General features: G+C 38.2%; 2 protein-coding genes across 2 annotated transcripts; both read right to left on the reverse strand.

The window, feature by feature from the left end:
* Positions 1-8,853: 8,853 nt before the first annotated feature.
* LOC134325971 (putative C-type lectin domain family 20 member A) lies at positions 8,854-14,037 on the reverse strand. The gene is made up of 8 exons (XM_063008166.1): positions 13,856-14,037; positions 13,439-13,550; positions 11,880-12,020; positions 10,525-10,574; positions 10,075-10,434; positions 9,451-9,780; positions 9,253-9,344; positions 8,854-9,063 (listed from the first exon to the last, which is right to left on the reverse strand). Exons 4-8 carry the CDS (start codon positions 10,559-10,561, stop codon positions 8,965-8,967), a joined length of 918 nt encoding a protein of 305 aa, XP_062864236.1. The 5' UTR covers positions 10,562-10,574; positions 11,880-12,020; positions 13,439-13,550; positions 13,856-14,037; the 3' UTR covers positions 8,854-8,964.
* A 1,540-nt stretch (positions 14,038-15,577) lies between these two features.
* On the reverse strand, positions 15,578-32,478 carry LOC134325972 (protein mono-ADP-ribosyltransferase PARP14-like). The gene is made up of 14 exons (XM_063008167.1): positions 32,298-32,478; positions 30,982-31,103; positions 29,874-29,916; positions 27,331-27,546; positions 27,002-27,229; positions 26,611-26,901; positions 22,850-24,969; positions 22,485-22,730; positions 21,870-22,091; positions 21,668-21,782; positions 19,946-20,545; positions 19,061-19,197; positions 17,664-17,838; positions 15,578-16,814 (listed from the first exon to the last, which is right to left on the reverse strand). Exons 1-14 carry the CDS (start codon positions 32,470-32,472, stop codon positions 16,534-16,536), a joined length of 4,971 nt encoding a protein of 1,656 aa, XP_062864237.1. The 5' UTR covers positions 32,473-32,478; the 3' UTR covers positions 15,578-16,533.
* Between the last annotated feature and the right edge of the window lie 27,232 nt (positions 32,479-59,710).

Genomic DNA, 59,710 nt, shown 5'->3' on the forward strand with positions numbered 1-59,710 from the left:
CATTGAGTTGGTTCTCCTGTTGATAAGCTTGTTAATCATTGAATTGGTTCTCCTGTTGATAAGCTTGTTGATAATGATTGAGTTGGTTCTCCTGTTGATGAGCTTGTTGATAATCATTGAGTTGGTTCTCCTGTTGATAAGCTTTTTAATCATTGAGTTGGTTCTCCTGTTGATAAGCTTGTTGATAATGATTGAGTTGGTTCTTCTGTTGATGAGCTTGTTGATAATCATCGAGTTGGTGCTTCTGTTGATAATCATCTTCTTCTTGGTAAAAGTCCTGCTGATTCGAGCGGGCTATAGACAGAGAGGTTTAAAAGTAAACTTAATAAACATGTATAAAAACACTCACATGTAGGTGTTGTTTGACCTTCGTTGTACGCTTCCTCATCAAAGTTAAAATCAATGATAAATTCAGTGTCTTGCCCATCATCAACTTAAAATAAAAACAAAATGCATGAATGATTAATATACCCCATGGTAGTTACTTTTTATCATTGAATATCATGATAATAGCATAATAGTCAGAGACAAATAACTTAAAATAAATCATTTCTGATTATACAGATTGTAAAGGAATATCTTGTAGAGTTAGGAATATCTTTAAGTTGAAAGTTGCACAAATATTTCAAGATTCACCATAAAGAAATGTTTTCTTACCTGAAGCCATGGTTTCAAAATGTTTGACTCTGGATAACTGGAGCTTGAAGTTTTCTGCAGATGACTGACATAAGTAAAGAGCTGTTGATTACCGAAGGCTTTTTGTACAGAATTTTACTTTTTGAAACTCATTATGTTAGTAACATGGTGGGGTTGGGGGGCACAGCTGGATAGAAAAACCTATGGAATGAGGGAGAAAACACTTACTCACTTATTTAATTAATAAAATTTTTGATTTTTTAAAATTCAGTTTTATATTTAGTTAGCATTAAGTAATTGGGGCTCACATAAGGCCACTAAAACTGTGTGCGTGTTGTAGAGAGAGAGAGAGAGATCTGTGTGAAGTAGCATTCACTTACTCATTTATTTTTTGTTTTATATGATTTTTTAACTGTATGTGTACAGTGATATAACATTTGTTAAAATAGTATTAAAATAGTATTGGAGGAAACAAGACGCCTTCTAAACAATTGCTGACTCATTATTATTAAACACTTACAGTGGGGTCAAAAAGTATTTAGTCAGCCACTGATTGTGCAGGTTCTCCTACTTAGAAAGATGAGAGAGGTCTGTAATTTTCATCATAGGTACACTTGAACTATGAGAGACAAAATGAGAAAAAAAAATCCAGGAAATCACATTGTAGGATTTTTAAAGAATTTATTCGTAAATTATGGTGGAAAATAAGTATTTGGTCAATAACAAACAAGCAAGATTTCTGGCTCTCACAGACCTGTAACTTCTTCTTTAAGAAGCTCTTCTGTCCTCCACTCGTTACCTGTATTAATGGCACCTGTTTGACCTCGTTATCTGTATAAAAGACACCTGTCCACAGCCTCAAACAGTCAGACTCCAAACTCAACCATGGCCAAGACCAAAGAGCTGTCGAAGGACACCAGGAAGAAAATTGTAGACCAGCACCAGGCTGGGAAGAGTGAATCTACAATAGGCAAGCAGGTTGGTGTGAATAAATCAACTGTGGGAACAATTGTAAGAAAATGGAAGACATACAAGACCATTGATAATCTCCCTTGGGATCAAGATCTCATCCCGTGGGGTCAAAATGATCATGAGATTGGTGAGCAAAAATCCCAGAACTACACGGAGGGACCTGATGAATGACCTGCAGAGAGCTGGGACCAAAGTAACAAAGGCTACCATCAGTAACACACTATGCCGAGAGGGACTCAAATCCTGCAGTGCCAGGCGTGTCCCCCTGCTTAAGCCAGTACATGTCCAGGCCCGTCTGATGTTTGCCAGAGAGCATATGGATGATCCAGAAGAGGATTGGGAGAATATCATGTGGTCAGATGAAACCAAAATGGAACTTTTTGGTAAAAACTCAACTCGTCGTGTTTGGAGGAAGAAGAAAAACCCAAGAACACCATACCTACTGTGAAGCATGGGGGTGGAAACATCATGCTTTGGGGCTGTTTTTCTGCAAAGGGGACAGGGCGACTGATCCATGTTAAGGGAAGAATGAACGGGGCCATGTATCGTGAGATTTTAAGCCAAAACCTCCTTCCATCAGTGAGAGCATTAAAGATGGAACGTGGCTGGGTCTTCCAGCATGACAATGATCCCAAACACACCGCTCGGGCAACGAAGGAGTGGCTCCGTAAAAAGCATTTCAAGGTCCTGGAGTGGCCTAGCCAGTCTCCAGACCTCAACCCCATAGAAAATTTGTGGAGTCCGTGTTGCCCAGCGACAGCCCCAAAACATCACTGCTCTAGAGGAGATCTGCATGGAGGAATGGGCCAAAATACCAGCTACAGTGTGTGCAAACCTGGTGAAGACTTACAGGAAACATTTCACCTCTGTCATTTCCAACAAAGGTTATGTTACAAAGTATTGAGTTGAACTTTTGTTATTGACCAAATACTTATTTTCCACCATCATTTACAAATAAATTCTTTAAAAATCCTACAATGTGATTTCCTGGATTTTTTTTCTCATTTTGTCTCTCATAGTTGAAGTGTACCTATGATGAAAATTACAGACCTCTCTCATCTTTCTAAGTAGGAGAACCTGCACAATCAGTGGCTGACTAAATACTTTTTGGCCCCACTGTATGTCATAATTTCCTCAACCCTCACATCCTTCAAACCCCTCACATGTTCACATATGTGTGATGACTGGTTTGACAGATCTGACTAATGCAACATGTGTTTTTAATTATGTATTCATCTTTCTAACAACCTAATTAACACCACCTTTGTCCCCTCACTCATGATCGGAAGCCCCTGGAGAGGAGGAACATCTCTGGCCTAATAATGTTCTCAGAATTGCTGACATAAACTTCTGATGGCGTGTTATTATTTTTTTACACATGTAATCACTTTCTCAACCCCCATAAACTTTAAACCCCTTGCCACATGTTCACGTATGTATGATGGATGGATTGACAGATTTGACAAATGCAACATGTTTTTAATTATGTAGTTATCTTTTTAACAACTCAATAAACACCACCTTTTCCCCCCTCACCCATGATTGGAAGCCCCCAGGGTGGGCTATCATGACAATTCTTAATTATACCCCTTACCAATAAACGGAAGCTGCCGGACGGGAGGAGGGGGGGGGACATCTCTGGCCCAATAATGTTCTCAGAACTGCTGACATAAACTTCTGAATAATTGATGGCTCATTATTATTATCACATGTCATTTTTACTCTCATTCTAAGCCAGTGGTGGGCAAACTACGGCCCGCGGGCCACATACGGCCCGTTAGGCTGTTTAATCCGGCCCGCTGAGTATTTACAAAACTGTCCTAAAACCGCATTAATTTCATCTTTTTCCTGCACTACTTGCAGGAAATTGAAACTAGTGTTTCAATGGATTCCACTAGATGGCGCACGCCAGGCGGTTAGGCTTGGACCTATAAAAAATATACCACACCGTCATAGGAACATTGATTCGGCTGTTTAACATTTATTATTTTTATTCTTTATAATAATAAACCAGAACCATGTTTTAGGCAAAACAACATCCATAAAAAACATCATGTAATCATGTAACAACAGTGCAACAACATTTTTACATAATCCATATAGCGTCGGCCCTGCCTGCGTTACTTTAGTTTGGTCCTAAGTCGGATTCGAACCTAGGGCGGAAAAACATGAGCGATGCGCTCTGCCCTACTCAAACAGTGGTGCAATAAACAGGTTATGCTGATATAACCTGCGCACACACGGCATTACTGAGACTAAAAGTGATCACTACTTAGAATAATAACCAAACTAATTCCCACGGTAGCAGCAGTTTCCTTCTGTTTCATAAATATCACCCTGTCTCAGTCTAATCTGCTGCATTTCTCTCCCATTGATAAAAAATACGGAACAAAGCGCGTCCAGTATCAGTTCAATATGGAACACCACGTTTGGTTTCCAAACAAGGAACGATTCTGTATTTTACGGGACGGTTGGCAACCCTACTATCACCCCAGCATGATCAAACCACTTGACTGGTTTAAAATGTTACACATAAACCATTAACTTATGTTGAAAGTGCTGCTTTGGTTAAAGGCTGAATTGGTTTTGTTTAGATGGCGATACACCAAGTAGAAACAAAGATAAAAATAATAAAAAATGCATTTAAAAAAATCACATTCACGCATGTGTAAATGTGCACATAAAAGGAGTCTGTCGTTTCATTTATATTCAAAAATTCATCCTTTAATCACGAAAATAAAGGTTTAAATGTGAATTTATGTTAGTTCCAAATCACCCACCCATCCCCCCGCACCCACCCGGCCCGTCTGTCAATTTTTAAAACCCAGTGTGGCCCTTGAGCCGAAAAGTTTGCCCACCCCTGTTCTAAGCTATAGATTTGGATTAAAAACACAAAAGCTCTGACAGTGTTTAGGTATTGATCTCAGTAACATGTGGTGTGAATAAAGAGAAATTAAGAAAATGTCAGGAAGTTGGCCTTAAAGTACAAAGGGGTAGAAACACTTACCACTTTGTGTTTATATTGCTGACCTGCTCTGATGATCTTCATATTCTTACCATAGGTTACTGAAACTAAAATGAAAACAGAAGCAGAGTTTGGTTTTCCTGTCATGTTTGATCACTGAGATCTGGTCTTTTTATTTTATCTCATTTAATTACTTGGGTTTTTTAATCAAATCTCAGCTTTGGAACATGCTGGAAAGATAAAAAGTGCCCCACTGTCTACATCTTAATCTCAGTGACGGTATATATATTATTTACAATCAACACAATATGTACAAATGTCCTTTTTCAAGTACAATCCAAAATTTTCCATGCTGGTTGACCACAGTAGGCTAAATGTCTTTGGTTTAGTAAAGTTCAAATATATTTCAGAAAAAAACTTAAATAGTTTCATAATAAACATTTATCAGGACTTACATCTGAGCATAAAACCTTCAAGTTTCCCAGGAAAGGACCTTCAAAGTACTTAAGTTAATTATTAAACAAGTAGAGTAGTAAACACTTTTTAGATTCCCACAGGAAATGCTATGGGAAGTCCTTTAACAAAAATCAAATCAAAAGTAACTATATGGTGATTGAAACCATGTCTGTTCAGGGGGTACCACTTACTATTTTGGGGTAAAATTTCTAACCTGCTCTGCTTCTTCATATTCTTACCATGGATAACTAAAATATTGACAGGAGAAGAGTTTGGTTTTCCTGTCATGTTCAATCACTGAGATCTGGGCTTTTAATTTTGTCTAATTTAGTTACTGGTTTTTTTTTTTTTTTTGCACATTAAAATATTAAATCCCAGCTTTTGAACATGATAAAAAAAAGAAAAGGCCATGACTAGTCAGTCTAAATCTCAATCTCCACTGCAGATATAATTAATATCAGAAGATGTCAATAAGTCTGCCCTAAAAACACACAAAACACACATTTCATGCTGTGCTGGTGTCTTCTATTAGTTTACACGTTGGTTACATTCATGACAGGACAGGTAGTTACTGGTTACACAAGATTCATCAGTTCAAATCTTTAATGTCAAACACAGTCATGGACAACTTTGTATCTCCAAGTAACCTCACTTGCATGTATTTGGACGGTGGGAGGAAACCAGAGCACCCGGGAGAAACCCACGTGGACACAGGGAGAACATGCAAACTCCACACAGAAAGGACCCTGACCACTCCACCTGGGAATTGAACCCAGGACCTTCTTGCTCTGAGGCAACAGTGCTACCCACCGAGCCACCATGCCACCCTTAACGTATTTAATAACAAAAAAACTCTCCAGAAATGAAAAGAACTTTGTTTATGTATTCACTTTCTGTTTTATCTCAGTCGAGGTTGGCAGTAGAGCTGGAGAACATCTCAGAAACCCTGGTGACAATGTGAAAATCTATCACAAGCACCACACACTTACTTATTCATTTAAGTTACAAAATAAAGTTCTTCAGAATATTAATAACTGGTAGTTTGCTATTTAAAAGAATGTGTTTATTGTGAATCAGATATCAGATCATCAAACAAACACACTTATTCGCATGTAATTTTTATTTTAAGGATGATATGCAAGACATATAAATGAAAAAAATCATTATAAGAAGAGTTTAATAGTTTCTATTTCTTACATGCATCCAATTAGAAACCCCAGACATATCTGTAAAATTATACAGGAATTACATAACTGCATACAGTCACCAACACAAATCACAGCACAACTTTTAAGTAACTTAATAAGTAACTTAATTATAATGAAAATGCCAAAGTAGAAAAATAATTGAACCTTTAGCCTAAACAAAATAATATATTCAGAAAATACATTTACCAAGAAAATATAAATTGTGAATGATACGATTACACAAAATAAGTCAAGCTAAAAAAGGTTACATAATTAAACAATAATTGTATAATAGAAAATGAAAATGAGTTTATATTTAAGATGGTTTTCTGATGAAGATTTTTCAGCATTATCACCATGGGAAATCCTTGTTTCTGATTAGCTGGAAGGTATAAATCATTTTTTTAAAACTTGATGGAACATAATGTTGGTAATGCATGTTCAGCTATTGTGCTAAAAAACTAAAAGAATAATTATGGGTTATGGATTTTAACATTATTTTAATTGTTTGAAAAGCACAATGAAAGAAAGGCAACAGAATGTGACAGCTACAACTGAGGAATTGACAAAACAATAGCAATACCAATATTACAGATGGAAAAAATACAGTGGTACCTTGAAACTGGACGTTAATTGGTTCTGGGACTGGCGTTGAGTTTAAAAGGCGTTGAGTTTCAAGGTATTTTTTCCCATAAGGATGTATGGGAAAACCTGTTAATGCATTCCATGGTCACATGGAACTGCATATATTTTAGGCTAATGTAAAACACTTATACACTGAAAATAACACAAATATAATATAAAAACACTAAATACAATTGGAAAACAGTTAAAATTAATATAAAAATACAATAAAAGCTGCACTTTACCTTTACTGTTCTTTATTGTTTTTTTATGCTTCCTAATCGTGGATGCTTGATCTTGGAATACCGTATTCCGTTCAGTAAAGGCGCACTCACATGAATAGCGACAAAATAACTTTTGAGCTTTTCCACTCAAGCTTCCATGATTAAGAAGCACAAGGAAACAATAAAGAAGTAAATGTAAAGAGAAGATTTTATTGTATTTTTATATTGATTTTTAACTGTTTTTTAATTGTATTTCAGTGTTTTTATATAGGCGTATTGTACTAAAACAACAAGCAAGGAAAATTATTAGTGGACAGAACTTATGAGCAGTAATAATTAAAAGAAGTGTTCCTGTGTCGTTCTGTTAGTACATTAATCAACGTTAAGCTTTTTTTTTTACGTTAAGCTGATTTTCACAATTGCTCAGAACTCCCCGCTATAACACAAGTTTATAAGTGATACAGTGAGGAAAGTACTGTACAGCAAAACACAGAGTGTATTTAATTGTTATATATGCTTACAAAAAAAGGCTGAACACGTCGAATTTAAGGGAACATCAAGTTTAAGAGTACAAATTTCTCCCCAAAGTGCGTCGAGTTTCAAATATTTTGAGTTTAGTGGACGTCGAGTAACAGGGTACCACTGTATAATAAAAGTGAAACTTGGAAAAATAATCAAATAAGAGTTTATTTAAATCAAAGTCAAAAATAATTCCCTAATTTAAAAGCTAAATCCCCAATTGGTGGCTATGGCAAATGCAAGTTTATTATTCTTTAGTAAATTATAACCTGATGTATCTTAGACTTATTTTAAAACACAAGTAAACAATTCATTCATTTTAATTATTTATAATTTATTTATTTAAAATATTTGGCCACAGGCCAGTGTGGAAATATTAAAAGCATTGGGGACATTTGTTTTTCATAAAAGATGTTACATTGATGTAATATTAAATAGGTGTTAGAACATGTATCTTTTACCAATGCAATATAAAAGTTTTTACTGCAATTCAAATATCCACATCCTTTCTTTCTTTTTTCTATTTATGCATTTTCTCCCATTTTTTCCCAATTTAGCATAGTCAATTTGTCTTCCGCTGCTGGAGAATCCCTGATTACAGTCGATATATTGCTACTCACGCCTTCTCCGACCTACGCGCAGCCCTTAGCGGAACCCTTTTTCACCTATGCACTCTGCACAGACGCCTCTCTATCTGCCAATCAGGGTCCTTCCACAGCATTTGAAGACCCCACCCACATAGTCCGGTCATCCCGCACTAGCAGAGACATGTCTGCTGCAGGCATCGGTGGCAATGCCGAGTTTCGAACCGAGGAGTTCAGAATCTCGGCGCTGGTGTTGTAGCGGAATATCTCGCTGCACCACCTGGGCTCCCCTTTATTTCTTCAAAGAAGAGCAGGAATTTTGTTGGGTAAAAATAGTTAAACAATCGTTCTTAAAAGATTTTAAGCATTTTATGAAGATTATTAGTTGCATGTTGTTGCAAAATGGTATACCTTATAAAAGATCAAAGTGACTTTACTTGAAATTTTAAGGAAAAATCTGACTTACCACAAATGCAGTTCCATTCATATTACAAAATTATATACACATTCTGAGCACCCTGAAACCTCAGCTAGGCCTCATTTTACTATGTGTGTGGGGAAAAAAACAATCCAAATGTTAACAATTAGTCACATAAGCACATTAAACCACTTTATGTGACATCTATTGCTCTTATTTTCTTAAAGAAATGGATAAAAAGATGCTTTTTATATTATGATCAGGCAGAATGTAAAAAGAAATGCAGTGCTGCATGGTAACACCTTACAGTAAAGGGTTATCATAATCAACATTCAAAATAAGTATCTAATGCAGTTTATAAGATAGCTAACATAAAAGTCTAATCTATCTTTTTGTGAAACACCAATCCATTTGGTTGCTTCCTCCATTTCAGCTTAATGTTACTTTGCAGGCCAAGCTCAATCAGCTTCTGCTTGATCTGCAGAAAAGAGTTTCACTTTGATGAGTAAATATAATAGTGCATGGTCTGAGTTAGTAAATTCTTACAAGACACAAATTGCTTTGAGTGCTAAGTTTATGGTTTGTCACATTTTATTAAGACTTAAATTCCTGGAGATGAAAATAGGAGAGGACATTACATTATTGTACAAATGAGGGTGAGACTCACCTTCTCCAAGAGTGCCGCCATTGTTGCATAATTATTTACATCTTCGCTGGACTGAACCTTAAGCTTTATGATTTGTAGTTGACCTGTGATTACTGTATGCAGAAATGAATATGCACAAAAATGTTAGTGTGCTAAAACTATATTTGAACATAATTTCTAAATGATATGAAAAACAGTATAAATACAAGTTTAACTCACTTCTGTAACAAAAGGAAGACTTAACAAAGAAGCAGTTGTAATTCAAAGCCTGGCCATTAAGTACAGAAGTGCAGTTTTCAATTAGCAGGTTACTTGGTTGTCCAGGCATCCACTTAATAGTGTTGAAGACTGTCTGGTCTGCCCACTTCCAGGATCCACTGTATAGGCCAATCCAAGCAGCTTGAGTGAGTTTTCCCCGGATAAACGAGTCTTCTGTTGCGCCTCTCGCACTCGCCAGATCGGTGTGAAATGTTCTGCAGTAATTCTGAGCATCAAACCAAGTCATATAGGTAGAGTTGTAAATGTATCTAGCAGAACCAGTGAATCTTTCTGTTAAAAAGACAGAACACTTCTTAATGCAATATAATTCAACTGTACTGTTTTCTAAAAGAGAAGAATAATTATTAAAACATTGCATTTATAATTTTGGCATGTAGCAGACGCTTAGTAGCCAATTAGTCTTCCGCAGCTGAGGACCCCAATCTCGTCTAAGGATGGTATTCGCCTGACACACACTCCATCAAATTTACTAATGTCTTGAAGAAGTGCATCAGTTCGAACAAATACAGAACCATTATATAGAATACATTTACACATTTGTAAATTTATTAAAATGTCCCTTACCATCAAAACACATAAATGGATGTGTACATTCACATGGATGAATATCCCAACACGTTGGGGTAGCCAAAACACACGTATAAGCTGTATTGTAGCTGCACCAATTTGTCATAGTTCCAAGTGATTCATTTGCAAAGGACCAGCGCCAGTCAACGTTAAAATCAAAGTACAGCCCAATCCAAGCATCAGAAGTAAAAGACTGGGTCTGTGCTACATTCTGAAGTTTGATCATTTCATCACTGGTTTCGATGGTAGCCAGGTCTGTGTGTGTGGCTCGGCAATAAGTTTGTGCATCACTCCATGTTTTTCCTTCCCGGATCAGATAGTACTTACGAGGGACAGACTGGATCAGTGGGGCAAATCCTGTGGAATACAAAGTGTTGTTGCAGTGTTAGTGATTAGAACTTTTTATACATTTATACAATATTATTTAAAATACATTCTTTTTTTTACCTGTAAAAAACAGGAATATGAAGAGATGCTGCTCCATCTCGGACAGATTGCTGAAAAAGTAATTTAAAGGTAAAGGAAAAATAAACGTGTTAACCTCTCTTAGATATGGTTTGTTTTATTTAGAAAGACCTGTAACCAGAGCCAGACTTAGGTGTAACCACACAAGTTATGTACATATTTATGTATGCATGTACAACTATCTGTTCACATGCAGTCCTCTTCACAGTGTTGACACACCCGTAAAACAATAACAAAACGGACTGTAAACCATGATAAAAGGCATTCTTCTTTCTTTGACCTTTTGATGTTTTGCCAATAAACTTCCCTTTATTGAAAGTTCAGTAAATAAAAGAAAAAACAAAACTAAATCTTGTCAGAAGACAATAATTTTCTTTAGTTTATATGTACCATGGTTACTTGGCACCCCTTCAATTCTCTTCAATTCCCTTCAAAACACCTGGAAAACAGTATGTGTCAGGTTTGGTGGTCAATGGCAACATAAGATTCTTTTTGGCAACTTCTGGTAATCCAGATGGCATCCTATTGTAGTTAGGGAAAAGTTTTGTCCCCAATACTCAACTAATGTTTTTCATTCCTCAGGTGTAATGTTCGGAGATTTGGGGTTTTTCAACTAATTGTCAATTTTCTTACAAAGTTCGGCACAAAGTGGTGAGACAAAACCTGTGCTTGCAAGGACTTAGTCTTCATTGGATCATCCTTGTATACCCAGTCATGATACCCTCACCTGTTACCTGTTGATTTTTTTTACTCGTATTTTGTCTGTCTCAACATTTTTGAGTGTGTTATAGGCTTTGATTTCCAAATTTGTTTATATTTGCAAAATACAATTAAGATGGTCAAACAAAACTTTACAGATCATTTATTTGTATATCTGTCAGTTAAAGTAATGTTTAAGAGAATTAACAAATCATAGTTTGTTTTATTGCATTAAAATGTTTCTGGAAATGGAGCTTGAAAAAACAAAACAAAAAAAATGCTAACTAATGTGAATATGTGTTTTATCTCTAAATTTGTTTTTCAACAAAAGCTGAATAAGTCAGAACACAGGTTATACATGATTTAAGCATCAACTTGTAAATAGACAGCAGGGGAAGCCACCTATGGATGTCATATGAAAATCCAAAAAAGGGCCAAGCCCTACCTGTAACTAAATGAGCATTTCAATACACAGGGTAATATTTAGTTAACTAACAAATCAACATTTATTTAACTAACAAACCAACGTGTATAAGGAATTACTCAGAACAGTGTAAATAACATTATAAACACTGCATTTCCTGCAGTATGTTTGCTTAACAAATGACCAAACTAATAAAAAAAATATTAAAAGATACCTGAAAAGTCAGAAAAGTGTGACTCTGTGTGCGATCCGACTGTCCTTTAAAGAGCCTTTTTAGCATCTGACCATTTAAGCTGGTTGTAAATCTTCTTCAAACACTTGCAAAACATGAATCCTTATTTTCCTCCTTCATGTGCTACAGTAGTCAACAGAAGATGCAAATGGATACAAAGTTGACTTTTTTTTTTTCAAGTGAAAACATTATTTGCATAGCACAGTCATCATGTTACAGCACAACTGAACACACTGTGCAACTAATATCACCAATTAAACAATAAAGTAAAATAACGTACCCTATATTTACCCTTATTACTTTGCAAATTGGGCAAAATCTGATCTTGAATTAATTCAGTCTTTTCAGATGATCCTGTAATACTGAATACAGATCTTACTCTATTTTAGCTGAAAAGTTTATAATAAACCAGCCTACAGCCTATGAACTATAATCATAATCCTTGTACAGTGAATTGTATGTTACATCAAGAAAGGGAAACAAATTATACTGATTGATCCCTGTCTTGGCAGTTTTGTAAACTGTTTTAAGGAATGACATCTGTATAATACAAATAATATATAAATATGTAAATACAGTGGGGGTTAAAAGTCTGAGACCACTAGTACAAATTCATCATATAATCAGTATAATAATTTTATAAAAGATAAAGAAATTAATAGAAACATTGACATTGATTAATACATATGTATTTATAGTTAAGTTCTATATATAATTACAGAATGAAGAAGGATGAATGTGATTAATACACTTTGAACTTTTGATGGTTGCATTTACACAGAACTTTAAAGCACTGAGCTTATTACACAGAAGACAAAAAAGATGATGCTGGTGCTCAACCAGAGGGCATCACAGGGGTTAGCAACCAAAACATTTGTGTTTAAAATTTAAATTTTTTTGTGCTGGCTTGTGCTGATATTTCTACTGTATGTAAAATGCTTTTTAAATGGCTAGGCAGTGACATCATAAAGTATGTTGGCTTTAAATGCTGACTTTAAAATGCTGGAACAAATACTATGACTCTCCTAAAGTGCACTTTTTTATAAGACTAGACAGTATCACTATGATTTTATTCAAAAACAGTTTTAGACTTCTAGGCTAAGAGAACATATGTATTCTTTGACATCAGTACTTTGTTTGTAGGGAAAAAAGCTGCTCTTCCAGTGTAGCCTACTTGGACAGAGATAGTGGTATCATCTCTTAGAGTACAAACATTCTAAGTTGCAAAAGAAATGGATTTCATATTCCTCAGTTCCTCAGAGTTTTATGTTTCATATCCCCATTGTCCATATTTACTTTATTTATCTGTCATCAAGCCAAGATAAGAAATCACTTCTATCACCAAAAATCATATTCATTGTGGTGACACCTTTTGTAAAGAAAAAAAATAATCCACTGAAATGTAGGGACACTGGTATCAGTACACAGAACTGACATTAGATTGTCTACAGATTCAAATACAAGCAGCATCTGCAATTAACACCCAATAAGAACAGTGTTAGTGACTTAGACTACAAACTATAGAAGAGATGAAATACTACCTGAAAGAAAATATATCTGTTTTGGATGTCCATAATCTTCTCATATTGCCTGCAGCTTCAAAGCCACACTGAAGTATGAGTAGTCACAGTGCAGCCACATATCTTGGCCCACCTTCATGGACAACAGAACCATATGACTAATTATCAGAGCATGGCAAGAGGAAAAAGTGCCTAAAATGAGTGCACAAAAATGTGTGACAGTGGATTTAAACTAAAAGTTCTAAAGTTCTGCTTTAAACTATGCCTTTTAACAGTCAAAAAGAAGTTCCTAAACACACAGTTAAGATGTATTTAATGCAAGATGACCAGTACAAGAAATCGCTTCAGACACAGGTATACTGAAAAAATTTGATCTAATAACCATGGCATGAAAATAAATGATTTAACCTTACATAAAAAAAGATATTTTATGCAAACCTGGTTTGAACTGGGAACGTAGCTCCTGTCACAAGAGACTGGGAAAATTCAGCCCCTTGCCACAAAAAAAGAACAAACAGTTGAAGGCAAGACGCCTTGGCATGTGTCGTACACATGTGCAGCATGTTCAATGGCCTGAACACAGAAAGCAGGAATCAGTGATTACTCGGACGCATCTACAAATCAATAGTTGCGCCTTAAGTCAACAAATGAATATGTTAATATCAGTTTTATTCCTGGAAAGACAAGACTGGCACCATTTTCAGACTATTTGCAGACTTTGGGCAGCACAGTTTTAGCAGTAGAGATGACAGAGCAACTTCAAAACAGATGCTTTAAACTAGAGATGTCCAAACTTCTCTTGTTGGGAAGTAATAATTTGCAAACACGGGCCACAGACTTTTGTAATAAAACAAATAAAAATATAATAGACCTACTTGATTGCTAACAATTACATTTTCTTTTTATTTGAGTGAGTCCTAATGTATTATAAAATATAAATTATAATGTATTATAAACAGGCCATATCTTCTGCTTTTCAAAGACTGTGTTTCTTTTGTAATTTGTATTTTTGTATATCTTTTTTATATACCCCTTGTAATTCTTAATATATGCTTACATTTCCTCTGTTAATATATGTATAAAACTTTTTATATTTGTCTATTTTTAAAAGCTGTTGTAATGTTACATATTTCCCCCTGTGAGATAATAAAAGGCTATCTTATCTTATCTTAATGGAAATTCTTTGAATTAAACATGGGCGGCACGGTGGCTAAGTGGGTAGCACTGTCGCCTCACAGCAAGAAGGTCCTGGGTTCGATCCCCAGGTGGGGTGGTCCAGGTCCTTTCTGTGTGGAGTTTGCATGTTCTCCCCATGTCCACTTGGGTTTCCTCCAGGAGCTCCGGTTTCCTCCCACAGCCCAAAGACATGCAAGTGAGGTGAATTGGAGATACAAAATTGTCCATGACTGTGTTCGATATAACCTTGTGTAATGAGTAACTACCGTTCCTGTCATGAATGTAACCAAAGTGTAAATCATGACGTTAAAACCCTAATAAACAAACAAACAATTGAATTAAACGTTCACCCTCCCCTTTGAACTTGGTGAAAAAATATTAATTTTCCCAGCACGCCTGAAATCTTTTGCATTTGCTGTCTAATTTTCCTTTTTTTAAAGCCACCATTTTATCCAAAAACTCAGGAACACTAATGTACGTAGGTGTAAAATTAATGCTTTGAGTTTGGATGGAAAAAAGATGGGGACCATTTTAGATTTGTTTTATGTGATAGCAAAGCCCAAACATTCCTTTTTTTTTAAACCTGCTGGGCAAATTTTATTTTATTACTAAAATACTTCGCAAGCCATTTCAAGTCATAGTTTGGACATCCCTGCTTTAAACTTTATGGAACATGCAAAAACTTGAGTCTCAAAAAGTGCTAATGCATACTTAATCTTTCAACCGTACTCATGAATTTCTATGTACATGTAAGTTAGAAGTGTAATATCTGAGTTTGAGTCACAGATGTGTTATCGACCGTCCAGGCACCTAAACAGCAATGTAAGTGCTTCAAGAACTATAAAGGGGAATCCAGAAACAGCTCCATTAGCTGATTAACTGTACCAAGATGGATGTACTTCACAAGACTGCAGACTCTATTAAGGATGAGGTAAACTGTCTCTAAAAAGTGGAACATTACAACAATAATAGGCAGAAAAGGACTTCAGATTTTAATCGTTTGTTTTATAAATACAAAATTCAGGGTTATTATTTAGGCTTGTGTTTTTAACCTGTCTGCCCTCTTGTGGAAACATGAAGTTTTGCATAGCAGAAGAAGTAAGTTTAGTCCACCACCATGATCAATAATAATAATAATAATAATAATAATAATGTATATTTCCATCAGCACTGGGTGCAAGGCAGAAATACCCCGTACAGTGTGCCAATCCATCACAGGGCCTGGACAAAGCTCACAAAGACACAAAAGGAACATATAAAACATGCTTATCTTGGTGCAGAACTAGATAGACATCCTACGTCCAACTACATTACCACAGAATTGCAGCGGACATACCCAATATATCTGGTTATTACCTGAGTAAGCCTGAATATGTAAGATTTAACCTCACAATTGCTGCATTTTGGTTGCATAAAGTTGCATTATTTAGTTAAATATGACAGCATTTGCCATTTTCCTTACACAGATACTAAAACTGAGTATTATGTGTAAAATTAATAATTTATTCAGAGACTAGCAATAGGTAATAAAGTCAGCTGATCATTATTGGAAAATAAAAACCTTCAAGGCAACAACATACAGTGCAATATAACTGTCTGGCTGTGCAATCTTATTAATCCTTTAATTATTCCTGATCATTGATTATTCTTTACCTACCATCTAATTGATTTATGAATTGCTTATTAACACCCATTTTGAAAATGCCAATATGTTAATGTGTCAGCTCCTGTGTTATTTTATGTTATTTCTGCATGCTGGTTCAGTGATTTTATCCATGACACATTATAAACTGTGAACAGATTTGTGACTTTAAGATTTAAATTGTGATTTACATGTGCTTAATTGTTTAACCCAGGTTGGCCTTTTACAGCCACAAAAAAAGACATTTCATTTGACAGAAATCACAAATAGTTTGCATAGATTAGAAGTGGTAGCATTTTTACTTGAATGTGATTAAATATTCAGGGTAGGCGTGCACATCGTGAAAGATCACAAACATAGTTGGATTACTATGATTATTGGTGACACTGTCGTACAAGTCCGATTTTAAGGAGCTTTTAGCTGGAGGTGCAAGAAGACCTGGTTTCCCTGTGGTGTAATGGCCAACCAACACTCGAGCCAAATACATGCGCTTATGACCCAGACGATCTTGCTTGGCATAGCCCTGGGCTGAGTAAGCTGGATCAACAGCAAAATACACACCATTCCCAAACATGGCCCCTACAGGGAGGACAAAAACATGAGTATGAATAACTGTATTTTAAAAAGTACAATACTGACTTAATACTGACATTTTACCTATTTAATTTACAGCAATTTAGTTGCTGGCAGTTAACTACACCTTTATCTATACTATATGGTTAAAAGTATGTGGACACCTGACCATGAGCTGGTTAAATATCTTATTCTACATCATGGGCATTAGTATGGAGTTTGCAGCTATAACTCTTTTGAGAAAGTTTTACATGATAATTGTATATTTTCTCAAAATAGCATTTGTTTGGCCAAGCACTGATGCTTGACAAAAAGGCATGTCTTGCAAGTGACATTCCAATTCATCCCAAATATGTTTAGTTGAGTTGAGGTCAGGGCTTTGTGCAGGTCACTAGTGTTCGACAACACCAACAACAACTTGTCAAAACACATCCTCATGTATCCTACTTGTGATAGGTGTACAATCATGCAGGAGCAGGCAATGCCTTCCGCAAACTCTTGGAAGCAAACATACAAACTAAAAAAAATACATGTAAAGCTAGCCACAACATCCTTTCAAACTGCCAATCTAACGATCTCAAGGTCAGCCTAACACTTACATTTACATTAGTATAGACTTGTGAATGGACATAATTGCTAAATTAAAAGTGGGAGAGGTTAAAATAGACCATCTTTACCTAGCTAAGAGCACAGTTAGTTCAAAATTTTCAGCCGCAGGAAGCTGTGACATCAATAAAATCCCAACTTTTAATCTCCAGACAATATACAAAAGTAAGATAGACACCTCTTCTGAATACAGGCTGCTAAATACATTATCAGTAAACTATAAAATGTTTTAGCAATTACTGCACCTACCGTGTGTTCCAGCGAAGCTGCGATTAAAACCTCGGTCATTGATCTTATCAATATTATCAGAACCGGTGCCATGGAAAAGCAGCTTCTCATTTTTCTGGTGGTTGTTCTTTCTCTCCAGGAATGCTTTCTGGTTTATGTAGTTCCTCCACAGAGTTTCATTCTGGATTCTCTCAATCTATAAATTTTACAATATGACATCATGAAATGTGACTGTTTTATTGGGTTTGGCTGTACACAAATATTTAATAATCACTAACACTCTTATCTATTTCTTATTTATTTATTTAAAAAAACTTTGTTCTAACAGGGTTTCAGCAGATTTGTATCTTTGGACTGTTGTCTACTTTAACTAGAGTGGGGAACTGTTTACTGTGAAAGCACTTCTGTAAGTCGCTCTGGTTAAGTCCGTCTGCTAAATGCTGAAAATGTAAATGTAATAAAAAGTGAGCATGTTTGTAGACTTAGTCAGAGATGATGTACATTTATTGTCCATCCTGTCTTTCTGCATTGTTGCTCCTCCAATTGTGTTAATGTGCATAAAGAAACCAATTACACTTAGTTGTTTCATGTGTCTTGAGTAATCATGATAATATTCAGATAGTAATCATTATAAAAATAACAATTAATTAAAATTGAAATTAAGCTTCAACAGGTCAAAGACTAGTTGCTTTTACCTCCCAACTATAAGCCAACTAGATGGAAGCATTGATGACTCTTTGCAGCATACTCTATGGTCCAGCCTATTTACTCTAGAGGGTAGCCACACTACTCAAGATAAAGTCTCCTCAAGAAACCCACTGCTTTTTGCCACCAGAAGAAATTTCAAGTGCCCTGGGAGGCTAAAATACAAAGGAAAGCCACTTATACAAGAACACCATATGTATCTGTATAACCCATTTATCTTGTGGGTAAACAGATGGAAACAAAAAGTACAATTGCAGGGTTGGACCAGTTCACACAAACTGGCACTCTCCTTACAATGGAAAAATGTGCTGTTTACAGTATACAAGAGGTCACAGAATTCTTTCGGTTCGGATTTTCGGTTGAAGGCTTTGGGGACTGCTCAACATGGATAAGGTGGCTGAAAAACAACAAATCTCACCATACAATTCTGTGGCATATGGAAAAGTGGTTGCCGCCTTTTGGCGATGTAACAACCTACATCACCACATAAGAAACAAAGCAAGAACTGCTGTGTAACTGTACAGAGTAATTAACACCTGCTGAGAGGTAATAGCAGAAGAGTTACACATTGGTTAAGGTCCATCCTCAGACAGGAAAAGAAAATGTATAAATAAAACAATGAACGTCAAAGAACATTAAGTTGGTGCATGTGAGTTGGATTAAATATCCAATATAGGTCTAATAGCATAACACTTTCTTTAAAATAAACTTACAGTTAGGATATTCAATGTCAGTCCTGTCTTTCTGAACTCATTTTCCACAAATGTATAGTCAGGTGTGCCTTGTTGAATTGGGACCCGTAGAACCAACGCTCCTTTCATGTCAGTCCAGTTCTGAGGCAAAGTTTGATCTAGGAAAAAGCAAAGAATGAAATTCATGTTAAGAGCAAAATAACTGTATGAAACATTTGCATAACATCCAAAAAATATCAATATACAGCACTACCTCATTTCCAAAAGAGTTGGACCATTTTGTAAAATGCAATAAAACAAGAATCTCTCATTTGTTCATTCTCTCGAATCTTTAATTATCTAAGAAAATTAGAAAGAAATTACTTTAAATTGTTTGACTGAACAACTTAATTTTGAAAATATAAAAAGCATTTGGCATTGGCTGCAACACACAGAAAAAGCAAAAATAAAAGCTTTGAAACATTTCACAATGAACAGGTGAACAGGGAATCAAGACATATGTATAAATCTGGCTCAGTCTTTGCAAGCAGTGAAGGGTTGTAGCTTTTTCTGAGAGAAGTGTAGAGAAATCTGCCTGCAGTCCAGATCTGTCTCTTAATGTAAATGTAAACTGTTGAGCAGCTGAAATCTTGTTAAATTCCAAAATAAACTGCATTAATTTTTCTGTCACAGTTTATCGTCACGCTGATTGTGTTGGAGGCATCCAATTCTAAATGTGTTTATATTTACAATATATAACAAGGTTGATCTGTTAAAAGAAATCTTTTTCATTTTGTCAGTTAAAGGTTGAAGAAAATTAAGAAATCACAGATTCTTTTTTTTATTGCATTTCACAAAATGTCCCATCTATTCTGCAAATGGGGTTTTATGTAATAAACAGGTTTTATTTAAGGTGTAGTATCTTACCTGCAGGTGTAGTCCTTTTTAATTTAATCTGTCTTGACCTGCCAATTGCCACTTTTTTGTCTAAAATGGCATTAAATGGCTCATTATTGATGAAGATGTCAACACTTTTCCTCATGTTGCATGCTTCCTCCAGATCAAAGTTCTTACTGATGTCCTCATACTGCCACTCCACCTTGGTGCTCAGTATAGTGGCGTCACGTCTGCGCATTACTCGTTTCTTCGCTTTGCGGATCATGTCACGAACGCGATTCTCAGCTTTCATCACATCTCGTGTTATGCCCTCCAGGGTGATCTCTGGCTCTGGGCCTTTTTTTGAGAGGTGGATGCTAACCGTAAGCTCCCTCTGCAGCTCATGCAGGACATCTGCTTCCTCTTGACTTAAAAAGTTAATGGCCGAGTCCTGGACGCTCGAGCTTATGTGTTCTCTTAAGATGATGCCGTTGATCAGCTTTCGTGCTTCAGTCAGGTCCTCTTTGCTTTCTCCACACAGCTGAAACACAACAGGCTCAAAATCCTCGCTCACCATCATGAATTCTTCCTGCTTTACACCTGGTTCTGTACCACCACTCCCCAAAAAAGTGGTGAGAGTGTTAATTGTTCCTAAACAATGTTTAAAAGATACATAATAACAATTAGACTAACTGATTCATTACATAGTACATTACTCATACATCATACCACCACTATTCTCTACACCTTTCTGCTGCTTCATCAGCATGCTCCGGTGAAAATCGGCTACCATGGGCACTTGGAATATAAATAAGTCTTTATCCATTTGTGTAATTTAACTTTATTATTACTTCATCCTGATTAAAGTCATGGTTGACTGCTACCCATAAACCCTTGACAGCATGGCAGTTCATCTCAAAGCATCACATTTACATGCATGCACTCACTTAATCACACCTAGGTTTAATTTAGAGTAGACAAGGTGGATGTAAACTGAAATCTCCAGAATACTAACAGATGAGAGTAAATACATTGCAGTACTCTTTACTAGGTGGGGAAGGAAGGAAGGAAGGAAGGAAGGAAGGAAGGAAGGAAGGAAGGAAGGAAGGAAGGAAGGAAGGAAGGAAGGAAGGAAGGAAGGAAGGAAGGAAGGAAGGAAGGAAGGAAGGAAGGAAGGAAGGAAGGAAGGAAGGAAGGAAGGAAGGAAGGAAGGAAGGAAAAGGATACAAAGAACGAAGAAGTTAAGAGAATGCTAACTGAAAAGGGGCAAAAGAAAGTATTTAAAAACAAAAGTAATTTAAGAAAAAATTAATTACACAAATAGAAAAGAAATGGAAATGAGGAAAATAAAAAGACAGTGGTAAACTACGCTAGCCCAGTACCACTTAGATCCAGGGTTTAAATCCCCAGCAGTGCTATTCATACATAATTTATCTTCATTCTTAATTTTTTAACTGAAAATTTTTATATGTAAAGTGTAAAGGTTTTATTTGAAGCAGAAACTGCTTTTCTGATCTGCAGACTAAAGTTAACATCCTTTTTAAATGAGCTTCTATCTAACACTACAATGCCCTTTAAGTATGTGTACATCTGACCTAGAGCATGTTAGACATACCATTCCAAAACCATAGATATTAATATAATTACCCCTTCCTTCTTTTGTGACAATAACAGCCTCAACTTTTCTAATAAGTGGAATATTTAACACTGGATATTGTACGATTACTTAATAGACCAAAGTACGTTTTGATCAACAGCTAAAGAAAAACTCACCAGTAGGCTGTGCAGAAGATGCAGCTGGTGCTTGTTTGGTTGAATGCTGCTGAAAAACACGTGTTCCTGTTATGATGGGACGCTGCCACCCACCATTGAAGCTCTTAATGAAGCACTAATGAAAACAAAACAATAATATTACAGGTCAAACAAACCCACATAACTGGAAACTTTCAAAAAGGCATCAAGCTCCACACAGTACCTGTACAGTCTCCTGGTCTGCAGGATGAACAATCACAGTCACCTCATTAAGGTTCTGAGGTTGGACTCTGGAACTAAAGGCATGAATCTCACGGAGCAGAATGTTGGAGACAAGATCTTTGGGAAAGCCATGGTTCCCTGTACCAATGGCTGGAAAAGAAATAGAAGCCATTTTCTGGTTCTCAGCTCTTTTAAGGCAGTTTTGAATGATTCTTTTCAGTATCTAAACAAATAAGAAGACAAGACAAACATGTTATTATTAATAATCATGATTCTTATTCTCATCAGGGTTGTGGAAGATCCCACACCACCACAGAAACATACACTCTGGACTGGACAACAATCTTTTACAGAGCATTACACTGATGCATTCATTCTTTTACATTTAGGGACAATATAGAACAGCCAATCCACCTACTGGCATGGTTTGGCAGCACCCAGACAGAGACAAGAATAACTGCCAAACTCCTCATAGACAGTGATGGACAGCAGGAACTAAACATCCTTTCCCAAGACACTGGTGCCACACTACCTTCTGCATCACTATGCCCTTTTCATCCTAACAGAATAATATTAATTACAAAGACAAATATAAAAAAAAAAAATTCTTGATCACCTCATCTCCCGATTCAGCCCCTCCTTTCCAGTATGGACAAACAGTATGAAAGACTCTTTGGCAATTTAAATCATAACCATCAGTGACCAACATGGCTCCATAAGTCAGAGCAGAAGATCCAGATGCCATAAAATTAGAATAAGCTTCTAACTGAATTTGAGGACCAGCAGCCTGTAGGAGAGCACTGGATACGGCACCGTGGCTAAGGTCCAAGTCTTTTGAGACAGTGTTGACAATCACATCAGACTGTAAAATAAACATCCAAGATAAAAGTTATGATTTACATTTCCAGTCTGTGCAAATATGTCTGTGTTTATCTCTTGTCTTGTGTAGCCATATTACAAATAAAAAGAATGGTCACTTACAACTGCATCTTGGATATTCCCTTCCTGGAGAAGGATTTTTAGCCCCTCTTGTGTGTTCTGAGTTTGAAGAACCTGTTTATGTTGTGTTCTGAGTGATGTGCTTGGCTTATGTCTCTTTGGCGTATCTATAAGTTCAAACCCCTCAGATTCTGTGTCCATGTATACTCGTGTATCACCACTTCTTGGACTACTGCCTCGAGCTCCATGTTGATTATTACTTCGGTCTTGATATTCCTGACCCTGTCTGCCATGGCCTTGATGTGATGACATTTGCTGTGGAAAGGTCGTTTTGGGATTTAAGTCTCCAAATTCTTTCTTAACAGCCTGAGTCATGGCATTCACAGTTTTAGGACTGTTGTCTACCAAGTGGATCTCATTCAGTGTATTTTTGCCACCTTGGCGGTTCTGGGTATAATCACGTAGTTCCTTAGCGATTGTCTCAGTGCAGAGCTCAAGAGGAAAGCCAAATATACCCGAGCTGATGGTAGGGACTGCAATAGAGGTGCAGTTGTTTGAAGCAGCCTGGTTCAGACTTTCCCTCACAGCTTTTCTCAGTGTCTTCACAGCAGTAGATTTGTCCATATGGTGATATCGTGGACCTACGGCATGCACTACGCATTTGCATGGAAGGTGGCCTGCTTTTGTAACAATAGCTTTTCCTGGTTTCAGTTTCCCATTTAAAGCAGCATGTTGATTACTGATTTGTTGTAAAGATGGTCCAGCAGCTTTTAGGAGTGCTAATGATAAACCACCAATATGCTGTAGTTCCTCGTTGGTAGAATTGACTACAGCATCTACTTTCAGCTTACAGATATCACCCATCTTGACTGTAATGACGATCCCGCTAGGTGTCCGAACCTCACAGAAAGTCTTTCCAAAGTCTTTCACTGTATTACCTTCACTATAATCATGCTCATCTTCATCTTCCATATAGTCCTCTTCAAGCAAAACCAGAAATCTATGCTCCTTCATCATTAAAACCATGGTTCCCTGCTCCTGAAAGAACTTTTTGACTCCTGCCTTTTTAACTGTCATTTTTTCAGAGTGAAGAGTTTCTGCCAAGTTTTGTAAAAACTTCAGAGCTGGTTGAACATGGACTTGCTCTCCATACACTCGAATCAAGGGCTTTTTTGTTTCAAAATCTATTTTTACTTCACCAGACTTCATAAATTTCTGCCACTCTTGTGACTTCTTCTCATTGATGAATTTCACCACTGCATGTGACTTAACACGAATGGCCTCATTGATTCTTGAGTGTGTATTAATAAATGTTTCCAGGTTCTTGCTGACTTCTAGGACAGGATCCTTAAAGCCACAAACTATGATTTTGTTTTTGTGATTGGAGGATTTTATTAGAACAGTCTTCTTCCTGGATGAGTTGTAAATGTTGCACATCTGATTCGTAAGAACTTGCCATTCAGGTTTTTTAACCACTTCTGGGTCATCTAGAGAGATGTCTTGGAATGTCAACATCATTTCCAGTCGTTTCTCAGCCTCAGTCAGGGCTTTGTCTGTACTTCCAGTCAAAACCATGTCCCAATTTTCAAATTTGTAAACAGCACCATTTTTTTTGGATGTAAACAAATCTTCTGACATCTCCTCCCAGTCCATTGATCTCAGGAACTCCAGTAATGAAGGGTCCATTTTTATAGTTTTATCTTTCATTTCATGTTGCTTCTCCAAGATCCAATTCTTAATGTCGACAATTTCGAATTTGAGGCCCTTGAATATTAACTGATTTGTGTCTTTTTTGTAGTCGAGTTCCAGTTGTGGATATTTCGATGCAGCATGTGTAAGTCCCTCATGCTGAAGCAAAAAGAACGTTGCAGGAGACATATTCATGCTCTCTGAGATACAGGTCTTTTTTTTTTTCAACTGACTTGATGCTTTCTTTAAAAAATCATCCAGAATTGGTTTCAGAATGTTAATGTCTTTAGCTGTTCCTGCAAGTGCCAAATTTCCTGTTAAGGTATTCATGTCCAAGAAGGCTTTATCTTGGACTGTTGACCGAATGTCCTTCTCTACTTCTGGCCACAAAGAGGGAGTAATTGAATACTCAAATTGAGCAAAGTTGGAAAGGATGTTCCTGAAGGCACCTTTGGTGTTTTCTTCCCAGTCATCTACAGTGTATCACAAAAGTAAGTACACCCCTCACATTTCTGCAGATATTTAAGTATATCTTTTCATGGGACAACACTGACAAAATGACACTTTGACACAATGAAAAGTAGTCTGTGTGCAGCTTATATAACAGTGTAAATTTATTCTTCCCTCAAAATAACTCAATATACAGCCATTAATGTCTAAACCACCGGCAACAAAAGTGAGTACACCCCTTAGTGAAAGTTCCTGAAGTGTCAATATTTTGTGTGGCCACCATTATTTCCCAGAACTGCCTTAACTCTCCTGGGCATGGAGTTTACCAGAGCTTCACAGGTTGCCACTGGAATGCTTTTCCACTCCTCCATGACGACATCACGGAGCTGGCGGATATTCGAGACTTTGCGCTCCTCCACCTTCCGCTTGAGGATGCCCCAAAGATGTTCTATTGGGTTTAGGTCTGGAGACATGCTTGGCCAGTCCATCACCTTTACCCTCAGCCTCTTCAATAAAGCAGTGGTCGTCTTAGAGGTGTGTTTGGGGTCATTATCATGCTGGAACACTGCCCTGCGACCCAGTTTCCGGAGGGAGGGGATCATGCTCTGCTTCAGTATTTCACAGTACATATTGGAGTTCATGTGTCCCTCAATGAAATGTAACTCCCCAACACCTGCTGCACTCATGCAGCCCCAGACCATGGCATTCCCACCACCATGCTTGACTGTAGGCATGACACACTTATCTTTGTACTTCTCACCTGATTGCCGCCACACATGCTTGAGACCATCTGAACCAAACAAATTAATCTTGGTCTCATCAGACCATAGGACATGGTTCCAGTAATCCATGTCCTTTGTTGACATGTCTTCAGCAAACTGTTTGCGGGCTTTCTTGTGTAGAGACTTCAGAAGAGGCTTCCTTCTGGGGTGACAGCCATGCAGACCAATTTGATGTAGTGTGCGGCGTATGGTCTGAGCACTGACAGGCTGACCCCCCACCTTTTCAATCTCTGCAGCAATGCTGACAGCACTCCTGCGCCTATCTTTCAAAGACAGCAGTTGGATGTGACGCTGAGCACGTGCACTCAGCTTCTTTGGACGACCGACTCGAGGTCTGTTCTGAGTGGACCCTGCTCTTTTAAAACGCTGGATGATCTTGGCCACTGTGCTGCAGCTCAGTTTCAGGGTGTTGGCAATCTTCTTGTAGCTTTGGCCATCTTCATGTAGCGCAACAATTCGTCTTTTAGGATCCTCAGAGAGTTCTTTGCCATGAGGTGCCATGTTGGAACTTTCAGTGACCAGTATGAGAGAGTGTGAGAGCTGTACTACTAAATTGAACACACCTGCTCCCTATGCACACCTGAGACCTAGTAACACTAACAAATCACATGACATTTTGGAGGGAAAATGACAAGCAGTGCTCAATTTGGACATTTAGGGGTGTAGTCTCTTAGGGGTGTACTCACTTTTGTTGCCGGTGGTTTAGACATTAATGGCTGTATATTGAGTTATTTTGAGGGAAGAATAAATTTACACTGTTATATAAGCTGCACACAGACTACTTTTCATTGTGTCAAAGTGTCATTTTGTCAGTGTTGTCCCATGAAAAGATATACTTAAATATCTGCAGAAATGTGAGGGGTGTACTCACTTTTGTGATACACTGTATGTGTTTATTGGTTATACCCTTTCTTTTCAGAAGTGAAGACAGAGGGCTGAGCAGGACTTCATCTTTATCCATGTTCACCTGGCAGTGTTGTAACATCATCTGGTTACAGATGGAGGATATTAGCCCCTTCCTATAAAGGAATTCTCTAATGGCAGGATGGAGCTTTTCTGTGAAAGGTGTTGGAAGTGTCCATGTTGGTCTGTTTTTGCCATACAAAGCAGTTCCCAAAGACTGGTAGTATATGTATACATTGACTGTTGTGTTGTAAAAAGTATGTTTTTTTGCTAAAAAAAAATTACACATTATACCACAAAAACCTTCACAAATTGTATCAAATTTTTGGTACAACCTCTAATTCGAAAAAAAAAAAATCTAAAGATTTACCTTCTTGCTCTTCAAAAGTAACAATGGCAGCTTGCTCCTCTGGAATAATGGTGATATTCTCCACATCTCCACCCCATTTTTCAAAGTAAAGTTCTAACCACTCATTGTTGGACTGAGGAGGCAGGTTTTCTACCTTAACACTTCTGCTTTGTTCCAGAACCTGAACTGTAATACCTTTCTGTTGGAACTTATTTTTAGTTTTGGTCTCTTTAATACACATCTCTGCAGCTGAAGATAGAGAAAACATTTCCATTTTGTCTGTACATACCTCAAACTCATTATAGGTATCTAGACATTCTTGTTCATCAAACTAGTGATTTTAAACTTACCATTGGGGTCATTGAAGGTTATAACTGCAGTGTTTGATTCTGGAATAAACTCCAAAATAATGTTCTCTTCTGAAACATCAGTGAGGTTTTCCACAAAAAGTAAAAGGTACTCTCTGCTAAAGTGAACTGGCAGATTCTCCAGTACCACAGCACTGGGCTTTGGAGGGGCCCCCAAGCTAACCCTGGAAGCTGCTTCATTGGTTGTACTCTGAACAGCTGGAAATAAAAAAAAAACAAGCAAGGCTCTTTTTTTACTTATTTGCCAATAAGAAAGGCAAACCAACAATAACATGCACTTTTATATGTGATATTGCAATGATTTCTGCAACATCTTTAATTATATGACTAAATGTGCGAGTTCTTCAAAAAGTTACCGCATTTTAAAAACAAATTACATCACCGCTCAGGTGGTGCAGCGGTAAAGTATGCTTGCGCACCAGAGTTGGGGTTTCGAATACATCGTATCGAATCTCATCTCTGCCTTTCCAACTGGGCTGGGTGGCAGCATGAACAACGATTGGCTGTTGTTCAGTTAGAGGGTAAAAAAGTCGGATCATAGGTCCTCATAACTGGTGCAACTGCAGCCCCTGCTGGCTGACTAATGGAGCCTGCACAGGGCTGAGGAATAATGCTGGGGGTGTGGCCCTCCATACACAGTGCTCGGTCACCTTTTGATACATTTTTCCAGCGTCGTATTAACTTTTTAATTCCAAATCAGTAAAAAATGTTTTTGGTTGAGTACATAGCCACTGATGCACCACTGCTTTCCCATCATCATCACGTTGTTATGATTTAACTAGGGAGAACTCAATTGCGGAGCGTCTGCCCGGGAGGGGCAGGACCGACGCGGTATAAGGAAACAATGAACTCAACTGAAAATGAAACGCAACCAAAAGGGGCTGGGCCAGCCCAAGCCAACTGAAATAATAAAACTAAATATATACGGGGTTCACGTTAAAATAAAAAAAACCCAAAACATCCCTCCGGAACCAAAATAAACAACCCACAAGAAAACTCGCACTATTGGTGCCCTCAAAAGTGTTTTTATTCGCTGCGCTAATTTTCGAGAAACAAGCGCGATTCGATCCGATGAGGTCTAGCGCAAGTATACAGTACAGTGGCTTAGCTGTGAGAGCTATTGCACCACTGACGCGAAAAGCCTCGGCAGGGGATTTAAAGGTCAAACAAAGTAGTCGCCTTCTTTAGCGAACTCAAACTAAGGGTAGATATTGAATAATGGACAAACCTAGAAATATAATCTTTTGTTAATTTATATCTTTATTTTTAGATTTTAGAAGGAAAGAATAGATAGTGGCACCTTTGCTTGTGCCGTACAAAGTACTTTGGATTAACTCGATCCCACTTGGGAAATAGCTGGGTGCCAGGGAATGGCGAAAGCCCCCTTTCGCCAGTTTCACGGGGGAAAGGAAAGATTAAAGAGTCAGCCTCGGCGTACAAGGAGAAGCAAGAGAATACTGCGGTCCCTTCAGTAGCTAAGGAGATGCAGTGATAGGGAAGATATTTAAAGAAAGCGACTCCCCCATTACAGGGAGGAGATCGCAAAAGGAGTCACACCAGGACTAAATCTTTCCCTGAAATACTTTTATTACCTCGGCCCCTGGGCCTAACGCAAACTCTCTATGAGACCTTGCATTACCAGTATCCCTGACATAACGTGCAAGAGAGCACAAAAAAAGAGTAGTGCGAGCACCATGGCCGCTCGTGTGCACCGCGGGTTGGCTCCCTCCAGTGGCCACAGAGGGAGTAGGCCGACTCCTAACACATGTGAAAATCTTTTTCCCCTTAAAGCTTCTTTAAGTGGGCCAAAAGGGTGGAAATCAGATGGTGCTAAATCCAAACTATAAGCATCTCTTAGTCTCTCAGACCCGACCAATTATACTCCTCTCGTCCTCACCGTTTCCAACTAAAATATAAAAGTGCAGAAACTTTTTGAGATCCCGCAAAATTGGAACACAATTCTTTTTCAAGCAGACCTACATGGGACAGTAGTCTCTCAACAAGGTTAAAAAGAACACCCAAGCTGTGACCTAATGCTGACACGTAATTGGTCTGGATGCCACTACATATCACTACATGACCTGGATGGGTGTTCAACAGACTTAACTGGTCATGTCTGCAGGGCGTAGGTCCGCGACTACTTGAGGCAATGGTGGGGGGGGGGGGGGGGGTGTTACAGAGTGGTTAGCGTGACTCTCTACGCGCGCTGTGAGCTATGTGTAACACCTTATTACTGTCCAGTGAATACAAAAGTGCTCAGCCAATACTGCGCCAGAGGAAGCACATGACAGTCTGCGGCCTTCCTGCTTTTCAACACAATTTTTTCTGCATTTGTTTCTAGAATCTAGATGGTACATTTTCTAGACAGTACATTGAATCAATCATTGAAGATACAGGTTTTTTTGTATTATCTGTATCAGATCTGAAATCGGTATAAGGCACCCAAGAGCAGTTTCATTTATTTTTGTCAAGAACAGAAACTGATTCATACAAAACAAACCATGAGAGTTGCAACACCTACTCACCCGTCTGCTGAGAGCCATGCGCGACATCACTTCCTGTTCCAGTCTGTTAAAAAACAAGCATATTAAGCAACCGTGTCTGAAGGTCGAGTGGCTTTACAACATAGGTGTATTCATCACAAATCATTTATCACACACCCAGTATAACTTTCTGTGTAATAAAGAGTTGAAGTCAAAGTACATACAGTATACATTTATTTATAAGGGACGTGTAATCCATAACAGATTGTAATTCTTTCTGCAATGTTTTTTTTGTGACTGAAAATAAAATAAAATCTATAAATCAATGAAAAAAACAAATAAAATTAGCTTTAGTCATAAAGCTTGTTTACAGCTGGTGACTTCTCTGTGTCCATGCTAATGAAAATTGGTCAACCGATTTAAAAAGTACATGAAACATTAAAAGGTTCAAAAGCAAAACCACTCTGTCACCGTATGCTAAGAGAAAAATATTTTGGATAGTCAAATGTAATACAAGAATTAACAAAAAAAACAGCTCTTAATTAGAAGCACCTTGTTTAGCTGTCTTCAATAGCAACCAACAAGCCATCAATCAAAATCTGACATTTGAACAAATTTCCTCACAGCACATGGTGGTGAACTGGGCTCTGTTCCCAGTCCCTGCAATAAAACCACCACTCCACCTACTTCGTAATTATTGGATATTTCTTGGAACAAGAAGTTGCTTAGAAATGGCTGTGACAAAAAGTGAAAATGACATCATAGAACTCTTTATGCAAATAACTGATCATCTCAGTTGCTCTATGTGTACTTTACCTAACGTTTTTTTTCAAAACACACCCACAATATATCAACAGAAAATGAAATTAATTTAATTAGATTTTGTGGAGAAATCGAAATGTATGTGTACCAATCATTGTTACAAAAACAGGTTCAGTTGCAGAAATAATTAAAAACCAAATAACAAAAACTTTTATGACATACACGTTGTTTAAAAGTAAATGTCAACTTTTAACCTCAATTGTACCTCTTCCTGCTTTACTAAAAAAGTGTATTGGTTTGAACACTTTTAACTTTTAATCATGGTATAAAACAATACACCTTTAAAAATGATATCTATAATAAGAATAAATATTTTTTAAAAACTTACTGATTTTCCAGGCTGTTCTGTGTGACCCTCTGCTGCACTGGATAGTTCAAACACATTTAGTTTCAAAACCTGATTATCAATTGTTAAGTTATGTTTTTTTTTAGAGAGAACATTATCTCGTGCTGGGAAAAAAAAAAAACATGGACATAAAAAGCTGAATTATTTGTGTAGAAAAGTAATCCAAAATCCAAAAACGTTCAGACAGTCAATAAATGTAAATATAAACAGGCAGCAATTATTTGAAAATCATGTTTGAGTTGTATTTCATTTTTATTGAAAACAATTTAACATATAAAGATATTTAACATGGGCGACACGGTGGTTTGGTGGGTAGCACGGTCGCCTCACAGCAAGAAGGTCCTGTGTTCGATCCCCATGCGAGGTGGTGTGGGTCGCAGTCCTAAAATATGTATTCAGGTTACGTGTGTGTGTGTGTGTGTGTGTGTGTGTGTGTGTGTGTGTGTGTGTGTGTGTGTGTGTGTCCTGCGATGGACTGGCGCCCTATTTGGTAGGAATGTTGCACATGAGGGTGAGGGGATCTATTAAATGTTGGGCTGATGGTAGTTCCTTTAAGTTCACGTGTTGAAAGCAGCAAATGGAATGAGCATAAAGAGGTACTTTAATAAAGGACAGATTATTGTGGGGTGCTTCGAGGCAGTCATGTTGGGTACTCTCCAGACAGTGGTTCGAGGAGGGACAAACCACCGACAGGCTTTTAGGCGGCCAATACTCATTGACTCCAGAGGACATGAATCTAGTATGAACAAACAGAAAATCTACTGTGGCTAAAATTTATGTAAATGTTTTACAACACAGTGCATTGAACCCTTTTGTGTATAGGGCTGCGTTGTGCCATGCTAACTCCTGTTCTCCAGCACAAGCACCTACACTGGGCACGCAGGCATATGCTGGATGATCCAGAAGGACCTGCTGGTAATATCCTAGTATCAGATTTCACATGACTCTAAGATGGCTTGTGGAGTTCATGCCTCAGCAGGTTAAATCTGTTTTGGCAGCATATTAGGTGGGTGGGCCTTTGTTATGCAAAATATAAAAAGTAGTGTGATTAGATGTGCTGTGAACTGAGAATGTATTAATCGGGGTGTAAACCTCATGATCATGATTCAGTTTCTGAGCCGCCAGGCCTGTACGTAGTTATACGGTGAGAGCAATAATCACAAAACTACGTAAAATTCGACTGAAATACGATGTAAACCATTCAAAATACATTTTTACAGAATGTTAGTGGTTCTGTCGATGGCAGTAAGTTTTTGAAATAACTTTATATCATACACTTTGAGTGATCACACACTTACTGAGTTGGCATTTGAAGAGAACAGTCGCTTTCCGGTCGCCACACTGAACTTCGCAGTCTCCTCCTTGTGATTTCTTCTTACTCTGAAAGTAAAGCTGTAGTTTAGTTTGGACTGTTTTGGGGTTTATAGATGACCAGTCCCCCACCACGGTGATTCCGTGAGCGTATTCCGCCATCCTCCAGCCACGTTAACCCGAATGAGCTGCGAGTAAACACAGCCCGAGCTTTTAAGGGCGACTACTTTCACTTTCGTTTCGAATGCTGCTGAAGAGCTGTCAGTGCTCAAAATCTTTACATTTACACAAGGAAGCTCTGCATTGAACATATACTGTATATACTGTACATATATATATATATATATATATATATATATATATATATATATACAGTGTATCACAAAAGTGAGTACACCCCTCACATTTCTGCAGATATTTAAGTATATCTTTTCATGGGACAACACTGACAAAATGACACTTTGACACAATGAAAAGTAGTCTGTGTGCAGCTCATATAACAGTGTAAATTTATTCTTCCCTCAAAATAACTCAATATACAGCCATTAATGTCTAAACCACCGGCAACAAAAGTGAGTACACCCCTTAGTGAAAGTTCCTGAAGTGTCAATATTTTGTGTGGCCACCATTATTTCCCAGAACTGCCTTAACTCTCCTGGGCATGGAGTTTACCAGAGCTTCACAGGTTGCCACTAGAATGCTTTTCCACTCCTCCATGACGACATCACGGAGCTGGCGGATATTCGAGACTTTGCGCTCCTCCACCTTCCGCTTGAGGATGCCCCAAAGATGCTCTATTGGGTTTAGGTCTGGAGACATGCTTGGCCAGTCCATCACCTTTACCCTCAACCTCTTCAATAAAGCAGTGGTCGTCTTAGAGGTGTGTTTGGGGTCATTATCATGCTGGAACACTGCCCTGCGACCCAGTTTCCAGAGGGAGGGGATCATGCTCTGCTTCAGTATTTCACAGTACATATTGGAGTTCATGTGTCCCTCAATGAAATATAACTCCCCAACACCTGCTGCACTCATGCAGCCCCAGACCATGGCATTCCCACCACCATGCTTGACTGTAGGCATGACACACTTATCTTTGTACTCCTCACCTGATTGCCGCCACACATGCTTGAGACCATCTGAACCAAACAAATTAATCTTGGTCTCATCAGACCATAGGACATGGTTCCAGTAATCCATGTCCTTTGTTGACATGTCTTCAGCAAACTGTTTGCGGGCTTTCTTGTGTAGAGACTTCAGAAGAGGCTTCCTTCTGGGGTGACAGCCATGCAGACCAATTTGATGTAGTGTGCGGCGTATGGTCTGAGCACTGACAGGCTGACCCCCCACCTTTTCAATCTCTGCAGCAATGCTGACAGCACTCCTGCGCCTATCTTTCAAAGACAGCAGTTGGATGTGACGCTGAGCACGTGCACTCAGCTTCTTTGGACGACCAACGCGAGGTCTGTTCTGAGTGGACCCTGCTCTTTTAAAACGCTGGATGATCTTGGCCACTGTGCTGCAGCTCAGTTTCAGGGTGTTGGCAATCTTCTTGTAGCCTTGGCCATCTTCATGTAGCGCAACAATTCGTCTTTTAAGATCCTCAGAGAGTTCTTTGCCATGGAGTGCCATGTTGGAACTTTCAGTGACCAGTATGAGAGAGTGTGAGAGCTGTACTACTAAATTGAACACACCTGCTCCCTATGCACACCTGAGACCTAGTTACACTAACGAGTCACATGACATTTTGGAGGGAAAATGACAAGCAGTGCTCAATTTGGACATTTAGGGGTGTAGTCTCTTAGGGGTGTACTCACTTTTGTTGCCGGTGGTTTAGACATTAATGGCTGTATATTGAGTTATTTTGAGGGAAGAATAAATTTACACTGTTATATAAGCTGCACACAGACTACTTTTCCTTGTGTCACAGTGTCATTTTGTTAGTGTTGTCCCATGAAAAGATATACTTAAATATCTGCAGAAATGTGAGGGGTGTACTCACTTTTGTGATACACTGTATATATATATATATATATATATATATATATATACACATATATAATATAATATATATATATAATGTATATATATATATATATATATATATATATATATATATATATATATATATATATATATATATATATATATATATATATTAGGGCTGTCACACGATTAAAAATTTTAATCGAGATTAATCGCGATTAAAGAACAAAATTAATCTCGATTAATTTCGATTAAAATTTTTAATCGTGTGACAGCCCTAAATATATATGTATTCATCTCAATTAATCGCAAACTAATAATTAAGCAAAATTTGAACAGTTATGCACATTGTTATTGCAAGAACGTGTTTACCAATAAAACATTCATAAAATATGATAGAATTATTAAATCTAAATTCATTGTAGAAAGCACATTATCTGACAAATCTTTTGATCTTTTCCTGTTCATGACCCTGACACTGAAAACAGGTGCACCAATCATAATGTTTTGATCTAATATAAGGCATCAATAAAGCATCAAAACACAGATATGATTATTTCATAGATCTATTAAGAAAACCCTTTAATACTGTGTTTGTGCAGAAAGAATACTGGGAAATACTGTTCTAAATGACCATTTAAACACCTATAAATACCTGAAACAGTCAAGTTAGCAGACATTATCTATAAGTAATTGACTGTAGCTATATAAAAAAAGTGTTAATAAAACAGTCCATGTAAACGCTTAGTCCATATAAATATTAGATACGAATGTGTTTTTAGAAAACTACAAACATCACAAATATAAATCATGTTTATAACCATGTGATAGAATAACCTGAATGAACTGTAGAGATGAAACATCACACAGAATTTCACTTTTTACCGGAGGGGAGGAGGCGGAGCTACACGGTTTTGATGGACAGCTCTAGCAGCCAATGGAAATACTCGTTACAAAGCCTGCGTGATTTCATTCATCTTTTCATCAACTTTTAAAAAAAGTGAAAACCGCTAAAAGTCAAGTCAAGTCAAGTCAAGTCAACTTTATTTATATAGCGCTTTTTACAATATACATTGTCTCAAAGCAACTTTACAAAATCCAGGACCAACAGATACAAAAACCCCTGTTGAGCAAGCCGAGGGCGACTGTGGCAAGGAAAAACTCCCTGAAAATTACAGGAAGAAACCTTGAGAGGAACCAGACTCAGCAGGGCCCATCCTTCTTGGGTGGCCTGGAGGATACTTTAAATAAATACACGATTTACACAAATCATACAAACACAGAATTAAATGATCTAAAAGTCATAACTGGTAATAAATAGATAAATAAACAATTAAATAATAATAGAGTTGTTATCCGCTCTAGTCTTCAATAAAGTCTATAGTGATTTCTTGTCGTTGCAATTACTCCAGACCCGTCACATCTGACAGGAGCAGCATCGTTGTCCCGGCAGTCTCGACTTTAATCCTTAACCTCGGCGGGTAAACAGGTTTCCATCAGAATGCCCTCGGGGTAAAACAACAGAGAATGTAGTTAATAATGTACAATGCTAGTTGACAAACAGTTTTACAGAGAGTTTTAGACTCCGGCAGCCCTAATTAATACAGCATAACTAAAAGGGAGAGCAAGCAGGTAACAAGGTCATGAAGGCTTTCACAGGACATCAGCGCCCATCTCCCCACCATCATCAAACCTGAGTGATCGGACAAGGGAGGCAGAACGACAGCAACCCAACATCCCTGATCACCACAAGTTTCTATGACCAAGAACCCCCAAGCTCTGGGCCTTTGTCTATACTAATCAAAAGCCTGAGAAAATAAATATGTTTTCAGTCTAGACTTAAGCATTGAGACTGTGTCCGAATCCCGAATAGAGGCAGGAAGATTATTCCAGAGTTGTGGAGCTTTGTAAGAAAACGCTCTTCCACCAGCCGTGATCTTTTTAATTTTAGGAACTATAAGTAACCCTGCATCTTGTGAACGAAGTGGACGCGCTGGGCTGTAGTGATTAATAAGTTCACTCAGATACTGTGGAGCCAGACCATGTAGCGCTTTATAAGTTAGTAAAAGTATTTTGTAATCAATGCGAAATTTAACTGGCAGCCAGTGTAGAGATGATAGAACAGGAGTAATATGGTCAAATTTTTTAGTTCTAGTTAGCACTCGAGCTGCTGCATTTTGAACTAATTGGAGTTTGTTTAAGGATCTACCAGAGCATCCAGTTAGAAGAGCATTACAATAATCTAACCGAGAAGTTATAAACGCATGGATCAGTTTTTCGGCGTCATTAACAGATAGTATATTTCTTATTTTAGAAATGTTACGCAAATGATAGAAAGCAACTCTAGTAATATTATTAACGTGTGTATCAAATGAGAGATCTGAATCTATTGTGACACCTAAGTTTTTTACATCTGGGCTGGGAGTAACAGAGAACGTGTTTAAGTTTAGCACCAGGTTAGACAACTTGTCTCTTGCAGCTTTAGAGCCAACAAGTAAAACCTCAGTTTTATCTGAATTAAGTAAAAGAAAATTACACGACATCCAGTTTTTTATGTCGTTTACACAATCTTCTATCTTACTGATTGTGTCAGTATCATTTGGTTTGGCTGATATATACAGCTGTGTGTCATCTGCATAGCAGTGAAAGTTTATGCCATGTTTATGAATAATTTCACCTAGTGGAAGCATATAGAGTGTAAATAATAGCGGTCCCAGTACCGACCCCTGTGGAACACCATACTTTACTTTTGTAGTTTCCGAGCATTTATTATTTACATAAACGAATTGAGAGCGGTCAGTCAGATATGATTTAAACCAAGAGAGTGCGAGTCCTTTAACACCTACTGTATTTTCTAGCCTCTCCAGTAAAATGTTATGATTGACCGTATCAAACGCTGCGCTAAGATCTAATAGAACAAGAAAAGAGACACATCCATTATCAGAAGACATTAACAACTCGTTAACTACTCTAATTAATGCGGTTTCGGTACTATGGTTGGGTATAAATCCTGATTGAAATTTTTCATGAATACAATTTTCATTCAAATAAGAACATAGCTGTTTGGAAACGACTTTTTCTAATATCTTTGAGACAAAAGGAAGGTTTGAAATTGGCCTATAATTAGCTAGTACATGTGGATCAAGATTAGGTTTTTTAATCAGGGGTTTAATAACGGCACTTTTAAACAATTTAGGTACATATCCAAGGCTAAGGGATGCATTGATTAACCCTTTACAGCCGGCCCATTCAAATTTCGAAACAATAATTTCGATGGCTTGAAGCCTTATATCTCCGCCGTCCAATCACTGATTGTAAATCTGAAAACTGCCCCAGGTAGCTGACAACCCAGGCTAAAAGGCAATATCATAGGTCAAGCGGTTTGTGTCGTGGCTGGTTTGCATATTTAATGAGAAGGCGGAGAATTAATTTTTTTCATTCGCCCCGCCCTCACACGGAGCGCAGCTGAGACGGTCGACTGGATAACAACACAGAAAGAGAAATTCTGTCAGTGAAATAAGGTAAGATTTATTTTAAAACTGTTTATTAGTGTTATTACTTTTCATTTCTACTCAGAAAACTTGGCTTTAATGGTAAAATTGTAATATTATTAGTGCTTTACGCTTTGGAAAGGCTGAGGTGATTCTGAGAGTTGCGTTCTAAGTTTAGTCAGTCAGGTGCTCTGCTCTCCTTTCTGAATCGATTGTAATGTTTTTTATGTCCATCTAGATGGAAATAAATACGTGTGGAGAGTTTATCAGATACCTTTTTAGTCTCGTTTGTTTAGTAGTTTGTAAAGTATGCAGCAGTTTTACACAAATAAGTGATTAGTAGTGAACCTAAGCTAAGCTAAGCTACCGGAGCTGTTTGTTACATCCTGCAGCCATGTGGTTTGAAAAGGCTGCTAAAGGCTGCTCTCAAACTCCAAAGTTAGATTTTATGCATGTAATCTTGAAATCAGTTATAGCTTACTTGTTTTACTTCAATACTGTCTAAAGTCTGCTTAGAAATCACCTTAGCTTTGCTCATAATATCATTACATTTTGCATTGCATGCATTTAGCATGACTGGCTAAAGTAAGCTGAGGCAGAAAGCATAAAGGTGTGGATAATATGTCAGTCTGGGCAATTTATAACCTTTATTTCCATGGTATATTTTATCTGTGGTAATTTGTACTTATAACAGAGAAATATTATTTTATCTATAAAATATTTCTGTCAAATTTGCATCATTTTCTAAAAAATTGCTGCATTTATTTGAAAGAGACTAAAGTATGCTATGCTACCATATACAGTGTATCACAAAAGTGAGTACACCCCTCACATTTCTGCAGATATTTAAGTATATCTTTTCATGGGACAACACTGACAAAATGACACTTTGACACAATGAAAAGTAGTCTGTGTGCAGCTTATATAACAGTGTAAATGTATTCTTCCCTCAAAATAACTCAATATACAGCCATTAATGTCTAAACCACCGGCAACAAAAGTGAGTACACCCCTTAGTGAAAGTTCCTGAAGTGTCAATATTTTGTGTGGCCACCATTATTTCCCAGAACTGCCTTAAATGGTGGTCTTTAGCCCGTGAACGGGCTTTGAATTTTTATGTTTGTGTTTCTCTGTATACTGTCACACCGTCAAAATATCATTGATGGTAAACAAGGAACCTTCTGATAGCTTAAAATCTCTAGTTTTTAGCAACGTAAACATTGAGCTTATTTTGTTTATAAGTTCTTTTAATAACACAAAAGAATTGTAGGTCTGAAAAATTTCTGCCAGAAATACAGCCTTTATATTTTGTAATATTATACTGCGGTACTTACTTTCATACCGACAACATTTATACCAAACAAGCCAGCACAACTTCACCATCACATTTCTGCTGTTTGTTTTACTTCAAATACATCAGCATCCAAAATATTACAGAAAAGTTTTACATCTGATAAAGCTCTGCCATCAATGCATGGCATGCAATGCATCAAGCACTCGGTAAACAACACCACCGCGACAAATGTATATCAAACAAAAGCATGAGAGCTAAACCAGCACATACCTGGATATTTTATCTTCAATCTGAGTCCAAATTTATGTTCATTAGTCCTTCCATTCCAGATAAAATCCACTTTTTGTAAATGTTTACAAACACCGGCGGCCATTTTGAATAGTTACAAGCATGTTGTATAAGTTTATAAGTCAATAACCTAATACTTGTTTTTCATTGGAGAAATGCAAAAATATTAGCATATTTTGCTTTTGATTGGAGGACCAGCTTATATCCCGCCCCACTTTTTGCATTTAGCCTCTCGGATTAGTCTAAACAGCTGTATTTCACCAGCCGTCACCATGGATACACATTACGCACGCTGGAATGTGTGCTTCTGAATCAGTAGAGTGAGTCAAACTTTTCTCTTAGGGCTGATAATACAGTGTGAATCTATTTAAACGACTCAGTTCGTGAAAAGTTCAACCGGCTGCATGTATTTTGTTACAAATCTAGCGGTTTTTATATGTGTGTGTGCGCTGGGGGAAGGGAGCGCTTACTGGCTCACTGTGAGAGTTCATCACTCCAAAAAACACTCAAATGTTATAAATAATGACTTTATAAAGTATAAATAATGCATTTTACACATTTTATCTGCAGTATAATCTGTTTATTGTCAGTTAGAAAGCTATGGAAAGCTTTGGAGAGCAGTAAAGTGTGATGCCACTCCAGGTGCAATAACTCAAAATCAGAATGAGTTAGAGGTCTAAAATTTGGGCCTGTGACAGAAAACCCCTTTGGCTACAACTCTATATATGTTCTGTAGATGGTCTGCAGACCTGCAGTCCTACTTATACTCACTGAAACTTTGGCTTTAAAAAAAAATGTAAAAAGCGCCTACATTTTGGGGTGTTTTTGTCATCATTTGATCATTGTAACATAACATCATGGCATTTGGCTGTGTTTTTCTGATACTTTAAAGGGTTTTCTATAACACTGAAGTATAATTTTTGTGTTATCTTATAAACTTTCTGAATGAGAAGCCTTAGAAACTAGGTATGTCTTTCAGGCGGAAAATGCAAAAAAATAGGCCGGACTAACAAGGGGTCTCCTGGGCATGGAGTTTACCAGAGCTTCACAGGTTGCCACTGGAATGCTTTTCCACTCCTCCATGACGACATCACGGAGCTGGCGGATATTCGAGACTTTGCGCTCCTCCACCTTCCGCTTGAGGATGCCCCAAAGATGTTATATTGGGTTTAGGTCTGGAGACATGCTTGGCCAGTCCATCACCTTTACCCTCAGCCTCTTCAATAAAGCAGTGGTCGTCTTAGAGGTGTGTTTGGGGTCATTATCATGCTGGAACACTGCCCTGCGACCCAGTTTCCAGAGGGAGGGGATCATGCTCTGCTTCAGTATTTCACAGTACATGTTGGAGTTCATGTGTCCCTCAATGAAATGTAACTCCCCAACACCTGCTGCACTCATGCAGCCCCAGACCATGGCATTCCCACCACCATGCTTGACTGTAGGCATGACACACTTATCTTTGTACTCCTCACCTGATTGCCGCCACACATGCTTCAGACCATCTGAACCAAACAAATTAATCTTGGTCTCATCAGACCATAGGACATGGTTCCAGTAATCCATGTCCTTTGTTGACATGTCTTCAGCAAACTGTTTGCGGGCTTTCTTGTGTAGAGACTTCAGAAGAGGCTTCCTTCTGGGGTGACAGCCATGCAGACCAATTTGATGTAGTGTGCGGCGTATGGTCTGAGCACTGACAGGCTGACCCCCCACCTTTTCAATCTCTGCAGCAATGCTGACAGCACTCCTGCGCCTATCTTTCAAAGACAGCAGTTGGATGTGACGCTGAGCACATGCACTCAGCTTCTTTGGACGACCAACGCGAGGTCTGTTCTGAGTGGACCCTGCTCTTTTAAAACGCTGGATGATCTTGGCCACTGTGCTGCAGCTCAGTTTCAGGGTGTTGGCAATCTTCTTGTAGCCTTGGCCATCTTCATGTAGCGCAACAATTCGTCTTTTAAGATCCTCAGAGAGTTCTTTGCCATGAGGTGCCATGTTGGAACTTTCAGTGACCAGTATGAGAGATTGTGAGAGCTGTACTACTAAATTGAACACACCTGCTCCCTATGCACACCTGAGACCTAGTAACACTAACAAATCACATGACATTTTGGAGGGAAAATGACAAGCAGTGCTCAATTTGGACATTTAGGGGTGTAGTCTCTTAGGGGTGTAGTCTCTTAGGGGTGTACTCACTTTTGTTGCCGGTGGTTTAGACATTAATGGCTGTATATTGAGTTATTTTGAGGGAAGAATAAATTTACACTGTTATATAAGCTGCACACAGACTACTTTTCATTGTGTCAAAGTGTCATTTTGTCAGTGTTGTCCCATGAAAAGATATACTTAAATATCTGCAGAAATGTGAGGGGTGTACTCACTTTTGTGATACACTGTAGGTGCATATAGGTAGATAACAAGTCAGTCTGGGCAATTTATAACTTCTTTTTTTTACCATAATATATTTTTTTCTGTGGTAATTCTTACTTGTATCAGTGAAATATAGTTTTATCTATAAAATATTTCTGTCAGAGTTGCATAATTTTGTAATGTATTGCAAGAGATATTTGAAAGGGACTAAAATATGGTATCAAACTTTTTTTGAAAGCTTTTTTTGAAAGCATACAGGTGCATAACATTTCAGTCTGTGACTATTTACAACATTTTAAATATAACCATAGAATCAAGTTTTGTCTTGTATTTATTGCTCCTCTTAGATAATTATTGTTTTATGTGTAAACCATGTGCCAGATTTGAGAAACTTTTGTCATATGTATTGGTTCAGTGTACTTGAGTTTACTTCTAAACATGAGCCTGTGGACATTAGCTTCTCTGGCAAAAACATATAGAGTATTTGTGATTGAATTCTACATATATGTAATTATTTTTTAAAATAACATCACTGTCACCACCTTTATTCACTGTAATCTCTTTCTTTTATTATTCTGAGATGGATGGAGACAAGGCTCAATATTTACGCCTTATGGAGTCTCTGAAGAGGAGACAGCGGCTAGGCCCTGACGAGCTTAGACTTATTGCTGAACATGACAGCGATGAAGTTCATGAAGGCATGACCATTGAAGAGGAGGACTTCATGGACATGGAGCTCCTGGATGAAGGGGAAGAAGAGGATGAAGAGGAGCAAGATGAGCAGAGGGATCAACCAACAACCTCCTATCGGTAAATGCATGTATTCCAATAGTGTGTATTTGTAAATGTGTGTGTGTACATATATGCTGACAATAAATGTCAGCATTTGCACCCACACACACAATCAGGGCTGCCAACAAAAAGTTAAAATTAACAAAAGAGTACAAACTGAGATTATGATTTTTACTAATGTTTGCTTTCTTTTATGGGTTTGGTTAGTCTTTCTTGTCCCATGTCAGGTAGGAAGCGGAAACGCTTTCCTGACTCTGTATCCTTTCCTTCCTATGCTGATGTAGACACAGAAGCACCAAAGCCCATACCATTTAATCCCTCTCGTCCAGTAGGCATAGATCTGGGAAGTGTGCGTAGGGCTGTATGGTCAGCCACAAGTACCTTGCGTGAAATAGACTTCTTCAAGTTGTTTTTCACGTACACCATCGTTGCCGAGATTTGCCAGTTTACAAACTCTAAGGGGTGGGAGCTTGTACTGAATAGGCCGTCTTATGCGAACCATCATGGGGCATGGGAAGAAGTGACCCCGGATGAATTCTACCGGTTTTTTGGGCTCCTTATTTACATGGGTTTCACGTCCCTGCACAGCATTCACAGATATTGGGGAACCAAATCTCTTCAGGGTTCATGGGCCAAGTTATTCATGTCCCGTGACCGTTTCAAGGAATTGATGGCAGCCCTCCATGTTGTAGATCCTGCCACAGAAAATAATCTTGATCGTCTTAGGAAGTTGCGTTACCTGATGGACCACCTCAAAACCAAGTGTCAGCAGCTTTTCCAGGCTAATGAAAATCTGAGCATAGACGAGAGAATGGTAAAATCAAAAGGTCGATCAGGATTCAAGCAGTATATGAAGGGCAAACCTACTCGCTGGGGTTTCAAATTGTGGGTCATTGCAACTTCAAATTCGGGATATACCTTAGACTTTGATGTTTACACAGGCAGTCTTGATGGGCGCATAACTGATTTGGCTATAAAAGTGATCGAAGACCTTGTGCAACCATTTAAAAATCAAGGTCACACAGTTTGGTTTGACAACTTCTATACATCACCAACTGTTATGGTCCGACTTAAGGAGTGGGGAATCAATGCTTGTGGGACATGTAGGATTAATCGTAAGAAATTCCCAGTGGATTTCAAAGATGTCAAGAAATGGGAGCGGCAAGCTAACCGTGGTGATATGAGGTGGTGTAGAATTGACGGAAATGTCTTAGTTGTTCAGTGGAAGGACACACGAGCAGTTACATGCCTCTCTAATTTCCACAATGCTAATGATTCATCAGAGGTTTCTAGGATGGTAAAGAATGGTGCCACGTGGGACAGGAAAGTAGTCCGTCAACCAGCTGTAGTAAAGGACTACAATAAACACATGGGAGGTGTTGACAGATCTGATCAAATGTTAAACACATACAATCTGCTTCAGAAAACTCAAAAGTGGTGGAAAACACTTTTCTTCCATTTTGTGGACATAGCCGTCGTTAATAGTTTCATTTTGTTTCAGGACTGGCATCATTCCAATCCAGCATCACGTTATGGGTTTAGTTCAGCAGGCTACAGCCAGATAAACTTTAGGGAAAATCTGTCGCGCCAACTTGCAGACATTTCCGTCGATTCAATTTTGCCATCTCAGCTTTCAGTAGCTCCAACCACTTCCTCATCGTTTTACGTCACCCACATTCCTCAGATAGAGCAAGTATCAAGAAATTGCTGGCTTTGCTACAAAAAATTCAAAAAAGAAAATAAAACAAAGATTGCATGCATGGCTCCTGAGTGCCAAGGTAGAAGATTTTGTTTAGTTGGCAATCGAAACTGTTTTCAGTCTTGGCATTCTAGCAAAGGAGATGAGTTTCGCAGTTAGACCTACACAGGGCTTCTGTCTTCTACTGTCAGTCCCTCTCATCTTTCCTCAACCCCTGTGTTTGTGTATATGTTCTTTGTTTCTCTTTCTCTTCACAGGTCAAAGTTCAGTGTGCATTGTTCATTGGAAGGAGGTAATTTGAGGTAATTATCCATTGTGCATTGTCTGTTAAATATTTTGTAGTGAATTTTTGGCAAAATGGCTTAGATGAGATTTGATATCCTGTTGCCTCAAAACTGTTTACTGAATTGTTCAATGATTATCCTGAACAAATAATTGCTTTTTCTTGTATTGTTGAATTGGATTATTTGAGAGTTTGTTTTATGGAGTGATGTTCTTCAATAGTGCTGAACTATATTGTATTGTTGTTTTGAAATTATTTATAGAATGAGAAGTGTATATAATTCTAATAAAAATCTTTAATGTTTTTGAACTATACACTGTTGTTAGAGTGCTTATTTTGTCAAATACATTTTATCTGCTGTCTTATTTCAAAAATATGGATGTTGACAATTTAGTAATAATTAAGAAAAAAGTACACTTTCATTGGTTTATAGTGTATGCTGACATTGGTAAAAAGTGAGGTAAAAAAGGAGCTACACGAACATTCTAAATTGCTAAATGACACCTTCTGCTAAATTGATCATAACTTTTGAAAAGATGATAGATTCAAAATTATTTTCTTGACAAATGGCTCACAAAATTGCAAACATTTCATATGTTCTATATTGTTCTCTATATTGCACAGAAATGTGTTAAAAATGTAAGTATTTATGTATGAAATAAAAATTGAGAGGTTTTTTAGGTTTATTTTGAAGGATTTTTGTATAGATTTGTTTATATTACACTTAAATAACCATACTGAGTTTTATATCATTTTAAAGAACTGATTCTTCTGGTTATAATGGTGTGTATATATATAGTCTATGCTATGTACGGTATTTACACAATAAGGTTTTTTCTATGACCATGTTACATAGTGTCCGAAAATGGAATGTTCCACTAAGGGATGCATTGATTAATGTAAGCAGGGGCTCTACAATAGCTGGGAGTAAATCTTTAAGTAGACGAGTTGGAACAGGATCGAGTATACACGATGATGACTTCGATGATTTAATCAACACAGTTAGTTCATTTTGGGAGATTGGATTAAAGGAATTTAGTTGGATTAACTCGTTACTGTTATCACTGTTCTCACCAATGCTGCTCAGAGTGAGTCCATACTTAACATTGGCAGGTGACACACTCTGACTCTGAAGTCGTATTTTTTCTATCTTGTCATTAAAGAATTTTAAAAAATCATCGCTGGTACAGTCAGGCGGTATATTAGATTCAGTTTCATTGACGTTTTTAGTTAATTTGGACACTGTCTCAAAAAGGAATCTGGGATTGTTTTTATTTTTCTCTATTAGGGACGAATAATATAAAGATTTAGCTTTTATAAGTGCATGTTTATACTCAGTTAGAGCATCTTTCCAAGCAATCTTATACACTTCCAGTGTAGTGTGACGCCACTTGCGTTCTAATTTCCGTGCTGCTTGTTTAAGTGCGCATGTGTGGTCATTGTACCAAGGAGCAAGTTTTTTCTCCCTAATCAGTTTAGTTTTGAGTGGGGCTACGTTATCTAAGGTTGCGCGCAATACAGTCTCTAGGTTTTGAGTTGCCTGATCTAGTTCTTTAGGTTCTGATGCTGGTATATTTGGTAATTCTGGTAGGCAGTTTATGAACGCTGCTGCAGTTGCAGATGTAATAGTGCGCTTACATTTAAAATGATTTGGTTGCTGTACCTTATTGGACAGGGACACTTCATAAATTAGTAGAGAGTGATCAGAGATTAAGTCATTCTGTGGTACAATTTCCAGGTTGTCTATGTTTATACCATAAGTAAGTATTAAATCTAAGGTATGTTTACAGCGGTGAGTGGGTCCTGTTACATTTTGGGTGATGCCTAAAGATTCTAAAATAGAGTCAAACGCAGTTTTGAGTGGATTACATTTATCCTCATAATGGATATTAAAGTCACCAACAATTAAAGCTTTCTTAGTTGATAAAACTAATTTAGAAAGAAAATCGGCAAATTCGTTAAGAAATTCTGAGTAAGGACCAGGGGGTCGATAAACAGTAACCAGCTTAAACATACTAGTTTTATCAGATGAACATTTATTGGTTATGTCAGAGATAAGAACTTCAAACGAGTTTGTTATGGGAGTTGATTTTACAGTGAGACCTATGTCCTTGTCATAAATTGCGGCTATTCCTCCACCACGACCACTAAGACGTGGCTTATGTTCATAACTGTAACCCGGAGGAGATGCTTTATTTAAACCTAGATACTCATCAGGTCTAGCCCAGGTCTCAGTTAAACAAAGTGCACTAAGACTATTATCTGTAATTATTTCATTTACAATTACTGTTTTGCATGCAAGTGACCTGATGTTTAGAAGTCCTAACTTTAGTTTAGCTTTACTATGGTTTTCATGATGCTCATTTAGATTAATTTTAATTAAGTTATTATGACCTACTTTTTGATTTTGTTTTGGCTTACACCTGCCACGGTAAACAGACACAGTCTCAATGGTTTGTGACCTAAGGATTCGGGGTGACGTCCGATGGCGACTCGCAGACAGTTGGTTAGGCCTGTTAGTCTGCTGCCTGGTCTTGGCTCTGGATAGTCATTTAACACTATCTGCCGCTACACTAACGCGGTGGTAAAGCCTGTCACCTATGCTGCAAGAAATGCGAGCAGCACCCTCCCACGTGGGGTGGACACCATCCCGCTTCAAAAGACCAGGCCTTCCCTCAAAGGTGGACCAATTATCTACAAAATCAATGCAGTTTTCTGAGCACCATTTAGACATCCAGCGGTTCAGCGACAACAACCTGCTGTAGGTTTCGCCACTGGGTCGAATCGGTAAGGGGCCAGAGCACACTACTGCCTCAGACATCGACCTAGCTAACTTACACACCTCTTTAACATTACTCTTGGTAACCTCAGACTGCCGTAAACGAACATCATTAGTGCCGACGTGGATAACAATCTTCGAAAATCTACGATTAGCATTAGCCAGCACTTTCAGGTTTGCTCTGATGTCAGGCGCCCTGGCCCCCGGAATACAAGTGACTATGGTTGCTGGTGTCTCTATGGGGGTTGCAATACGCACGTGTCGGAGCTGAGAATCTCCTATAACCAGAGCACTTACATTAACAGGCTGCTCAGCGGGTGGCTCACTGAGTGGGGAAAACCTGTTGGACACGTGCAACTGAGATGGTCGGTGCTTTGCCCTACGACTATGTCGCCGAGACGTCACCCAGTCGCCCCGCTGTGAGGGCTCTAATGCCGGAGTCTGGGGTTCTATACCTGAACTGCTGGCATTCGGGACTGCTACAGCTGAATCTAAGCCCTCACTAGTAGTAGTCTGTTCTAACGCCCGAATGCACCCTTCTAAAAGTAGTTTATCATCGGACAGTTCATGTGCTTTACATCCTAATTCATCTGAAATACAGATAATTACCACAGAGACACACATGTATATGCGAAATAAAAATAGTTAGATTAAAACTAAGTATATATTACTTTATATATATATACAGTGTATCACAAAAGTGAGTACACCCCTCACATTTCTGCAAATATTTAAGTATATCTTTTCATGGGACAACACTGACAAAATGACTTTTTGACACAATGAAAAGTAGTCTGTGTGCAGCTTATATAACAGTGTAAATTTATTCTTCCCTCAAAATAACTCAATATACAGCCATTAATGTCTAAACCACCGGCAACAAAAGTGAGTACACCCCTAAGAGACTACACCCCTAAATGTCCAAATTGAGCACTGCTTATCATTTTCCCTCCAAAATGTCATGTGATTTGTTAGTGTTACTAGGTCTCAGGTGTGCATAGGGAGCAGGTGTGTTCAATTTAGTAGTACAGCTCTCACACTCTCTCATACTGGTCACTGAAAGTTCCAACATGGCACCTCATGGCAAAGAACTCTCTGAGGATCTTAAAAGACGAATTGTTGCGCTACATGAAGATGGCCAAGGCTACAAGAAGATTGCCAACACCCTGAAACTGAGCTGCAGCACAGTGGCCAAGATCATCCAGCGTTTTAAAAGAGCAGGGTCCACTCAGAAAAGACCTCGCGTTGGTCGTCCAAAGAAGCTGAGTGCACGTGCTCAGCGTCACATCCAACTGCTGTCTTTGAAAGACAGGCGCAGGAGTGCTGTCAGCATTGCTGCAGAGATTGAAAAGGTGGGGGGTCAGCCTGTCAGTGCTCAGACCATACGCCGCACACTACATCAAATTGGTCTGCATGGCTGTCACCCAAGAAGGAAGCCTCTTCTGAAGTCTCTACACAAGAAAGCCCGCAAACAGTTTGCTGAAGACATGTCAACAAAGGACATGGATTACTGGAACCATGTCCTATGGTCTGATGAGACCAAGATTAATTTGTTTGGTTCAGATGGTCTCAAGCATGTGTGGTGGCAATCAGGTGAGGAGTACAAAGATAAGTGTGTCATGCCTACAGTCAAGCATGGTGGTGGGAATGCAATGGTCTGGGGCTGCATGAGTGCAGCAGGTGTTGGGGAGTTACATTTCATTGAGGGACACATGAACTCCAATATGTACTGTGAAATACTGAAGCAGAGCATGATCCCCTCCCTCCGGAAACTGGGTCGCAGGGCAGTGTTCCAGCATGATAATGACCCCAAACACACCTCTAAGACGACCACTGCTTTATTGAAGAGGCTGAGGGTAAAGGTGATGGACTGGCCAAGCATGTCTCCAGACCTAAACCCAATAGAACATCTTTGGGGCATCCTCAAGCGGAAGGTGGAGGAGCGCGAAGTCTCGAATATCCGCCAGCTCCGTGATGTCGTCATGGAGGAGTGGAAAAGCATTCCAGTGGCAACCTGTGAAGCTCTGGTAAACTCCATGCCCAGGAGAGTTAAGGCAGTTCTGGGAAATAATGGTGGCCACACAAAATATTGACACTTCAGGAACTTTTATTAAGGGGTGTACTCACTTTTGTTGCCGGTGGTTTAGACATTAATGGCTGTATATTGAGTTATTTTGAGGGAAGAATAAATTTACACTGTTATATAAGCTGCACACAGACTACTTTTCATTGTGTCAAAGTGTCATTTTGTCAGTGTTGTCCCATGAAAAGATATACTTAAATATCTGCAGAAATGTGAGGGGTGTACTCACTTTTGTGATACACTGTATATATATATATATATATATATATATATATATATATATATATATATATATACACAGTATATATAATGTATAATATACAATATATATTGTAATTTCATCCTTGTATTTACATTATAATTAAGATTTTTCACCTTTATCATTCCTACATTTCAGACAACACAGTTAAAAGTAAAAACAAACATTTGGTCTAAAATTAATCAACAATTTACTAGTACTTGTAGGTGTTTTAAGTAATGAAGTGTCTATCTTAGCGATGACGTGTAGACGAGAAATGAAGACTCCGGTGACACGATCTTGGTTTTAGCAAGCAAATTATTTTATTACAAACCAACACAGCATCAATCCAAACACTTGAGTTGTTTGGGAGAGAAAGGCCAGGATCTTCTCTGGCTTTTCGAGAGTTATTTTTTTTAATAACTTGATTAGGCAAAACCTGATAAAATAATAACATATCTGGCAACTTCAAAAGAAAAGAAGGAGAAGGAGAAAAGATAACACAAAGAAGAAGAAAATAAGGTACAGAGGATTTAACATGTATTAGGAAGAGGAGGAAAAAGAAAAGTAGAAACAAAGGCATATAAACAGGAATAAGGACAGCATTTCCACAAAACCTGGACAAATCTGCTCTGCTTCTGCACACTGAGGGTAGGAAATCTAAGCACACAGTCCTAAACTGCACACCCACATACCCTCTACAAAAAAGGATTAGAAAACGGAAGATAAGACAGCTATAATTTATTTTCTAAAGGCTTACTGTGCTAATTGTTTATTAAATTGCTATTGTTTTGCTGAATGTGACAGTTAATGACAGTTAAACTGCCAGTATCATTCAAATATTGATACCTTTTAAAATGGCCAATGAGGAGACAGTAACAGTAGCAACAGTAACAGCAACAGTAACAGCAGTAGCAGTGAAGCCCCGCCTCTTTGAGTTTCCTCAGGAGGTTCAGACAGAGAATAGCAGACAGCAGTACAAGATCAAAACTCAGAAAGAAAACCCAGATACTCTGTTTAAAGACTGTGGTCTAAATAAAGGGAAAAACACCACCAACAACCTACTCTTCTACACAAACCACACTGAAGACTGGCACTCTGCCATCTGTTCTCATTTTAAACATGTCACTAAACGTGGTATCTGTAAGGGACGTCAAATTTATGTATTTGAAGACTGTGATAAAAATGCAGAACACAGATTTTTAACTATAAACCTGTACCAGACAGGTACTATCATGATTCAAGGTAGTGAACATGCACTGGGAAAATTCGCAGATGTTTTTCCATCAATCAGAAGCTTGTGTCTCAGGGACAGTCTGAACCCCTCCTCTGAATTACATACCACTGAGAGAGACACAGAGTCAGGTAAAAAACCCTGCACCATCCCTCCACCGAGCCCACACCTCAGCACCACTGTGACCCAACTCAGAGACAATCTAGCTCTGTTAGAGACCGAGCTGATAGAACTCAAAGAACACTTTTTTAATCACAACATCCCCAACCCAGACACCGAGCTCAGAGACCAGATCAACCAAATTAAAAACCAGCTAAAAGTGACTGTACAGGATATGAAAGGAGAGATTAAGAACCTACACCAGGACAGGGAAAAACTACAAAATGAGCTGAAGGAATATAAAGAGAAAGCAGAAAAAGAACAAATAAACATTAAAGCAGAGCTGTCCAGAGAGATCTCGAACCTCAGACAGGAGCTGCACAACAGAGACTCCATTAAAAGGACTTCCCCTGGGCCTTTGTCCCAATCTATCCTCGGACCCTCATCGCAGTCCGCCCCTGAGCCCTCACCTCAGCCCACTCCTGGGCCCTCAACACTGCCCAATGCCAAGACCTCATCTCAGCCCACCCACTGGCCCTTATCACAGCCCAACCCTGGGCCTTCAACGATGCCCATCGGCAAGCCCTCATCTCAGTATACCCCTAGGCCCCTAATGCCGTCCACCCAACCCTCATCACAGCCCACCCCCGGGCCCTTATCACAGCCCACCCCTGGGCCCTCAACGCTACCCACCGCCAAGCCCTCATCCGTGCCCACCCCCGGACACTCACAAGAAATGCCCACATCCCCACAACACCAGCAGAATATCCAGCCAGGAACTCACACAAACACAGAAGTCGTCATACTAATTGATTCAAATGGCAAATTCTTACAGGAGAAAAAGCTCTTCCCAGGATACACAACATCAAAAATTTGGTGTCCAAGAATAAAAGATGTACACCAAATCTTCCACAAAAATGCCCTAATTCAGCCCAGTTATATAATCATTCACACAGGCACAAACGATTTAAGAATAGAACAGGAACGTGTTGGAGCCTTGATGTGCAGAGCTGCAGAAAGAGCTGCAGAGACCTTCCCCAACACTAAAATCATCATATCAACCCTCCTACCACGCAAAGACTTCCACCCTGACACCATACAGAAAGTAAATTCCTACATCTCCAGAGGATGTGCTCTCATTCCTAATGTACACCTCGCTCATCACACCAATATTACACCCCATCACCTATACGACCATGTGCACCTGAACAAAAACAGTGTTAAAGAATTCGCCAGAACACTAAAGGATGCAGCACTGGGCAGACACACACCTACTCACACAGCGGACCAACAGAGAGGACAACTCCCAAAGCTACAACGACAAACCTACAGCTACAGCACACCCATCAGACGACCACCAACACAACCGCTTTTTAAAAAAACTCAAATGGGACACAACTTAAAAAAACAAAGCATACCTCAACCTACTCAGCGCTTTCACCTGACCAGACCGGCACCAGGCAAATTACCATCACTTCAGCCTGGACTACTGACAACTCCACCAGCTCACCGGCACCAACCAAAGCATTCAGAACCAGCAACACCACTCCACCTCACCCGGACTGAACAAACACATCTCAGCTATGCTCAAGCACTCATAGGACCACAACACACTGACGAAATGGGTGAGATCAAACAATTACTGCAGTACATTTGCAACAAACTGGTTTAAAAAAAAACTGCCCTTTATGTATATATGATTGTTTGACTGATTTGTCTCATTCTGAAATGAAATAATTATAAATGACTTCACTCACCATCACCACGTGGAATATCCAGGGGCTAAATTCCTCAGCCTTTGGTATAAAAAGTTTACACCCTGAATTACACAAACAGATAAAACACCTTGACATTATCATTCTACAAGAGACATGGTGTAGGGCTGATACGGTCACTTACTGTCCTCAAAACTACAGGGAAATTCTAATACCCTCCCAAAAACTGAGCACAGTGCACCAGGGCAGAGACTCTGGGGGGCTCATCATCTGGTATAAATCAAACCTACATAATTTCATAGACACAATAAAACAAGCAAAATACCACATCTGGCTTAAATTAAACAAATCTATATTATCATCACAGAGGGACTTATTCCTTTGTGCCATTTACATCCCTCCTTCAGAGTCTCCATACTACTCAAATGATATATTTACAGAACTAGAGAGAGAGACGAGCCATTTCCAGGCCCAGGGAAATGTGCTCATCTGTGGAGACCTGAATGCAAGAACAGGAACACAATCAGACACTTTAAAAACACACGGAGATCACTTTATTAAGAATAATATGTTCCTTAATAATCATTCCTCTTCCATTTACAGGAATAACTATGACATTGGGATAAACAAAAACGGAAAAGACCTCCTGCAGCTCTGTCGAAGTCTGGGTCTGTACATTGTCAATGGTAGGAAACGAGGGGACTCTTTAGGAAGATACATGTATTGCTCATCTCTTGGGAACAGTACAGTAGATTATATGGTAACAGATTTAGACCCTTTCTCTCTCAGTGCATTCACTGTCAAACCACTAACCACTATGGGTACTTTCCAGTACAGTTTAAAGATGCAAGGGTGATTCCTTTTCACAAGAAAGGTAGTAAATTAAATGAAGAAAATTATAGGCCAATATCTATTCTAAGTACTTTATCAAAGATAATCGAAAAGATTATCTTTGAACAAATAAATGATTATTTGACTGGCCAAAATCTTATTTATGAATTTCAATCTGGTTTTAGGAAGTCTCATTCCACTGATACGTGTTTACTTTATTTAACTGATTTTATTAGAAGCGAGATAGATAAAGGGAATTTATGCGGCATGGTAATGTTGGACCTACAGAAGGCTTTTGATACTGTTGACCATGAGATTTTATTGACAAAGATAAAAGCTATTGGTTTTAAGGATATTGCTGTAAAATGGGTTGCTTCATATTTAAAAGGACGTAAACAGCAGGTGGAAATAGGAGGTGTTTTATCCTTACCCAGATTTATTGATTGTGGGGTTCCCCAAGGAAGTGTATTGGGTCCACTCTTTTTCCTTTTGTATATCAACGATTTAGAGTCGATATGTTCATGTAAACTTCTTTTGTACGCAGATGATTCAGCACTTTTATTTTCTGACAAAGATAAAAGTATTATAGAACGTACATTAAGTGATGAATTATTAAAGGTTAGTAGGTGGTTGTCCGAGAATAGGTTGTCTCTTCATTTGGAAAAATCAGAATCAATTTTATTTGGAACGAGAGTAAAATTAAACAAGATCTCAGTTTTTAATGTGGTTGTGGGGGACATTGTGTTAAAAACCAGGGACTCAGTTACATATTTAGGATGTATTTTAGATAGATATATATCAGGTAGGGGTCAGGCAGATAAGATTTTAACTAAGATTAATCAAAGAATTAGGTTTCTTGCAAGAATTTCAAAGTTTTTAGATAGAAAAACTATGATTACCTTGTCAGGGGCTTTGGTTCAGCCTTTTTTTGATTATGCCTGTTGTTCATGGTATAATGGCATTGCAAAACAGATTAAAACTAGGCTTCAAACATCTCAAAATAAATTAGTTAGGGTTATTTTAAACCTCCCCATGAGAACCCATTTGGAAATGAATCATTTTCAAATGATTGGGTGGTTAAAAGTTCAGGATAGGGTTGCTCTGATAGAATTGGGTAACGCGTACAAGATTATACATGGAACTGTTCCACAGTATTTTAAAAATTATTTTATTCAGGTGAGGGATGTTCATGGTTATTTTACAAGAAGATCATCCACAGATTTAGTACTGCCATGCTGTAAAAGTAAAGTGGGTAGGGATTCTTTCAGGTTTATAGCAGTATCGTTGTGGAATCGTTTGCCAGGGCCTTTTAAAATATGCGACAGTTTGCAAGGGTTTAGACAGGCTGTTAAGGAATGGTTGTATGAAAAGGGAACGTTTGCTAATTAAAAGTTTTAATAATGTTTATGAATTAAATTGAATATATTGTGTTATGTTATAATGATTATATTACGATGGCATGCTTGCTATGCTGCTGATTGTTGGACCTGATTATGTATAGGGACCACAATGGAAATAAGTCTATGGACTTTTTGTGTTATCCCTGACTGTTTCAGTTTTTTATAGGAGGTATTGTATCTATTTATAAAATATGAAATGGTTCAATAAAATCAAATCAAATCAAACCCCTCTGTCTGATCACAGCCAAATTACTGTGTTCATTAAAAAGACAGAAACTAACCCCACCACACACACACGGCCCAGTAAGCTGTACAACATCCCCAGATCCTACAGATGGGCCGAGAACAGCGCAGAAGAGTTCCAGAAAGCAATCATCAGCCACCAAACTCAAACACTCTTAGATAGCTTTCTGGACACTGCATACACTCACAGTAAAGAAGGAGTAAATCAGGCAGTCCAAAAAATTAACCTAATCTTTAGAAGAACAGCAGAGAAGGCAAAACTAAAACTTAGATCTACACTAAAACCCAAATTAATAAAAGATGACAGCTGGTTTGATAAAGACTGTCAACATTTACGAACAGAACTCAGAACATTATCAAATCAAAAACACAGAGACCCAAACAACACTAACATACGACTTCTTTACTGTGAAAAGCTTCGACAATATAAACGTACACTCAGAACCAAAAAAGCACAACACACAAACAAACAACTGACACTAATTGAGGAGTCAATCAACACACATCAATTTTGGGACAACTGGAACAAACTAAATAAAAGAGAATTAGAAGAATTAGCCATTCAGGATGGGGATATATGGACAACCCATTTCCAATCACTATTTAAAAACATAAAATTCAACACAAATTCAGAACAAAATGACATCAATAGAAGACTTATAGAACTTGAATTGGCTATTAAAGATAATCAAAACCCTTTAGACTCCTCCATTACTGAGCAGGAACTCCTTAATAAAATAAATAAATTAAAACCAAAGAAATCATCAGGACCTGATGGAATCCTGAATGAAATGATTAAACACAGCAGTTCCAAATTTCGATTGGCCATTTTAAAACTCTTTAACCTGGTTCTGAGTGTAGGTTCCTTCCCTGAAATCTGGAATCAAGGTCTCATAACACCAATTTACAAAAGTGGAGATAAATTCGACCCTAATAATTACCGGGGCATCTGTGTGAACAGTAATCTGGGGAAGTTATTCTGTAGTATAATTAACTCAAGGTTTTCAAGCTTCCTTATTGAGCACAATGTCCTGAGTAAAAGTCAAATTGGATTTTTACCAAATTACCGCACAACTGATCATATTTACACCCTACACACCCTCATTGAAAAATATGTAGTTCAAAACCATGTAAAAATATTTGCCTGCTTTATTGACTTTAAAAAGGCTTTTGACTCAATTTGGCATCAAGGATTGTTTTACAAACTATTAGAAAGTGGTGTAGGGGGTAAAACATATGATCTTATCAAATCTATGTACACAGAAAACCAGTGCGGAATAAGAATTGGCAATAAACAAACAAATTTTATCTCTCAGGAGCGTGGAGTGAGACAGGGCTGCTGTCTGAGCCCAACTCTATTTAACATCTATATTAATGAATTGGCCTCCATGTTAGAGCACTCAGCCACGCCCGGTCTCACTCTACACGACTCAGAGATTAAACTCCTGCTGTATGCAGATGATCTGGTCCTGCTGTCCCCCAGCGCTCAGGGTCTCCAGCACAAACTGGACCTGCTGCAGCAGTACTGTCAGACCTGGGCCCTGACAGTCAACCTCAAAAAGACTAAAATTATGACCTTCCAGAAAAGATCCAGATCTCAGGGAACCAAACACACATTTAAATTAGGACATCATGAAATTGAACACTCTAAAAACTATACCTACCTTGGACTAAACATTAGTTCATCAGGAAACTACAACCTGGCAGTGAATGAACTGAGAGAAAAAGCACGCAGAGCCTTCTATGCCATAAAAAAACAAACTTCTGTAGAAATCCCAATCAAAATTTGGCTCAAAATATTTGGCGCAATAATTGAACCAATTGCCCTGTATGGCAGTGAAGTGTGGGGCCCGCTTACACACCAACAATTTAACAAATGGGAACAACATCCAATTGAGACCCTGCACACAGAATTTTGTAAAACAATATTAAAGGTGCACAGACACACCACCAACAATGTGTGCAGGGCAGAATTAGGCCGATACCCACTTATTATTAATATACAAAAAAGGGCAATAAAATTCTGGAATCATCTCAAAGAGAGCGACCCACACTCGTATCATTACAAAGCTCTGCAATACCAAGAGCTGAGCAAAGATACCAGTCCCCTCATCCAACTGGTCCTGAGTCACTGCATTAACACACCATTAACACATACTAACACACCACTAACACAGACTAACACTATTAAGACTCAAGACCAGAACCTAATCAGAACTGATCAAATTACACATGAATTAAAGATAAACTATTTGGCCTATTGGGAAACACAAACTAAACTCCAAAGTAAACTACAATGTTATTTGGCTCTAAATAGACAGTATAGTGTGGCAGATTATCTCAGCACTATAACTGATCCAAAACTCAGAAACAGCTTGACAAGGTACAGACTCAGCGAACACAGCCTGGCCATCGAGACGGGACGACACAGACAGTCCTGGATGCCCAGAGAGGAGAGAGTGTGCCAACACTGCTCTTCAAACCAAATAGAGACAGAGCTGCACTTCCTCACTGAATGTACAAAATACACACAAATTCGAAAACATTTTTTTTACCAAAATCAACAAAATTATCCCCAATTTTAATTCACTCTCAAACCCTGACAAGCTGCCCTACCTACTGGGGGAGCACAGAGCGAGCTGCACACTCACAGCTCTCTACTTACACACCTGCCACCAGGTGAGGGACAGTGAGTGACCTTATACTGTATCCCATACACACTCACACATACTCGCACACACACATCATCATACACACACCATACACACACACCATCAAATGCACGCACACACGCACACACACTTACAAATACTTTTTCCACACATACATATACACACTTTATATACTTGTTCTAATTTGTTTATGTAAATTTTTTAAGGCTAATTACTAAGGTTATTGAACATCCTTTAAATTAATATGAATGTTTACGTATGCAATTATTATTATTATTATTATTTTTTTTTTTTTTTCATTTATTATCTAGTTTGTAAATGCGCTTTGGCAATACAAATGTGAATATTTGTCATGCTAATAAAGCACTTTTGAATTGAATTGAATTGAGAGAGAGAGAGAGAGAGAGAGAGAGAGAGAGAGAGAGAGAGAGAGAGAGAGAGAGAGTAACTTAGTAATAAAACAATAATATTAAATCAGAGTTTCCTGGTGATCATGAATGAGCAGTTAAAAGTAAACGAAACTCATCAATACTGCAATAAAGACAATAAACCAGCAGATGTCGCTAAGAACGTATTATTGGTAACTGTTTACACGACCATTTAAAAACATACAAATAATCAACTCTTAAACTCATAAATAAAGTAAAGACTTTTGTGAGACTTTTCACAATTTCTTAAAAAAATAAAAGTGCGTGAAAAATGTTATACATAGATAATTCAGACGCTTCTACGATTTTTTTTGAGGTTATAAATAGGTGAGTGAATAAGAAACTAGGTGACTATGAGATTTTACCCTGCAGAAGTTGGACTTAATTCCTTATCACTGTTTTAAGATAATTTCACAGATAAATACCTATAAAAAACTACGAATTTGTGGTTGGATTTTAGAGGAAACACCTGATGTGTAAGCTAACTGCTAACACTAATCTAAACATACACAAACAATGCTAAAGCTAAACCTGAGCCCTAAGCTAATGCTAAACATGAACCCTAAGCTAAAGCTAAACATGAATTAGACTACAACATGGGACTAGACAGAATCACTAAACAAGACTTCTAACTAGAAACATTAATCAGACAAGACAAGGTACCATGAACAACATAAGCAAACTAAGTAAAGCAAACTAACAAAAAAACATGAATTGAACGTGAAAACCAAACACATGACAAACCAAACCAGACAAACAGGAGCAAGACTATCAAATCTCAATGAGCAAGAATAACTAACGAACATGAGCAAGAATATCAAGAACATAAGCAAGAATATCAAGAATATGAACAAGCTCATTCGGGTTAACGTGGCTGGAGGATGGCGGAATACGCTCACGGAATCACCGTGGTGGGGGACTGGTCATCTATAAACCCCAAAACAGTCCAAACTAAACTACAGCTTTACTTTCAGAGTAAGAAGAAATCACAAGGAGGAGACTGCGAAGTTAAGTGTGGTGACCGGAAAGCGACTGTTCTCTTCCAATGCCAACTCAGTAAGTGTGTGATCACTCAAAATGTATGATATAAAGTTATTTCAAAAGCTTACTGACATTTACAGTTTCTCAGGAATCACTGGGCATAATGAAGTAACACACGATGGATAGTCAACCATGTCTGTATGTAGACACCAAACTGACCGATAGCACCACTTGGGATTTGATATATGACTCCCAGTATAATTTATCGCTGTTTCATTGGAGTGCATCATATTAAAATGTCTAGTGTTAATAAAATAATACTAACCAAGCTAATTCCTTATTTTTATGTTTTTTGATTTTCTAACAGTTTATCTGAACTAATTCTCTGAACTGAACTATAATTTCTAAAGCAGTGCAGGCATGTATGTGTGATCTGTTCTCCTCCAAGCAAAAAATGATTTCAATTTCAGACACACTTGGTAAAACACCCAACACAC

Source organism: Trichomycterus rosablanca, chromosome 14 (assembly GCF_030014385.1).
Source record: "Trichomycterus rosablanca isolate fTriRos1 chromosome 14, fTriRos1.hap1, whole genome shotgun sequence".
In the NCBI taxonomy this organism is placed as follows: domain Eukaryota; kingdom Metazoa; phylum Chordata; class Actinopteri; order Siluriformes; family Trichomycteridae; genus Trichomycterus; species Trichomycterus rosablanca.

Coding starts and splice junctions, on each gene's coding strand:
- LOC134325971 (XM_063008166.1), bottom strand. CDS start 10,561: ATGGAGCAGCATCTCTTCATATTCCTGTTTTTTACAG. Junction 10,435..10,524: donor CATATTCCTGTTTTTTACAG/GTAAAAAAAAGA, acceptor TGTATTCCACAG/GATTTGCCCCACTGATCCAG. Junction 9,781..10,074: donor TCCATTTATGTGTTTTGATG/GTAAGGGACATT, acceptor TCTTTTTAACAG/AAAGATTCACTGGTTCTGCT.
- LOC134325972 (XM_063008167.1), bottom strand. CDS start 32,472: ATGGCGGAATACGCTCACGGAATCACCGTGGTGGGGGACTGGTCATCT. Junction 29,917..30,981: donor CAGAACAGCCTGGAAAATCA/GTAAGTTTTTAA, acceptor GTTTTTTAACAG/ACTGGAACAGGAAGTGATGT. Junction 22,731..22,849: donor GGAATATCCAAGATGCAGTT/GTAAGTGACCAT, acceptor TTTATTTTACAG/TCTGATGTGATTGTCAACAC.